The sequence below is a fragment of the Poromitra crassiceps genome (assembly GCF_964638095.1).
Source record: "Poromitra crassiceps genome assembly, chromosome: 13".
Lineage (NCBI taxonomy): Eukaryota > Metazoa > Chordata > Actinopteri > Beryciformes > Melamphaidae > Poromitra > Poromitra crassiceps.
The window spans coordinates 28,424,665-28,496,753 of NC_139644.1; the positions used below are offsets into that span (position 1 = coordinate 28,424,665).

General features: G+C 42.9%; 4 protein-coding genes across 6 annotated transcripts; 2 read left to right on the forward strand and 2 right to left on the reverse strand.

Annotated features, from left to right (window-relative positions):
- The first annotated feature begins 3,038 nt into the window (after positions 1-3,038).
- LOC310787407 (sterile alpha motif domain-containing protein 9-like) lies at positions 3,039-10,665 on the forward strand. The gene is made up of 3 exons (XM_083648816.1): positions 3,039-3,101; positions 3,209-3,249; positions 4,129-10,665. The coding sequence occupies exons 2-3, from the start codon at positions 3,225-3,227 to the stop codon at positions 8,760-8,762; spliced, it is 4,659 nt and encodes a 1,552-aa protein (XP_083504942.1). The 5' UTR covers positions 3,039-3,101; positions 3,209-3,224; the 3' UTR covers positions 8,763-10,665.
- A 3,187-nt stretch (positions 10,666-13,852) lies between these two features.
- On the reverse strand, positions 13,853-20,662 carry LOC310787468 (BUB3-interacting and GLEBS motif-containing protein ZNF207-like; the record flags this gene model as incomplete). The annotated part of the gene is made up of 11 exons (XM_083648901.1): positions 20,545-20,662; positions 20,041-20,167; positions 19,765-19,903; positions 19,482-19,661; positions 18,893-18,968; positions 18,271-18,341; positions 16,966-17,129; positions 16,607-16,729; positions 15,333-15,560; positions 14,932-15,070; positions 13,853-14,016 (listed from the first exon to the last, which is right to left on the reverse strand). Exons 1-11 carry the CDS (start codon positions 20,583-20,585, stop codon positions 13,853-13,855), a joined length of 1,452 nt encoding a protein of 483 aa, XP_083505027.1. The 5' UTR covers positions 20,586-20,662.
- A 409-nt stretch (positions 20,663-21,071) lies between these two features.
- Positions 21,072-33,232, forward strand: cUnh17orf75 (chromosome Un C17orf75 homolog). Its single transcript, XM_083648815.1, is given in 10 exon segments — positions 21,072-21,321; positions 21,692-21,766; positions 22,546-22,671; positions 23,202-23,379; positions 23,636-23,683; positions 28,222-28,341; positions 28,827-28,891; positions 30,043-30,182; positions 30,325-30,428; positions 31,265-33,232. Coding segments are annotated over 10 exon segments (1,215 nt in total). The 5' UTR covers positions 21,072-21,178; the 3' UTR covers positions 31,481-33,232.
- A 13,440-nt stretch (positions 33,233-46,672) lies between these two features.
- On the reverse strand, positions 46,673-71,594 carry rhot1a (ras homolog family member T1a). 3 transcript variants are annotated; one of them, XM_083649752.1, is made up of 20 exons: positions 71,215-71,594; positions 67,293-67,351; positions 66,676-66,757; positions 66,388-66,431; positions 66,225-66,278; positions 65,859-65,911; positions 65,075-65,183; positions 63,081-63,182; positions 61,749-61,847; positions 61,429-61,537; positions 60,983-61,103; positions 60,409-60,493; positions 58,948-59,093; positions 58,733-58,833; positions 57,848-57,978; positions 57,644-57,727; positions 56,242-56,364; positions 55,336-55,538; positions 52,637-52,759; positions 46,673-47,122 (listed from the first exon to the last, which is right to left on the reverse strand). In XM_083649752.1, exons 1-20 carry the CDS (start codon positions 71,249-71,251, stop codon positions 47,005-47,007), a joined length of 1,983 nt encoding a protein of 660 aa, XP_083505878.1. In that variant the 5' UTR covers positions 71,252-71,594; the 3' UTR covers positions 46,673-47,004. The 3 variants fall into 3 exon arrangements, with proteins under 3 accessions (XP_083505878.1, XP_083505877.1, XP_083505876.1); XM_083649750.1 differs by lacking the exon at positions 46,673-47,122 and adding an exon at positions 49,298-50,571; XM_083649751.1 differs by lacking the exon at positions 52,637-52,759.
- Positions 71,595-72,089: the final 495 nt, after the last annotated feature.

Consider the following 72,089-nt stretch of genomic DNA (forward strand, 5'->3'; position numbering starts at 1 on the left):
GACCAGAGTCCAGTTCAAGCTCTCCTAACTCAGAGACACACCCAGATAAAATGGTGAACTGGAGGAGAGTGCCATCTCAGTGAACAAGTAATAAACCAAGGACAATGGAATTCACAGTAAGTGCTGAGAAATTATTAACAGTAACTATTGTTTTATAATGTGAAATTCAGGGTAGGCTAACATTACTAGATACAATAACTAACCGGCTGTTTTGGCACGAAAAACAACTGTAATGTAAATGTTGGCAGCAACTGGCCTTAACTTTGATTTTTGCTATTTGCATTTGTGGGTGATGATTATGTGGGTGATGATTAAGCAAAGTTTCTTTAGTGTGACACACAAGATCAGGAAAACGTTGTACAGTATTCAGCAGGAAAATTATTTGCCCTGTAACACTAAAGAGTTTATTTCAGGTAAATATCTAAAACAAATGCATGCAAGGGTGGCATGGTGATCCAGGGGTTAGTAGGCTACTGTCATCTGACAGAAGGAAGGTTGTGGGTTTCTACCCCGGTCCTTTCTGTGTGCAGTTTGATTGTGTTTGTGTGTAGTATCATATGACATAGTGTATAATGTAGTAAATGGTGAATACTGTATGGTGTGTAGTACTGTATGTACGGTGTCCCTTTGAGACTTGACTGTGATTAAGGGCTATATAAAATGTAACTGCTCCCCAGTCCCCACCAACATCTTTGGTGAAGCTTGACCTATAAATAAACAAGACTATGTCTGTACTTGATAACATGCCTTCCATCATGGCATGCAAACTGTGTAAAGAATAGAAACTAAAGAGAAAGTAATCAAATCAGAAGCGTCCACTACATTGGGATGCTTCTGATTTCATGACTTTCTGTTGTTTCGATTCTCTGCTCAGTTTCTGTTTCCCCACTTGAGTTTCATTTTTTTTTGCGGTTAAAAAAACAGATATGGCTTAACCCTTGATGTGATCATTATAAATTGAGAGCTTAATAATGTATGTTCTGATCAGATCCTACTGTACATTTGGTTGGTATAGCCAGATTTGTTTGTAGAAAGCCTAATATAAAGTATTGTCGCATTTCTAAGTAAAATGATGCCTATACTGACGCTAAAATAAGTTTGTGCCATTGAGACAAGACAGAGTAGATAGAAAAACTCTCATGACTCAAGAACACACCCAGGGGACACACCCAGATGAAAATACAGATTCAAGCAGTGTCATGTCAGTGAATGAGTAACAAACCAAGGAGAATGGAATTCACAGTAAACTGTTGTTTTAATGTGATTGTTGAAGTTCAGGGTAGCCTACTACAGGTCTAATGTGGTAATGTGTTATTGCCAGACCCATGGGGTCGGCCTACAGAAGGCTTTGTCGGTCGGTCTGTCGGTCGGTCTGTCCCTCTTTTCCTCCCTGGAGGTACACAGGGGACCGTGCAAGAGTCATCCAGGCTGGGATGCACTATTGGCGGATAGATTGAGCAGGATGAGAGCCTCCTTTTATGGAGCTTTTTTCCATTTTTTGTGTGGTACTCCAGGACGGACCCCCGTCATGGCGCAGAGGTATGGGGTCTACCCCCCCCCCCCCCCCCACCCAAATTTTTTTTTTTTTTTACTTTTCCCCCCCCCGCTCTATCATGCAGAGGTTTGTCCCGGCCTCGGTGGCCCCCTCCCGGGTTGGGAGGGGGTCTACCCCCCCACCCCCACCCAAAAAAATATTTTTTTTTTACTTTTTTTCTCCCCGCTCTATCATGCAGAGGTTCGTCCCCTCCCGGGTTGGGAGGGGGTCTACCCCCCCACCCCCACCCAAAAAAATATTTTTTTTTTTACTTTTTTTCTCCCCGCTCTATCATGCAGAGGTTCGTCCCCTCCCGGGTTGGGAGGGGGTCTACCCCCCCCCAACCCCCCCACCCAAAAAAATATTTTTTTTTTTACTTTTTTCCCCCCCGCTCTATCATGCAGAGGTTCGTCCCGGCCTCGGTGGCCTCGGTGGTCGACCTACCCCCCCCCCCCCCCCCCCCCCACCCATTTTTTTTTCTTTTTGCCAGACCCAGGGGGTCGGCCTACAGGAGGCTTTGTCGGTCTGTCCCTCTTTTCCCCAATTTGTTCCTTCTGGGTCTGGCAGAACCAGGTCTCCTGGTCTTGTTTTCCCATGTGAGACCTTTTTTCTAATGTGAATGAGACTATAAAAGTTTTGTGATAGTGTAGCTGCTACAGTATCTTGATTTTCTGTTATTTCTGTAGCAACACATTTCTTTACATTGTTGCTGGTGCTTTGTTTTGTGAGGCACTTTGTTACCCCGGTTTTGAAAGGTTCTAAATAAATAAAGGCAAGGCAAGTTTATTAGTAGGCTATAGCATATTTCATACACAGAGGCAATTCAAAGTGCTTTATAACATGGATAAAAAGAAAACAGTGTTAACAAGATCCAAAAGGTCACAGTGCAAAATTATTACCATACTTTTACTTTGTGAGTGAAAATATATGCACAATTATATCTTATGCACTAACACTATTTTGAGTGAATTCTGTAAGTGTGTTTTTACTGATTTATATTAATCCTCCTTTTCCTAAAACTATTGAACTAAGTCACAGAACCTCATTGTCGTGTGTGTGTACGAAGGCTGGCTGGCGATAAAAGTCAGTATCCACATGAATGGAGTTTATCAATTGCAGATGTGATCGATTTTGGTTTAAACATTAACAAATCTAAGTCACAGAATATTGTCTCTTGGTCTAAAGACCTCACTGCTGTTTACACGGTACATTAACATAAAAGGCCCTTCCTTACAGAATTCCATCACAGTCAGTGCCAGGGTAAATATTGGACAGGGCTGGGGCCCCCGCATAAAAATGCACTCAAGAGTAAAGTCCTATTTAAAAGGAAATAACAAAAGAAAATACAAGAAAACCACATTTAAATAAAATTTGTGCAGATGAGCGTTTCCCTAGATTTCTTAATTAAAGGAACACTCTGCCGATTTTCAACCAGCTTTGACAAAGTTACAAAGTGTGTAATGGAAAAGAATCGTAATAAAGCTTTTCTGCATTTACAGTATAAGATCACCAGCAGAGATAAGGAAGTTCTGATATGATCAGCAGTGATAAACCAGTGCTCGACAAGGTAAGCGTAATATCTGGTCAGGTTAAAATAATGCTCGTCTAATAAAGGCAAAGATGAAAGTCTAACAAAAATGACAGTTGTGTTCCTCTGTCATCTACTGTCCTTAGGAACATTCATACAAAAATGGAAAGCAGTTCTTCAGAGATGGGTGAGTATTAAATATCACCATATTACTACAGTGTAGTAAAACTAAATTAGTGCATGGTATCAGTCATAGGCACAGAAAATACAATATTTTGTCCAGTAAGTCTTGGGACATTGAGATGCAGTGCCAACTGAGCCTGTTATATACTGTAATGGGATGATGATGATGATGATGATGATAATTCCTGCATGTCCTCCCCTCTCTCTTCCTGCCCTCCAGCTGCTGTCCATCACATCCTATCAAAGGCCAAATGTAAAAATATATATAAAAAAAAATAAGGATATTTCATAATTAGGCTGATAGGCTGTGATAGAGTTAATTTGGTCTCAAAGGATAAGTTTGGTGATTTTGTGTGTGTGTGTGTGTGTATATATATATATATATATATATATATATATATATATATTTTTTTTTTTTCCCAGCTCGAGCAGGAGCCTGGCCATTCACACCAGAAGCGCTATTTTCCGTGCCGGTCACAACTTGTAGCCTACTGACTTCCTGCCTAGCTGCATACAATCACGTGCGGCTCATGCAAAAAATAGATCAGAGGCGGAAACATATCGCTGCTCCTAACCCTAATGACACATGCTCACTCATATTCTATTCAGTAATGTTTACTCGTCTAGTGTTTGTATCGTGTTTGTATTATGTTTGTAACGGCGGTTGATAATCAGGTGTGGAACTCTTCTTCTTGACAAATGCAGGGTTAATAATGTGTTTATCCTGATTGTTCCAGGACTCTATGTCTAACTACAGCATCATGCTGCACACCTAGCTAGGCCTAATGCTAGCTTGGCTAGCATTAAAAGAGATGCACAAAGAGGTGCACTAAAAATCATTGCCATTTACTAGCACTTAATGTTTTAACATTTTATTTCACAGGATGGCAGGGACTGCCCTATGGCCAATGGACGGAATCTCATGTGAGCTCCTGGTTGAGATTCATTGGAATAAAAGAAAACTACATAAAGAAACTGGAAGATGAGGAGGTTACAGGACCTGTTCTAATGAGTCTACAAAGAGAATATTTTAGTGCTACAATTGGAATGAAAGGTGGTCAAATTGAACATCTACTAAAGAAAAGAGATGAACTTCAATCAGAACCAAATAAACGGCAAGAAGAAAGTACATGTGGTAAAACCAGAGATGACAAAGAACAAAAAAACCTGGACGTTTTCAAACAAGAACCACAACCTAATTCACACAAACCTTGTGAAGGCATGGAAAAGAAGAATATCCATATAGAGTGTAATGACAATTTGGCATTAACAGCAGTATCTCCACCTTTCTGTGACTACCGGAAGTTTGATGAGCACGAACAAGACTTCAGATATGTCAAGCACAACGTGCTACCTCCAGAGACTGGAGTTGAAGACATGATTGCTCCATGCCATGAATATAAGTCACTGGAGATCGCACACAAGTTACACTCAAAAAAGCTTAAAACAAAAGTAGCAAGTGAGGTATTAAGATTTGCATGTGCATGCATGAATATGCGAACCAATGGGACAATTCACTTTGGGATTATGGATAAAATCAGTGGTGACTACCGGCATGGTGAAATCATAGGGATACCTATAAAAAATCAGGAGGATTTTGTGGACGCATTGGACTACATTGAAAAATGCTTCAAAGGACCAACTCAACAATGTGATGCCAGAAATTGCATGAGGAACCCAAGATTCATTCAAGTGCTTGACAAGGATGACAATGAGAAAACATGGGTCATTGAATATGATGTTGTCCCAAAAGCAAGTATTGTAAAAGATAAGCTTTACAGTGTCAGTGTTCCAAAATTCTCTGAGAAGGACAAAGTCAAATTTGAAGACAAAGTCCCCTATCACAGAGTGGGGGCTAACACACCACGCATACTTGAAGATGACCTTGTTCTTTTCATTCAAGGACTGAGAGAGAAAGACCAGCAGAGAGAGGAGGCAGAGTCCTCTAGCAAACAAGCTACTGTTGGTTGGAGAGAGGATCAAAAGAGGAAACTCTCCCTCCTACTAACATGTGGAAAAACATACATGGACAACTCCCTGTTTTACATCATTGTTACAAACAAATTCCACCCTGAACATCTTGACAGCATAAGCTTCTTGGTTCACATGAATCTATTCTGTGTGTTTGATTTCGACCCTGATTCAAAGACCTCAGGTCTATGTAGTAAATATAAGGAACACCGGGCTGTAAACCCTCACTTTCTTGATGACTACGCAAATAATGATGGATTGGGCACTACTGACTTCATAAATCGCCTGCAGCTTTTTGACAGAACAAGCTGGATCTTCTGCAATGGACGGAATAACTACCATGGTGGAGAGGCCACATGTGATGAAAAGGACTGGATCAAAACCAGAAAAAAGAAACTGAAAAAGGCAGTGTCAGTCATCTGCAATGAAATCCTTGCCAGGCGTTCCTTTGTAGTCCTCTTCCTGCTTATGTCCCAGGTTGAGCAGCCACTTGTTGAGACATTCCATGAATTCTTTGCAGAGATGAATGGTCATGATGATTTGGCAGTCATATCAGAGTCAAAGGAGAACTACAAAAAATGGTCAAGTCTCGCCCAGGTGTCTTGTAACATGTCTGCACTGAAGGATATCAGCATTGTTGAAATGCCTCTGAGTCACGTTGATGCCACAGTTCAAAGCATTCAGCTGTCAAAGAATCAACCCACAAGGAGATTACCAGTCTTTAATGGAGGCTTGTGCTTCTTAAAATCAGTTGAAGAGGATATGATACATTCTTTGGAAATCATCAGTGTTGACCAGTGTGACGATACAAAACTGGAGATCATGAGCCAAGAGGAAATCAAGAACAAAGAGATGTACTTCTATCGAGGTGGGAAGATAGACTGGATCAACTTCTGGCTTGCTGACAAACAACAGTGTGGGGATATCATCCAGAGAGACGCCTACAAAGATGCAAACAAAATTCTAGACAACATAGTACATCGTAGCAATGCCGTACGATCTATAGAGAGTGTGAACATATATCATCATCCTGGCAGTGGTGGAAGTACGGTGGCACGGCAGATCCTCTGGAGTTGGAAGACAAAAGTACGTTGTGTAGTTGTCAAACAGTCTAAAGAAATGACAACCGTGTGTGAGCATGCAGTGCGACTGAGAGAATATGAAGAGAAAGACAAAAACAACTGTCTGCCAGTGCTCTTGCTGTTGGAGGACTGCAATGCAGATTACATAGATGATCTAAGGCGGGAGTTTGGCAATGTCATTGCAATCAAAAAAATAAGTCCCTCTGTGTTGTGCTTCATCCTGCTCATCTGCAAAAGGTCACACGCTCCAGAAAGAATGTGCAGAGCATCACCATCTCAAACAGTAGCAGTCACACACAAGCTGACAAATGCAGAAAAGGCTTTGTTCTCAAAGAAGCTTGAGCAACTTCAACTGCAATTTGAACCAGACTTCATCCTCACTTTTGTACTGATGAGTAAAGAGTTTGAGTCAAGTTATGTTGAAGACTTTGTCAAAAACCTTCTGCATAAAATCGATCATTCATCACCTATCACGCGTCTCATGAGATTTGTGGCTCTCTTGAATTGCTACGTTCATGATTCATACATATCTGTGTCACACTGTGAGGCGTCCCTTGGCCTAACTCTGCATGTGGATAGAACTCGTTACCATACATTTGTGGATCATCTCAGCGATGAAGCTAGGCTTGTTTTCATCCACCTAAGAGAAAGTTCAACAAACATATCGTCAATACGGATAATTCATCCACTGGTGGCAAAGGAAATTCTGATTCAGCTCTCTATAAATTTGCCTCAGAGTGACATCACCATGGACCTAATTAGTGACAAGCGGCTAATCAATCATAGGTTCGGCAGAGATGAGTTTTTGATGTTCATCAGAGCTCTTTTCATCAGACGCAACAAAAAAAGCAGAGGAGATCCTGAAGACACAACATTTTCCCCTCTTATTGAGCATGTCATCACCGAAAGAGATGGTGTTCAGAAAGCTGTGGATCTCATGGAAGCAGCTTACATATCCCTGGGAAAAGATGCATTTGTGGCACAACAGCTTGCCCGTCTGCTTTACACAAATTTAAGGTTCGAAGAGGCCTTAAAATGGGCAGAAGAAGCCAAATCTCTTCTTCCAAATGATACATTCGTCCTTGACACACTGGGACAAGTTTACAAGAAGTGGTTTTACCACTTGTATGACACCCTTGAGGAAAAGGAACCAACGCCTGAAAGAGCTGTTGATATCATTGGCACTGCTGTCAAAGGAATTTCAGCCTTCCGAGCCTCAGAAAAAACACCAAAAAAAGAGACAGTCAGTCTCAACAGTTCATACCAAGGGGAAGTAGATGTTGGCTGTAGGCTGTTAAACTTATTGTCAGTGGTAGATGTTTTTTCAAACAATACTGGAAATTCAGAGTTGAAGAAGTACTTGTTAACAGAGTACATTCCAGCTGAAGTGAAAAAACCCTGGCAGAAGTTTCATCCTCACTTGAAAGGATTACAAAAGAGCTTGTACCATGCACTTGAGTGCATTTCTGAGGACCTCAGCTACTTTCAAACAGATATCAGTGAAGAGGATGAAGAACTTGATGCAAGGGATCCAGAACAACTATACAATCCCAGAGAATGGCTGACAAGGAAGAGTGCTGTATATGCTGGCTTTTTTTGTAATATACTGGATGAGGGCAACAACATGGCTGACAGCAAACATGCTGAAATGGCCTGTCCAGCTGAAAGGCTTACCCCATTCCAAAGGCAGATGAAGACTTACCAGCTTGGAGGAGGAAATGTTACAACCATCCTCTCATTACTTTATGATAAGAAACCAGAGAGAGCAGGAAAAAAGCTTGAGACAATCATTGGCATGTACCCAGGAAACCTGAGAAGGACTGACCTTGACCAGACAGAGCTTACAAACTTCATCTTTTGTCAAATAGCTCTCAACTGTACTTTGCCTGGCTCATCAAAGCTACTGTCCCTTCAAAAGCTTCAATATCTCAGCATGAAATTTAATACAAAGGGGAAAAACATATCATCAGCAAGTGCTCTCTTTCTTCTCTCCCTTCTGTTTTGGCCCGAGACAAGCGATGAAGAACTCAATTCTGGTAGTTGTCAGAATCTTGTATCAGCCATTGATGCACTTCAGAGACTCTTTGTGCAGAAAATCCAACATGTCTCTCCAAGGAAAAGCAGAAAAGTGACCCACTTCTTTCTGGCGAAGGCACGTGGGCTTAACAAGATCGTCCACAGAAGTGCTATCGAAAAGCACATTAAAGGTACTCTAAGTGAAAGAAAACTGAAGTGGCTCGGAGGAGAAGTATGGAAAACCAAGGAGGTTGTCCAGTCATTGGAACGTGTTGATGGATGGACAGAAAATGGAAACTTGTTTGTCAGAGGAGGAACCAGAGACAGCAAGATTAGGGTCTATCCTCGATATTCTGCATCCCTGCCAAATGCAAATGAAAACGTCACCTTCTACTTGGGCTTTTCGTTTGATGGAGTGGTTGCCTTTGACATTCAAGTCATGGAATAATGTTCTACCCATACTTCTAATCCAACAAATATAAAAATGTTGCTAAACTACAATGACCATTAGGCAGCAAGACTTAACTCGAGGCAACCTACCCTACAGATTCAGAAGACAAATGTAAAAGCAGTCTTTGCATTAGCATTTTCAGAGCAAACAATCAATTCAATTATGTAATTCTGGCCGGACATCAAGAAAACACAGTAAGGAAATTGAGATTTTCAAGATTAATTTTCTCAACATCAAAGCTGAGGATATTAATGAAGATGATGTGCAGAGAGGGGGTGCTGCAGGTGCTTGAGCCCCTCCCTCTTTATCCTGTTATGTGACCAGCCTCCTCCTCTTCCCTCGCTCTCTCCCCCTCCCTCTGGGGTTCCTGCTCTCTCTTGCTTCTGGTTACCTGAGCAGGAGCACTTGGAGCAAATTAGGCCTGGCTAGGCTTAAATGGAGGCAGGAGCAGAGAGCTGTAGAGCTGTAGTTCACACACAGCAGCGCCGTGGTAACTTAATTTTCTGTTGTTACTTATTTGTTATTTTAGTTTTAGGCTGGAGTCCCCGGTAGTCCTATTTTCGGTTTATCAATGGTTTAGCTTTTTGTTGTTCTTTAGGTTTACACTGGCTTCAACGGCTCAAAGGAGTTGGCCCAGGCACTTTTTGTTCAGTTTGGCCGGATCTCCAGTCCTTTTGGTTTGTATTGTTTGTTATTTTGAATATTTTGATTATATTCTTGTATTTTTGCAATCCTTCTCTAGCGTCCTTTAATATGTTTTGGTCTTCTGTTGAGCCGTTTATTCTTGTGTTTTGAAGACTGTAACAGTCCTTACAGGCGGCCAAAGTGCCTATTTTTTGTGATACTGTGTGTATATTATACTTTAATCTAGTTATTAAGACTGTTGAAAATCCTGACTCATAGGGATTAAGTCTTGCGGAGCATCTGATTGATTGGCAGTCTGTAAATAAATGGCTGCTGCGGCTGGGACCGCTCCTCTGCATTTTTTGTCGAGGATATGTTGATTATTTTAAGTTTATTTTTCAAATGTCCAGTAAAAGTTTATTTTTTCAAATGTATAATATACTTTATTTCCTTTGTTTACAATTTTCTTATTGCTATAGTAAACTTGAATCGTTCTTTTTTAGGCCTATCTATATTTTTAGGCTTGATTCCTAATTGAATTATTATTTGTAGGCCTATATACTGTAGATTTGCTGATTAGTGTGAATATTGGAATTTTTGTATTCAGTTTCTTGTAAAATATTGTATTGCTAGTACAAATATTTCCTATGTTTTAGAAAACCAAAGTATGCCTAATATAAAGAACCAAATATCAATAGGATGTGATCATACTTTTTTTATTAAGGCAAAATTCAATGAGTGGATGAGAACAGATACAGTAATTTCTTAGTGTTTATTTTATTGTTTGCCTGCTTGACATTGCATGTCTGCATTCTGCACTAATTTCTTATGTTCTATTAAATGTGCTGTATAGTTAGTCTGCCATGTTATTTGTCTTCCATCGAAGACCATATTGGACACTTTTTGTCACCTAAGCCCACCATACACCTGAGAAGCCTGTCTTCAGTGCCTGATGGCCACCTGCTGTCTGACATAGGCTACAAGGTGTGTGTTGCGGTGTGGACTAAGTATTTTTTGATAACTGTTTAATGTGGTCTCAGCCAGCTTTAGTTCTGTTTTCTTGTAAGATTATGTAAGATGGGCAACTTTGTTTTCACTTCCTTGGAAGCATTGTAGGGGTGTTTCTCCCTTTTTTTCCTCCCGTTTTCAGTTAGCAAGGGAGATTAGAAGTGTACTGCATTTAACCTTTTTTGGGCAGTTTAGAGTTTTTCACTTAGGCAGTAGCCTTTACTCCAAAGTCTGGTTAAATTATCTTGTGTACTGTAATAAACCTCCTGATTTAATTCCAACTTCTGACTTATCATTTTCCCCTCAACCATACTGTTATTGCTTCCATTTTTCCTGGACCATTCTTGGGTTGTAACAAGCAAGTTAAAGTTGTGCATTCAATTGTTAAACGCATCCATCCTCCTCATGTGTTCTCAGTTTTTATTTATCATACCAATTCTGGTCCTGATCTCTGTTGCAACACAGCAGTGGTAATGTCAGCCACTGATTCATCTAAACGTGCCATAAACAAGCAAGATGACAGGCAGCCAGAGGAAGGATATCTTTATCCAATAACCCAAAGACAAAAGGGAGGATGGAAATATTAAAAATCCAGATAGGTCATTGTAAATAATTGTGCATTATTGGAACTTGCTTGTTTATACTTTTATCCCTCATGCAACACAAATGTTTTGAATAGTTCAAGTCATTTTCAGTTCATTGTAATGTTTTGTTTCCTGTGCATTTTGAAAATGTTCTGAGAAGTGTAATGGAATTCCTTGGACAAAGTAATTTCAGTTACAAAAGGGTCTCGCAACAGCTACTTATAAAAATGTAATTATAACACTGCTGATATATATATATATATATATATAACCAATGATATCAAAGAGGCTCTGAAGCCTTAGCTTTACAATATTTTAATCAGATATAGCAACAATTATGTAACATTCTTAATTCTAATTGATGAGAATGTGGTGGGAAATGACACAAAGCCATACCAGAGTTTATGAACTGGTTTATTGAAAGAATACAGTGAAGATCTAGACCTCAGCATACACATCACAAATACAAGCATAATGGAGGGACTTTGCAGGTGACATCCTAAAACTAAAACTCATGGGTAAGCAGTAATTGCAATCCTTGCTAGTCTACACTCTCCTTTCAAAATGCTCATGAAATAATGACAAGTAACAGAATATTACATTTGAAGCCTTTTCATGACAGTGCAGTCTTCAGCAAGTGAACAGTGTTTTTAGAGATCAAGTCAAGTGAGTATAGTAGGTCGTTGAGCGGCATCTAGTAAACTGTATAATTTGATATATTTCTTACAGTGGAGAGAATGGCAGAAAATGCTGACTGGCTTGGAATACTTAAGACAGATGTGATATTGACTCTGCATGTAATACTTATATATGATAATGATATTGTTTTACCATTAGTGTAAAAGGCTTATAAATGGTAGCCTGGTAAAACATACTGATTACATGAACTCACTTTCTGTTTGGTTAATGACAGAATGTGAGGTCACATGGTCAGTATGGTTTACCAGTAGGCTATATATAAATGGTGGGAGGTTCATTTGATGTTTTCCTATACACCACCTGTTAGAGAATGGAATTTCCACTCTCATAGCATCAATTATGCATATGCAATTATTAGGCAACTATTAGCTTATTGAATAGGAAATGGCATGGAACTTCTATTTTCTCCAACACCACCCTTTCAACAAGATCCCAGATGTGTGCACACAAAACAGATGTCCTGTCCAGGGACATTCCAGCAGAGGTACTTACAGCTGTAACTAACCTGTTACTGGTAGGGACTCTCCTTCATGTAAGTAGTTAAATTCAAATCATCAACTGAGGAAAGCTGATGAAACAAACAGGATTAAGCAGTAAAAGCATTTATGAAGGCTCATTGTACATCACGAACCTGCCAAAGCACTTGTATATCTGGCTGTAAGTGACAGGCTGTTGATAGTGTGTGCTGTTACGCTGTATGTGGGAATCCAACAAATGATTTAACCTTATTGAACAAACCATCAATGTTTAAAGTAGTGAACTGAAATGACTATAAGACTAGTTAACGTCCGAGGCTTCTGAAAGAGTGTAACTTTTATTAATGATCCATAGATGAAAACAGAGCTTCTTGGTGCTCTACCAAAACAAGAATGGAGAATACAGGTTCAAAGACACATAAGAGCATTACAGAAAATAATAGTTATTGTTTTTCCATGAGCTAACATGCCTGAAGAAAATGGTGCCTAAACGCAACAATACAAACAAGGGCCTTCACCAAACCTGCTGCAAGTTTGGGGACATTGAGATCCAACAGCATGAAAGCTGTGAGGGCCCCTGGTAATGAATGAGAAGACAGAAAATGGTGAGACTTGCCTCAGGCTGAAACAGGGCTACACTGAGACAGGGCCTCAGCCAGTCCCCCATGGCATTGCTACAGGGAGAAGAGAAACCAGGGTTTTAGCACTACAACCACTAGCACCCACAAAGTTCTGCAGCTATACAATGCACTCAGTGTGTTAAAGGCCAACAGCCTAGTGCCATGTAGAGAGCATCAATCCAGCAATCAATAGATGTAGCTAACATACCACTAATAATCAAATGAAAAGGAAAAAAAAAACATTTACAAACATTTTCATTTTCAACTTAACAAAAGGCTAAAAACACAGATACAACAAATTGGTAACAACTGAGTTTGTATTTTTCCAGTTGATCCTCAAGACATCAAAATGCAGCAACACTGGAGTCATTTAGACTACAGTGCATGACTGGAGGATAAACCTGCTGTGATCTGTCTTTCCCCCCCGCAAAGAACAGTCTTATTGTTTCAGCACATTTTATTACAATACAGTTGTACAACATTACATGAACCAGTTTATTTAAGAAGCATAATGTAATTAATATATTTAGGAGTTAGGGTAGTCTTTGCTAAATAAATTTGGAGAAGCATAACATAAAACAGAGAGAATGCATAAACAGTTATCTGAAGCCCTCACCAAACAAAGTTGGGGACGCAAAGTCCAACAGCACCTATGTGCTGTGAAGGCCTCACTGCTTTTCTTAGAACAATAATGTATTTACGAAAACTTGCCTTGATAAAAGGTGGGTACTGCTCATGTAACTCCAGGGCCTTCACAACATTACGAACCATATCTACTACACTTCTACACACCTAAATGGAACATGAGAAGGAAAAGAAAGCCACAGAACAAGGATGGTTTGCAACATTTCATAGTCTTGGTTAGGTACAATGTAAATATGATGTCCCATGCACTGTGTGATATGCTTCAATAGCGCTCATTTTGCTGTTTATTCAGTGTCGCTTCCTCATAGCACAGTAGTAGAATGTACAGTATGTTGTGGTGCTATGTTACCAATACTGGTTTGTCTACTGGCAGTTGAGGGCAATAGAAAACAGTTGAGTGTCCAAACCTATAGAAGAGAGGAGCACAGGCTTCAGTAGCGGCCTCCAGGAGACATGACAGGGGGTCTCATGCCCATGGGTAGCCGCGGCGGGGCTCCCTGGTACCCCAGGGGAACCATTGGGGGGCCCTGCCCGTATGGAGGCATCCCTCCTGGCATGTAGCCCGGCATGCCCTGGGGTGGACCACCGTACTGGCCTGCAAGAACACATGAGTTTGTTGGCTTTTTAGTAATCCTAATAATATAACTTTAAAAAACATCTATCCTTTACTTCCTAAAACATATTCTTATCTGGTATTGTATTGTCAATTATAGAAACACAGGAAGATACATTTAGGTAATGATATTCTGGGGGTGGCAAGGTGGTCTAGAGGTTAGAGAGACCATCCTGTAGCAATGGTTCGAGTCCCACAGCAGCCTATGTCCACCCTGTCGAAGTGTCCTTGAGCAAGACACTGAACCAACTAAGTCACTCTGGATAAGAGCGCTGACTCGATGCCTAAAATATGAAAAGCTATTGAACTAGAGACTAGAGATTGCACTAAAGAGCGTTACAGGTCTTTTGTGCCCACTGCAATTAGCATATATAATAAGTCACGTACATGCAGAGAGAGCAGACTCCTCCTTTCACTCCCTCTCCCTCTCTCCTCCACACCCCTCCCATAGATACGCTGGTGAACCCTCATTTCATCATTGCTGTTGCTGTATGTCACTTTATAATGTTAATGATGTTGCACAATGTCCATTTTGGCCACATAGAACATGTGTGCTTGCTACAGCTGTTAATTACAGGTGCAATTTCTTTTCTTATCTTATTTTATTTAACGTTATTGTAGATAGGATAACTTAAATGCTGTGCTTTCTTGACATGTTTCTGACATGGTATCTATGTCTGACATATTTTTGACATTGGCTTTTTCTTTTGTGTGTTTTTTACTGAGATGTACTGACATTGGCTTCTGCTGTAACACAAGAATTTCCCCCAGGGGGTTAATAAAGTACTCTATCTATCTATCTATCTATCTATCTATCTATCTATCTATCTATCTATCTATCTATCTATCTATCTATCTATCTATCTATCTATCTATCTAGAGGTAGATGCTGCATACCAGGCATGGGATGCCTCATGCCTGGCTGCTGAGGGGCCACCATGCCCCCCATGGGACCCACTGGTGGGGCAGAAACAGTGGCCTGGCTTTGGCGGGGAATATTACGCTGGTACCTGGACAACTGAGCCCGCAACTCTTCCTACAGGACACAGAGAGCAAAAAGACAAAGAGACAAAATTAGACAGCGAAATTCTGCAGATCAACAGGGTGAAAACAAAGAGGTAGTAATAAGGAGGCAAGCAAATTAATAAATAATGTATGTGATTCAAGAAAAATCTTTTATTGAAATCGTCATGGCACTAACAGCTACAGTATAATACACTTGGTATCATTAACAGACTGTTGAGTAGCCACTTACTGTAGAAACTAGAAAGAGAGACAGTTCCAGCTGGGCTACTTACCAGTGAGATATCCTCATCAGGGTGGATCAACTTACTGGTTGCACTGGAGGTGGTGAGGAGGGCAGGCTTACTGGTCACAGTAGAGGGAGGTTTGGAGACAGTGCTGCTGCCAGCATTGGGGCTGGCCACTGAAGCAGCAGCCTGAGTGTAGGCCGGGAACGTCGGCTTTGAGGGATCAGAGGAGGTAGAGGGGGTTGGGTGGGGGGACCCTGCCCCTGTCGGCTGGCTCTGAGGGGGGAGAGAGGAAAACACATCAGAGACAGACTCTGCTAAAAGACATTGATATTTCACTGGGGAACAGATAAAGTAGTCCTAATCATGCTTTAAGGTTACTCCCTGCATGGCTGTGTGAGAGTGATATTTGGTCCCCTTTATGCCTGGCATTAATATGCAAATCACCAAAAATGTGTCTCCAGCATGCAAATGTGTTTCTTTCCCGAAATGGAGAGTGCACCCATCACTTCCTCTTGCAACATTGACATCATTTAAAACAGAGTAAACACTTCTCCTCACTTGTTGCCCATCCACAGGTATCCTGCAGGTATGCTACTATTCATGCTGCCTCCCCCCTGATATATTTGCATGTCCATCCTGATTGGATCTGTGAGCAAAGGTTTATTTACATATTTTCCATGTGGAATGGAGACACATCACATTTATATTTTGTTGCTAATGTGGCCCAGTGCATCTCTAAACATCTCCAAAGGTGGTTAGCGATGAATTGACACATTTTTGCTCTAACTGATTACAATCGTATCCCCTTGGGGACGTGTTAATGTCAGGTGTATAAAAGGGCCTTAGTTGTCAATGCACCAATTTCACTTTTCTTACACAGATAAGAGAGCAACTTAATCAAGTCTGACAGAAGTCTCAGATATTCTTTCAAGCCTGCAAGAAAAAGAAATCCCCAAAAGCATGCTGTGCCATTTTGCCCTGTCCCAATTCAGAAATCAGTGGCTCACTTTACAAATCTGCACAAGAACCATCTGTGTGATGGAACTTTTGGTTTGTTCAAAAGCTGAGAAAGTGTCAATGGTGTTCTGTAAATGCAGATTTGTAGTAAAAGAGAAAAAAAAGCAGAATTCTTTGAAAGTAGTTTCTACACGCATAGATCAACTTCAGCATCTCTTGTTAAAACAGCTCCAGCACGTAAATAAATATAATTAAACTGTCCAATCTGCCCTACTACTTTATAAGCAAACTATATACAATTGAGTGCATGCCAATTGTAAAGCTGTAGTTTGTCAGAGTGGGGCAGGCAGACAGCTGCGTACTTGTGACGTGCTAGGGAACAGAGCTTTAGAGGAGGCGGACTGAGAGTCCGCACTCGACGAGCCTGTACTGGCACTTGTACTTGTACTGGTACTTGTACTTGTGCTTGTGACCCGACTCCCCATCTGCAGCACAGGAAAAGAGTAAAGAATAGGAAAGGTAAAATCTCATGCAGTTAAAATAATCGCTCAGTCAGTCACGTCTCTTTTATGTGCACGGAACAACAATACTCAGATATCCCTTAGTCAAGATGAGAGGACTGTAGTGTTTCGTCTCAAATGTGACCCGTCAGAAACCTGGAGGTTGGAGGGAAATTGAGATGCTGCTGAAATAAATGATATGACAAAGAGTGTGACGGTACCTGTCCAGCACTGGGGAACAGAGGCTTGGTGACAGCAGGCTGGGCGGAGGGGGCAGTGGCTGCAGGCATGGCAGGTCGAGCCAGCATGGCAGGTCCTGCAGCGGGGGGGCCCTGAATCATGTGTGTCATCATGCCTGGACGGTGACCCCCTGGAGGAGGCATGCCTGTCATACAACATGGCAGGACAGATTAACTATAGCCAAGAGCTGGGCGATATACTGCATCTTTATGTGTGTGTAAACACACAAACAAACATATTGTGATAGACTAGAGATGCTCTGGGATTTCGGTCATTGTAATATCGTGATATAGCATAAATGTTGTGTTTTCCTGTTCTTAAAGGCTATGTTACAGTTATCTTTTTCAGTTATACAATTTTCTGACCTTGTTTGACTGTTCTAATGTTCTAGAGTGAAATGAACAATGAGTGTCTCGACCTGCTTTGCCATAATCTCCACATTAGTCTACTAATGGTCATCTAATTACAAAATTTTCTGAGGTATAAATATCTTCTGAAAGTACTAATAGTCATCTCCAAAATATTGTATTATCGATATTATAATGCTGGCTATTATTAATAGGCTTCGGGCTCCTGACCCGAATAAATGCCTTTGATGGCGGATACTGGCGGTGTTACACCCAACTATGAACCCCATAATGATTTTGTTTCCCCTTCCGGTCAAACTCGCCCGTGGGCACAGCTTTTACTGTAACACTGGTGTGAGAAAGATTCACCCCGCTTACACGGCGTCAAGAGTTTAGGAACTGGATTACTATTTCCTGAGGACAAGTGACTTGTGGACGTGTGCAGGTTGAGTGGTGGGTGGTGAAAACAAAATCCTTCACGTTTGAGTGACAGGCTGCCCGCCCCGCTGTAATGAGTCCAATCCCGTATCGATAAAAGCTGCTGGACCAGCGTTTGAGCCGTGCCATGGAGCTGTGCTATGGACCTTTTCTGATGGGAGATTGTTGCTTTTTTCTGCTTCCTGGTTTTGTTAGACAATCGTGGTCGATCCTGTACACCTTTAGACGTGCTGTACTATTTCACAAGGTGAGTAAGAGAGCCATCCATCACATGACGGTGAAAACACTTCCAATGACGTCAATGGCGGGGAATGAGTTAATTTCCCCTAAATTGATTTAGCAACTTTTAATACTTTTCCAGACCTCATGGATACCCTGTAAAATGCATATGAAAATGATTTAAAAAAATCATGCATAGAATTACTGTATATGATGTGTATTATGTTTCGTAATGAAGTATATGATGAAGGACTATACTGGTATGTGTTGGGATGTGGGTACCTGGTGGCATGCCTGGCATCATTGGAGGCATCCCTGGACCCAGAGGCATCATCCCACCCATTGGCATCATCCTGAATACATGGTGAAATATATATATATATTGATGAGATTACAGGCAGGTTTCCATGTTGCCAGACACTCTTGACAGTTTGAGCCTCCCCGCCGGCAAAACAAGCAGTTTTATTAGCGAACGTGTGTATTGATGATGCGGTGCGAGCTTGCCCTGTACAGTACACTGTGTAGCTGTTTGAGCACATTGCTCGAGCTGTAAACAAGGCTATCTCGGTGAGTACTCGACCAATTTGAAAAAAATATGTCACGATGAGTCCCTTAGACACATACAGTGTGGAAAATAGGGTCCAGGTTGAAAAAAAAACGAAATTCTCCTTTAAGCTCTCCAACAAAATTACATGATTTGTAATGACATTTTTAAATGGTTGTTGTTTACATTCTAGCAAAGATGTCATCGCTAGAACAATTTGTCTGAAATAAACATATGTATGCAGTCATGCACAAGAAATTGTGATTTAACTTGTATTTACGACATTGTATCTTGAACCGCATATTGCATCGTAAGAGAAGCACATCATCCCATCCCTCAAATCCAATGGCATCTCCTCACCCTGGTGGCATGCCTGGCATTACAGGGGGCATCCCTGGCATCATTCGTGGCACACCTGGCATCATTGGAGGCATTCCTGAGACAAAGACATATTACATAGGTATTATCACATGTACAGTATTACCCAAATAGTGTATGAAACAGGTTTATTACACGTGTATTATCACATGTATTACCCACATACTGTATGAAACAGGTTTATTACACGTGTATTATCACATGTATTACCCACATACTGTATGAAACAGGTTTATTACACGTGTATTATCACATGTATTACCCACATACTGTATGAAACAGGTTTATTACACGTGTATTATCACATGTATTACCCACATACTGTATGAAACAGGTTTATTACACGTGTATTATCACATGTATTACCCACATACTGTATGAAACAGGTTTATTACACGTGTATTATCACATGTATTACCCACATACTGTATGAAACAGGTTTATTACACGTGTATTATCACATGTATTACCCACATACTGTATGAAACAGGTTTATTACACGTGTATTATCACATGTATTACCCACATACTGTATGAAACAGGTTTAAGAAAACCCATCACTGCTTCCCACCTGAGTAGCTGCCTGGTGGCATCCCTGGAGCCCCAGCCACAGGAGGCATGCCAGGCTGGGTCATAGGGGGGATGTAGCCTGCCTGGGGCTGGGCAGCAGCAGGCTGCTGGAAGGAGGGACCAGGCTCGTCAGATTCATACTCATCTGAGTCGTCCTGGTTCTGCTTCTTCTTCTGAGACTCTGACACACAGAGAACAGAATCCATCAGAATAGACTAGAATCATTTGAGCCTGCAAAATAAACACATCACAATGTTAATGAGGTGTTCTTGTAGTAGTAATACCTTGGGTTTTTTGCTCGAGTACTTTCCTTCTCTCTTCTATGTCTTTCTCTGGAATACCCTCCATGCCATAGATTTCCAGTTCAATGTCTGTTCTTCCAGGTATTGCATTTGGAACTCCATCGATGGTCTCTTTATGTACCTATAAGAGTTGATCAGTAAGTGTCATGATCAATATTGACATGTCAATTAGCAGGGAATATGGCCATTAGTAAATGCATGAATGGAATACAATGGAAAACAGCATTTGCATTATGTTTGCATGGCTGGTTTACTCACCTGCATACAGTGGATTGCCAGCCCGGGGCCAGTGTACAGCTTTTTATGGCAGATGTGACATTTGAAGTGTTTGGCCTTCTGATGCTGAATGAGAATCTTTTCATCATCAAAATCTCTGTTGCAATACCTGAGTTCACAGTTTAGGAAATTGTTTGGTCTGATGACTCTGTCCCTGATTGAACAGTATAAGTTACATGACCGCTGCATTTGACTTAAATGTGATTCAAAAATGGTCAAGCAAATAGCATGTTTTCTTTGTTTTGTTGAAATAGGACAACCATCGCGTGTCTTTAATAACGTAGCGTTACGTTTCATCCAGAGCTGGACAGTAAACTTCTGCAACACTAGCAACATGAGGATAAATGTGATGCTACAGTCTAGCCTACCGCAACATTAGCTAACTTTACAAGAGAATGAGATAAACCAACGCTGTCTACAAAATGACCAATTTGTACAGGAGTTTGTTTGCCTTACTAATGTACGAGACAAGTTGGAAAAAGATACCAGCACCAAGGCTTCATTTGCTTTTTCTTCTTTCTTCCCATGCTTTGTTCTGTCAATTTACTGCCACAGATGAAATAACACAACAGCCGATCTGAAGATGGAGTCAGTCAGCTCGCCAACACCAACATCCCACAAGACTTTGCGGCGTGGATATGAGATAATGCGCCCTCTGGCGGCGCAACAAACGACTGCTTATTTACCCGAAGAAGCAGTCAGGAACTCGCCGCGTACTAGTAGTGTACTGTGTGGAATACTAACTAAACCACTAAAGGAAACAAAACCACCATTCAGTTTTACTTCGAATGCTACTGAATGTACGTGTACTTAAAACCCCACGAGTGAACAGGAACTGAAAGCATTTTCCTCAGGAAGGAACCAATTTAGGAAATCAAGATCATACCCGGACATTTTTTAGAACGTACAGGCAGAACAATATTGCGCACGCGCAGAAACCCGTTCATCTACAAACAGAGGACGCTGTTTACTTTACATTTCATGCTCTGCGCTTTTACCATTACGGTCTTAATTGGAGATCCCAGCGTCAGAAACCAACCCAGCCTAAATAAATAAAAACACGACCTTGTCATCTGTCATTTCGGACAGCTCCTAGCTTGCTACGTACAACAGTGACATCATGTTTACCTCCCAAACCTCATCCTTCCAAGACTCAATTGATGTGGAAGAGAGAGATGACTTTGACAGCGAAGAAATTGTTGGATACAACCAGAAAATTCAACTGAACTGCTACTACGCCATCTACCTTTACCAAGGCACAAGGTAACAGTTTATATTCCCAATGCTGTCATGCTAGCTCTGCAATAAGACACCTTTCTTGGCTAAATAAATTAAGATGTGTGGAATGCATTGGAAACTAGCTATATCAGCCCAGAATGATGTGGTCCTCATTATTCTACAGGAGATTACATACACAGCTCACAGTATAATGCAGAGCATTTCCTGATAAGTGATAACAAGCCCCCTGGTGTATAAATTATCTTTTTTTGCTTGATCACTATTTCAATCCAACATTCTTTCCCAAAAGCACTCTTCAATAGTTCCTGAACCGCCTACTGGCATTCCTTCAGGCAGGAGGAGATTTGTACATTAATAACTAACCAGGTGATGAGTAAACTGTCAATTGTCTTAGATCTGAGGCTACTGGGGAAAATGTGGCATGGAACCAGAGAAGAACAGACTCCACAACCAGTCAGGATGACTTTAGGTAACACAGGAGCCGTCCATCTCCTTCTCCTTGCTCTCAGTGGTTGTTCCTCTTTGGCTTTCACTGTTGTGCATTGGTGTATCCACGGGGCTGCTACGGAAATCCAATCAACATCAGAATCAATGCTGTTTCTTTCCTGGTTGTGTTCTGATTGGTCATTACTGTTCTGAGTCGCTGACTGTCTCTCCAATACTGAGTTACATGGCCTTTAGGCTTCTCCCAATCTCATTCATTGGCATTGACATGTGTAATTGGCAACTGGAGTTGAAGAACATGAATAAATGAATTGCCTTTTGATGTCGTGGCATATTGTTATAAAATAATGGCAAAACATTACTGACTTTGTGATATTAGAAACACAAGGGAAACACTCGGTAGAGTGCAAAGTTTGGTGGTGTTACGTGAAACCGTTAGGCACCTTTTTGTGATTGGCCATGGCCAGTCAGTTCTAAGTTGCCCATGACCTACTTGTCTACAGTTTTGTGCAAATCCGTGCATAACCTTTTGAGATATCCTGCAGACAAACAGACTGACAAACAGGGGCAAAAACATGACCTTCGTTGGCGGAGGTAATGACTTATTTAAGGCTGTGTGACTCAGTTGGGCGAAGATCATCTTAATGTCACTCTATTGGTGTGTTGTGTGGATGTGGCTTATGGTCATCCGCTTCTTCCATCTCCTCTCCATTGACTTGAAGTTGACTGGCTTTGAAATTCCTCACCACCTCCACCGCCACCCCCTGACTCTGTATCCATAGTGACTCTCTGTCCTGCCCACAGCCTGAACCTGGTTGACAGCAGCCTTCCGTCGGAGGCGGAGCCCGAGCTGCGCTGCTACATCTCAAGGAGGCTAAGCAAAGGTGCCCTGCTTGGGGGCATGGGCAACATCGCCACTGTGGAGCTCAGGTAACGACAACTTTTTCATATTCACTTTTTCATATAAAAGGACAGTATGCAAAAAACATTAATTATTTGAAAAAAAAAAGATGGGAACACCAGATTTAGCAGTAAGCTAATTTCCATCCGTAGTCCTTGACAAAAAAAACAAAAAAAACATAACAAGAATCACAATACAAAACATCACACTAATATCACAAATACAGTACAGAAAGAATAAATACACAAGACAGAAGACACAGTATCAAAGTGCAGTTGAAGCGTATACCCTACATAATATATTAAAATATAGTAGGATGCCTTCTAAAAATACAAAGTGCGTAATACATTCACAGTGAAAGGGCCAAAGTTACACTATCATACACTGACCATATTGCACAATATATTGCACAATCCTTCATATCAAAGTGCATAATAAATTCACAGTCAAAGGGTAAAAAAGCTACATTAACATATGAATGTATAAAGATAAGTTCGGACAAACGCAATGACTTGGGATATTTAATAACACAAATGTGCTGATGATTCTCTCTTCCCAGTGTCCCAGAGCAGGCAGTAGGCTGCTACTGCTGTCTCCTGGAGCAGGAGAGATCGCCTGAGCAGCCGGACGCTGACGGCAATGATGGATATGTCATCTGTTTTATGGGGGGTTCAGAAAAAGGACTGAACTTATATCCTTTGTTGACAATAGAGAGGAGATTCTTATATAAGGCAATATGTAAGACAGAAATACAAACATAGAGACATGTCCAATACAAACAGTAATTCAGGATAGTTTTATATAGTGTTACATGTAGTAATAGTACACGTAATAAGCATCACACAAGGTCCTCCAGCATTAATTGTATACATAATCCTTGCTATATTGAGTTGTTCTTTCCAGCATTGTCACATTGCATCCATTCCACAGCATTGTAACTATGGACAGAGACACTTTTCCAATTCCTTGACTCAGTGCACATTCCGACTAGAGCTGGATAAGTACGTCCAAGGTCTGCAGAGCAGTCTACAAACCCCAGAGGTAAGAGAGTGGAATAACGGTGTAATGGAGTTGTAATTATAACCGTTATAGTCAGGGATCCAGTCACCCAAAATTTGAGAGGACCTGACATGGCATGCTATACTTTTTTTTTGTGTTTTATCTATTCATTTGGACATTAAGGTCCACTGAATGAGAGGTCTGCTCTGCCGGAAACCTCGCGAAAAAAAGTTGTGGCCATTTTTGGATATGAAGCCTTCATTTTTTGACCGAAAAATGTGAAAGAGTTTTTTTTCTTTAAAGTCCTCAGTGGGTTGCGTAGACTGTCAATAAATTCATCCCAGGTACACAGAACATGTGTGTTGACAACACCAAGTTAAGAAATACACTTATAAAACCTTTCCAAATGATTTATAGACATTTTCTATTACAAAAAAGCACTCGTTTTTTGAATTTTCTCCATTATTTTCATCTTTACTTTGTTAGTAAGCAATTATATCCTGAAATATGACATCAGCCAATGTGTCATTCTTTTCAGCAGATATTATAGTCATTCCACACTAAAGATGATTAAAATCAACTCAAAATCAATGGATCTGTGGTGATTTTATTACCTTTATGCTCGAAATTCCTCGAAACATGTTTTTAGTTTTAACAAAACCCTGTACCCCAAAGACAATACTTGTAACACAAGAAATTCAAAACAACAAAATGATTTTAATCACAAAATGTACACTGGATGACAAGCCAACAAAACAATTATTGTTATACAGCTTAATTTGGATAGATTGTGACCAGAATCTAGAAAACATTAAATTAAACATTAGCTGAACAAAATTATTGAACACAACACAAGAACACAAGAAAAAAGACTGGCAACAAGGTCTATAATATAACAAAATTAACTTTGCAATGAACACAATAACTCAATCACTGTCACTGTCTTCAAGTGTGAGAAATAACTCAATCACTGTCACTGTCTTCAAGTGTGAGTTCAATCCTTGAACATTTGTTGGGGTCCCCAGTGCAGAGACATGCGATGACACACTTGACATTGGCTCTCACACAAGAGCATCCTCGGGCACACATGCTTTTCTTGCAGTGACAGTATTTCGTGTGTTTGAATTCTGCAGGTTTTGCCTCCTTCAGCATCATGGTTGCCATCAGCTCCTTTGATATTGCCAAAGAGATGGGCTCGCAGTGCACCCAAATTACCACTGAAGTCACTCCTCTCATACAGTGACACCATGTACCGCCTAGCCGCTGTCACAACATCTTCTTTAACATCCAGGCTTTCCCCAGGGTTACCGTATCTGCACAGAGGCAGAAGGTCTTCCAGGTGATCAACGGCAGTTTTGTAGGCGTGCTTTTTTCCTCTTCTGTAGAGCTAGCTGTAGAGCTAGCTCACTGTGTCACAGCACAAGCTCAAGGTCCTGGGACTAAACACAGCAATGTGTGACTGGATCCTGGACTTTCTGACAGACCGCCGCCAGGTGGTGAGAGTGGGCAACCTCACCTCCTCCCCACTGAACATCAGCATAGGAGTGCCCCAGGCATGCGTCTCCAGCCCCTTCTGGTACGACCTCTACACCCACGACTGCGTGGCGACTCAAACCTCGAACACTATCGTGAAGTTTGCAGACGACGCAGCAGTCGTGGGGCTGATCTCCAGGAGCGACGAGACGGCCTACAGAAAGGAGGTGGAGGCCCTGGAACAATGGTGCCAGGACAACCACCTCTCTCTAAATGTCTCCAAGACCAAGGAGATCATTGTAGACTACAGGAGGGGAGGGGGGGGGCGCACACCCCCCAATCACCATCAATGGCACAGTGGTGGAAAAGGTGGACAGCTTCAAGGACCTGGGAGTCAACATCCACCAGGACCTGACATGGGCCAGCCACACCGACACTGTTGTCAAAAAGGCCCAACAGCGACTACACGGACTCAGACGCCTGAAGAAATTTGGGCTAAGGCCAAAAATCCTCAGGGACTTCTACAGAGGCATCATTGAAAGCCTGCTGACTGGCTGCTTCACCACCTGGTATGGGAACTGTACCACCATGGACCGCAGGGCACTAAGAAGAGTGAGGCGCGCGGCCCAGCACGTAACAGGATGTGAGCTACCAGAACTGCAGGAACTGTACAATCAGCGGTGCCTCAGGAGGTCCCTGAAGATCATCAAGGACACATACCACCCCCACAACAGCCTGTTCTCCCTGTTACCCTCAGGGAGGAGATACAGGGTTCCAAAACCACGAACAAATCGCCTGAGGGACAGTTTCTTCCCGCAGGCCACGAGACTCCTTAACACACACAAATAAACAATCATGTAGCAGCTGCTACCATTACATATGATAATTATGCCTATGTTATTTGCACCTGTGCAAACAGAATGTTTATTTATGTTTTAAGGTGTCTACGCTAGAAAAGAAAAGGAAAAGTTTACTGTTATTGCTTGCATCTATATGCCCTGATTTTGCACTGTTATACTGCACTATGTTGTACCGGAGCCTACAGCACAAGAATTTCACACGTGATACTTGTACTACGGAGTGACAATAAAAATCTTGAATCTTGAATCTTGAATCCAGTCAGTATGTAGGTGCTGAGGAGCATGGAGGAAAGATCTGCAGCTTGAACATCATAGTTCACTGCCAGGGCGTCTGCGATTGCATCTTCTTTACCCACAGTTCCTGCAGGCCATCCATGTAATTTTCCGTGATCCTGGTCGCACTGTTCTGTTAAAAGCAGATTGTCAGGTTGAGCTTCCAGAACTATCCTGTGAGAAGCACGAGGAGGCAGATACCAGGATGTTTGCCCACATTGCATACTCATTACAACATCTGCACCACAAACAGACTGTAGTGGTGGCTACTGACACAGACGTGATCATGATGTGCATATACTACATTGCACACATGGATGGCCTGCAGGAGCTGTGGGTAAAGAAGATGGATATCTACCTGCTCATGCAATCGCAAACGCCCTGGCAGTGAACAATGATGTTCAAGCTGCAGATCTTTCCTCCATGCTCCTCAGCACCTACTGACTGGATGTGACACAGTGAGCTATCTCTACAGAAGAGGAAAAAAGCACGCCTACAAAACTGCCGTTGATCACCTGGAAGACCTTCTGCCCCTGTGCAGATACGGTAACCCTGGGGAAAGCCTGGATGTTAAAAAAGATGTTGTGACAGCGGCTAGGCGGTACATGGTGTCACTGTGTGAGAGGAGTGACTTCAGTGGTAATTTGGATGCACTGCGAGCCCATCTCTTTGGCAATATCAAAGGAGACATGCGTTGCCTTCCACCTACTGAAGATGCCTTCGTTCCAGTTACACCTTCGCCGAGCCCTGCATCAGTTGGCTGTATGCAAGCGAGCACACATGTCTCAACCAACCTACCCTGTTGCCACTGACTTCGGCAGAGAGCTTGTCAGTGGTAAGCTGATGGCAACCATGATGCTGAAGGAGGCAAAACCTGCAGAATTCAAACACACCAAATACTGTCACTGCAAGAAAAGCATGTGTGCCCGAGGATGCTCTTGTGTGAGAGCCAATGTCAAGTGTGTCATCGCATGTCTCTGCACTGGGGACCCCAACAAATGTTCAAGGATTGAACTCACACTTGAAGACAGTGACAGTGATTGAGTTATTTCTCACACTTGAAGACAGTGACAGTGATTGAGTTATTTTGTTCATTGCAAAGTTAATTTTGTTATATTATAGACCTTGTTGCCAGTCTTTTTTCTTTCTTTTTTTAATGTGTTGTGTTCAATAATTTTGTTCAGCTAATGTTTAATTTAATGTTTTCTAGATACTGGTCACAATCTATCCAAAGCTGTATAACAATAATTGTTGTCTTGGCTTGTCATGCAGTGTACATTTTGTGATTAAAATCATTTTGTTGTTTTGAATTTCTTGTGTTACAAGTATTGTCTTTGGGGTACAGGGTTTTGTTAAAACTAAAAACATGTCTCGAGGAATTTCGAGCATAAAGGTAATAAAATCACCACAGATCCATTGATTTTGGGTTGATTTTAATCATCTTAAGTGTGGAATGACTATAATATCTGCTGAAAAGAATGACACATTGGCTGATGTCATATTTCAGGATATAATTGCTTACTAACAAAGTAAAGATGAAAATAATGGAGAAAATTCTAAAAACGAGTGCTTTTTTGTAATAGAAAATGGCTATAAATAATTTGGAAAGGTTTTGTAAGTGTATTTCTTAACTTGGTGTTGTCAACACACATGTTCTGTGTACCTGGGATGAATTTATTGACAGCCTACGCAACCCACTGAGGACTTTGAGGAAAGAAACCTCTTTCACATTTTTCGGTCCAAAAATAAAGGCTTCATATCCAAAAATGGCCACAACTTTTTTTCGCGAGGTTTCCGGCAGAGCAGACCTCTCATTCAGTGGACCTTAATGTCCAAATGAATAGATAAAACACACAAAAAAAGTATAGCATGCCATGTCAGGTTCAACCCATTTTCTTGAGCTTTTGGGCCTGTGGATCCCTGACTATTAGTATTGTTGATGCAAGATTTGGTTCCTGTCCCTGTGTGCCTCAGCTGCAGAACCTGGAGACGGAGGTGCGTCCCTACCTGAGCCGCTGGTACGAGGAGTCTGTGATGCACATTCACCGTGTGGTGCAGCTGGTCCATGGCAGCATCAGCTTCCTGCTGCACGCCGTGAGTCACTCTCACCTCTACAATGTTTCCTTCCTGACCATGAGCGTGACCTTTCACCTCTACAATGATTCCTTCCTGACCATGAGCGTGACATAAACTGCTCCCGTTTACCAGCTCCCTCAGTGACACCCTGTCACACTACAACTATATCATATACAACTGCCAATGTCATTGCAGAACTACCAACATTTTGAATAACCTGCGTAATATGGGAACAGTCATTATATTGAGGGATTTTGCTTGGTACTAAATGATTTGTGAGCAAAAGAAAGATAAAATATGTGAAACATTAAAAATTCTGTAATTGCCACCCCTACGTTATCATTACATCAAAAGACAACTTGAAAGCATATTTGTGTATTAAAACATTTGCTCTGCGGGCTTTGATCCAGTTCACTTACTTTGATATCACTCAAATTCTGTGTGCAAGACATACAAATATTCCAAGAGCAGTGCAATGCAAGCGCTTTGCATTCTGTGTCCAGGCTCTGAGTCACACACACGTGGAAGTCATCAATTCAGATGAGAGGACAAAGGCTGACGTGTCCAGGTGAGTTAGTTTACTTTACCTGTACTCACAATACCACAGGTGAGTTAGTTTACTTTACCTGTACTCACAATACCACAGGTGAGTTATTTTACTTTACCTGTACTCACAATACCACAGGTGAGTTAGTTTACTTTACCTGCACTCACAATACCACAGGTGAGTTAGTTTACTTTACCTGTACTCACAATACCACAGGTGAGTTAGTTTACTTTACCTGTACTCACAATACCACAGGTGAGTTAGTTTACTTTACCTGTACTCACAATACCACAGGTGAGTTAGTTTACCTGTACTCACAATACCACAGGTGAGTTACTTTACCTGCACTCACAATACCACAGGTGAGTTAGTTTACTTTACCTGTACTCACAATACCACAGGTGAGTTAGTTTACTTTACCTGTACTCACAATACCACAGGTGAGTTAGTTTACCTGTACTCACAATACCACAGGTGAGTTAGTTTACTTTACCTGTACTCACAATACCACAGGTGAGTTATTTTACTTTACCTGTACTCACAATACCACAGGTGAGTTAGTTTACTTTACCTGTACTCACAATACCACAGGTGAGTTAGTTTACTTTACCTGTACTCACAATACCACAGGTGAGTTAGTTTACTTTACCTGTACTCACAATACCACAGGTGAGTTAGTTTACCTGTACTCACAATACCACAGGTGAGTTACTTTACCTGCACTCACAATACCACAGGTGAGTTAGTTTACTTTACCTGTACTCACAATACCACAGGTGAGTTAGTTTACTTTACCTGTACTCACAATACCACAGGTGAGTTAGTTTACCTGTACTCACAATACCACAGGTGAGTTAGTTTACTTTACCTGTACTCACAATACCACAGGTGAGTTATTTTACTTTACCTGTACTCACAATACCACAGGTGAGTTAGTTTACTTTACCTGTACTCACAATACCACAGGTGAGTTAGTTTACTTTACCTGTACTCACAATACCACAGGTGAGTTAGTTTACTTTACCTGTACTCACAATACCACATTACCACAGAGCGCTAAAGGAGCAGCAGCTCTGGCTGAGTGAATACTGTCTTATGTTACAGGCTGGCTCTGTGCATGTGCTGTTATATGTGTCCTAGTGGTTGAATGTTGAACTTCTGTTGTATATCAGGTTCGTCAAAGCAGCCACTTTGCAGGGCCTCTCTCAGCAAGACACCACCACAGCCTCTCTATGTAAGGCCATGTCAGAGGACGCAGTGTCCGACCTGACTATAGACTGCTCCACCAGCCCGCCCACACTCTCCAACACTGGTATGTGCTACGCTGAGACGTAGCCTCACACACTCCACTCCAATGTAAAAAGGATTGATCTTACAAAGTCTAGAAGTCTAACAGATAAATGGATTGATCTTACAAAGTCTAGAAGTCTAACACAGATGTTTTCCTCCCCCAGTCACTAACCGCTTTTGTGATGGCTGGATTCAGGCATTCCTCAACGCAGCTGAGCGCTGTAATCCTTTTCTGCTCAGACAGATCCTGGAGAACTTCAAACTGAAGGTGGGAAAACACTATGACTAAACTATGACTTTTGATTTCTCTTGGCAGATGTATTAAAGCAATGAGCCCCAAGATGCCATGTTATTTGAGAACAGGTAAGGGGCGTTCTTAGGCACAATGCGAAGCAGAGTGCCTAAAACCCCCTTAGCTGTTGTAAAATCAATCCTCTGAGCCACTGGGTCACTCTTTCTTCTGCTTGTCACGTTCAAAACTGACTGGGGCTCGAACCAGCGACTTCAAAACTGACTGAGGCTCGAACCCACAAGCTCAATACTGTTGGGCAGTAATCCAACTCTCTGTGCCACTGGGTCACACTTCTTAAGACTTAAGACAGTCTTTCGTCTGGGTGTCCACTTTCAAAACTCTGACTGAGGATCGAACCCACAACCTCTAAACTGTCATGCAGCTGTCAAGTCAAGTCATTTCTGTCAGAGATTTTCAGTCTTCACTTGAGAAGTTCTTCCAAGTCCAAGCTTTCACTGAGGCTCCAACCCAAAACCTCCAAATTGTGGTGTGGCCATAGGTGTCATTTATAGGTGTCACCACTTTTCAACACAAATTGACGCCCTTGTCTACTCGGATGTCAAATATGGTCTGACAGAGAAGTCTGGAAAAGTATAGAATTTTTAAATGGAAAATGTGTAGGAACCCTGTTTACAATGACTTCGAACGTGGATCTGCCACTCATAAGGAGGACCAAAGATCCATTTTATAACACAAATTTTTTGTGCTGTGTTTGAAGACACTTCCCCCTACTACCCGTTTCCTTTATTGTGACCGTTTTTCCTTTTTGTCTTGTTTCGTTTTCTCCACAAACCACCACCCCCGCTCTGCAGGCCATCCAGGACATGAACAGCCTGAAGCGTTTGGTGCGGCAGGCAGAGATGAGTCACTACGCCTTGTTCCGCTGCTGCCAGTTCCTGCAGGGCTGCGGAAACGGAGACGTGCTGCTGCAGAACGCCCGGGCCGAGCACCGCGACCTGCCGGAGGCCTGCAGCATCATCAGCGTCCTGGAGGAGTTCCTCAGGGAACAGGCTCAGGCCCAGGCCTGATCCCATCACAGCAGGGTGGGAAACTCACAGCAACCGCCCACCACATTGTGGTATGTTCATACTTTGGCTGCGGCTTGTAAGAGTTGTCTGCTTTATCAGCCACTTGGCAGACAACCAACCATCGTTTTGAATATAACATTACATTCTGCTTTAAATAGCAGTTGGCAGGTAAATCTTAGCCTAGTAAACTAGTTAGCCTAGTAAACCCCTCATTGTTCCCAGTCACTAGGTAGTGACTGAGAACAGGTCTGAGAGCAGGTCACGTGGAGGCTGGGTTTACCCAGGCTAGGTAAATCTATGCTGTTGGGGTAATTATGAATCCACCAGCTGTTATGGTAGGTGGATGAAAATGTAAGTTTCCTGCTCTGGCTGATACTGATGCCTCCCAGCTAGAAGGGTGTTGGTGGTCAGACTGTATAACGCTGAACTCCCTTCTACAAATGTGTCGTCTTCTTTTTGGGTTGTTCTTGGACATTTTAATCATTCAATAACATCACTTGCCTATTAAGGTTAGTTGCTAATTAAAGATGACACTGAAATGCATTTTATTACATGTTGGATGAAGGTGACTTGGCAGACACACATCTAAATTGAGTGCTAAAATCATGTTTATCCTACCAACTGGAGCTTCCTTTGTGTGACAATTTCCCCATTATGCTGTATTGTAGCAAACTAAAGTAATGTTATCCCTTTGTGATTTATGTGTTAAATGAGCATGAGTGTTAGGAAACATTGACATCACTATGAAGAACCAAAAATTATTACTACATTGTTGCTAAACTGACCTTGATCACATTCCTTGCCTACTATTATGTACAAATTGTGATTTATTATTGTTTTGTATATTATTTTCTTTTTTCTTTTGTGGAGAAACATTTTGCAGATTTCTGCAAGTTTGCTAAGAATGCACAAATCACTTTGTCTTTTTCTTCTTCTTTTTTTTTCTTTTTTTTTTTACATAGCTCTTGTTTCTGTTTTATTTCAACCCAATAACTGCACTACTGTTTTGTCATATGAGAACTGTTATCTTTGGCTGTCAAGTGACATTATCTATTTAATCTTTCTGTGGGAATGCGGTGTTGTAGATATAGTGTAATCTTTGCATATAAGTGTATACAAAGTATGCTCTGTTTACAGACATCGTCACAGCCTTCACCAGCCAAAGCGTTTCATGCTGAGAACAAAACAATGTCCTCCTTCCATCATTGTACCATACGAGAACAAGCTCTCACTAGACTCACTAAGCATTTGCCTAAGGGCTGTGCCAGGCTCAGAAAATATTCTGAAGAAAAGTAAGACATTGAAGTGTCGAATAAATGTAGATGGTTTAAAAAAAGGAAAAAGGGTGCACCTGAAGTGCTCAGTAAATCTCAGCATGCATATGTGTGTATATTATGTGTATTTTCCTATCCTCGTGCATATGAATCTCAGTAGGACAGTTTGAGATTATGGATCAAGCCTAATCTGAGAACAACCCCTCCCCCCATATAGAACCCGGCCACTAGAATTAGAATTGGACCATTCCCATGAAACCAGTCCAAAGTGTGTAGTGGAGCAATATCGATTTTGGTGGTGTGTACTTTAAACTGTGAACCAAGTGACATGCAGGTGTGTGTCAGTTTGCAGTAGTGATGTGATCTGTAGTGTGACTGACATAATACATTCTGGGCTCTGTACAGTGCGTTATATAATGTTATAAATTAATATCTTGTTCTTGTATATATATATAGGAGCTCAAATAAATAGTACTATTGATCCTCTTTATTGTCAGTGTGTGCATGTTGGCATTGTAAAGGAAAGTTCAAAGATGACATACTGTACATTATGAACTGACACTGATTTTGTATAGCAATATGTCATAAACATATTTAGCAGATCATTGCATCGCTACAGGTTGTTTTGAATAAAACTCTGAATGAGTCACTTACAAAGTGGTGTTACTGAAGGAAAATTACAAAGAATTGAGTCTGTGGTCCTAGAGATACATTGGCATGTATGGTCCCTCAGAGTCGGCTGCAGCTAAGCCCCAGTTCGATGGTTGTCCACCCAAACTGGACATCATGTCCTCCAGCTGACTCCCTCCCTCCTCCAGCTGGTCCTCTGCAACCACACAGAAATAGATGACGCTTGAGACAAACACATGTAGTTGTATAGTGCAGGAAGAGATGTGAATTCAGAGAGAAAGTCTGTAAACAAACGAGACATGGTGACAAGGACAGCCAGCCAGGTCAGTAACATGAAGCCATACTTACGATCAGTGTGATCACCAGACATCTTCCTCAGCAGAGAGCTTGGCACATCATAGATGCTCTCTGTCATTTCTCTGTGCTCTGAAATGGATGAAATCCACGCCAAACAATGAAACATTTGTACAATCCTGGTACAACAAAGGTACAAAGGTATGAAAGCGACTAGGGTTGAGTCGAGTATCCAGAAGAAACATAATGTACTTTTTTACGAGTACTAGTATCTGAGTACAATGTATCAATATGTGTACTGGTGATTATATTAGGGCTGGGTATTGTTTAAGAAATGACAATACCAGTACCCTTAAAGTGATACCAATACAAATAGAGTACTTCATTAGCTAGCTTTTCTTTAGCCATACTATGAACGTTTTGATGGCATCGCGGCACAATGAACTGCCAACAACATCAGAAAACACCCAATTTCTATTTAAATGGTGTACTCAAGCTACTGCGTTTGTGCTGTAACATGTGACCTCACCCTGATAGCCAGCGGCCCTGTTAGAGAGAGGGACGTCATACAGGCCCTCGTCCTGATCCCAGACCTTCTCTGATGATGGACTGTTCTTATATATGGCTGAGGAGATATAAGGCACACGGTAGGAGTTTGGACAGTTTGGACATGTAACAGCCGTCAAATGTTTACGGTATACTTTGTACATTAATGTACAACGTATATTTTACAGACATTTTATGTGTACATTTCTATCACAATAATAACGTTATGCTGAAGATGATACTAACTGTTTCGAGGTGGTAAAACGTCGTAGTCTCCCTCCTCTTGTATCTCCTCTACACTGCTGATCTCGCTCGAGCCATGGGTACCACGGAGCCGCTCATCTGGAAACAGAGTAGATTTAACGCCACATTGCTGCGATCGTAATTCAATTCAAGACATGATTACCAGCAACTCCATTGAATGACTTTTATTTCAACATAAACTCTCTTCAGTGGCTCATCTTTTATAGCAGTGGTTCTCAACATGGGGCTCAGGGGCCACCAGGGGTCCTGGGGGCGGGGAGGGGGGGAGGGGGGTGTTCCAGGGGGTCCCCAGCAAATTGATGAATTGTTAAAGAAAGTTCAACAGTTCATCAGAGCATGATGAAGGCCGTGAGGCTGATACGTTGGCATGTTTTTTCGGGTGCTGGATCGAAAATCAAACTGAGTAAAGTTTAATATTGACTGATGCTTTTTCTGCCTTCCTCCCATGTGGGAGTTGCCTATCTAGCAGTGTTGTCCAGCTCTGCTCTGATTGGTCCTCTGAGAGTAGATTGACTCTCAATCAAGCAGACCATGTGTTTGTGTTTGTGTCTGTGTGTATATACATTGCTTGTTCTGCTTTGTGATGTAACAATGCCTGATGAAGATCTCTGATCAAAAAACGTTGCCCATAAAACGTACTGGGAGCTACCACAGTGTGCTGATATTTTGTTTTTCTTCACTAAAAAAATAAGTTCACACAAAAATGAAAATTCAGTCCATATTTAACTCACCCCCATGCTGATGGAAAGATGGGTGAACTTTTTTAAAGTAGTTTGTTGTTTTCTCTATTGTCTCTTACATCATGGTTACAACAATATTTTCAGAACATTGAGGCCTGGACCTTTAACTGTGCTTTGTAACTTTGGTCATCTAGGGATTTAATCTTATGCTAAATCCCCAAAATGTCAACAAATAAATCTACGCTGAAACTCAAAAAGTTCACATTGGTGAAGCGTTTGAAACTATACCGTTGTGATGCCGGTATTTCCAGGCTGGCAGTGTGTCGTAGTCAGCGGCCTCTTCAGTGTCCAGCTCCATGGGGACAGAGAGGGAGGACAGGGTGCTGCTGTCCTCATGGAGGCACCAGCCCGGGACAGAGAGGGAGGACAGGGTGCTGCTGTCCTCATGGAGGCACCGGCCCGGGACAGAGAGGGAGGACAGGGTGCTGCTGTCCTCATGGAGGCACCGGCCTGGGACAGAGAGGGAGGACAGGGTGCTGCTGTCCTCATGGAGGCACCGGCCTGGGACGCAGACGGAGGACAGGGTGCTGCTGTCCTCATGGAGGCACCGGCCCGGGACAGAGAGGGAGGACAGGGTGCTGCTGTCCTCATGGAGGCACCGGCCCGGGACGCAGACGGAGGACAGGGTGCTGCTGTCCTCATGGAGGCACCGGCCCAGGACGCAGACGGAGGACAGGGTGCTGCTGTCCTCATGGAGGCACCGGCCCGGCACAGAGAGGGAGGACAGGGTGCTGCTGTCCTCATGGAGGCACCGGCCCGGGACAGAGAGGGAGGACAGGGTGCTGCTGTCCTCATGGAGGCACTGGCCCAGGATGCAGACGGAGGACAGGGTGCTGCTGTCCTCATGGAGGCACTGGCCTGGGACGGCAGGGGCAGAGAGCGGCCGTGTGGCCAGCCACGCCGTCACAGTCACACTGTCCCCCTCTGAGCAGCTGTGTGTGCTGGAGGGGTGTAACCTCTCTCCCTGCTCAGTGTGCTCACACACATCCAGGCTGAGGAGCACAACAAGCAGATTATCACTGGCTAGAGACACTGGTGGCTAAACGGGGAGCGATATTTTTTTTCGGATGATGGCAAAGGCTGGAGGCACCCTCTCTGCCTGTGATTGGCCTAGCGTCAAACGTTCATCCAATCACATTCGCTTGGCTATCCTGCGTCTCTTTCTACAGTCTGTGGTCAGACAGACAGCAGTTTCGCTTGCTAGCATGCATGAAAGACGCCACTGTGTGTTTATGTTTTTGATATAGTCTGGTCTCTGGTTATTAATGCTGCCGCTACTCTTGGCAGTGCACGTATGTAGCCTACAGACAAATAAAAAAGAAAAGATTAATGACAATTGATCAAGGGTTATATAAAAACAGTGTCAATGCCCATTTACTCATTCTAACACAAGAGTGACATGTATTTGAATTGAAATATGTATCAGTATGTGGTGTTTGCCCAGCCCTTCATTGGGAAATGCAGCTTTATGGAGTGGGATCACGTGGAGATGGTCTTCAGAAACTTTGATGAGATTGACAGTAAGTAAACATTGTTTCAGATACATGGTGGAGTTGTGGAAAAGTGTGTGTGAGTTTGGAAGAGGAGTGCACCAGTAGGTGGAGACATGAATCCATAGCAGTGTTGATTTCGTAGACGAAAACTATGAGGAAAAATGTTAGTCGACTACCTATTTTCACTGGTGAAAACTAGACTACCGTAAATGTGTATGTAATGTATGTTAGGGAGGGACGAATTGGGAAGAGATCCAATCAGAAGAGAAGAACAAGTTAAACATCTGTGTCTGTATTGCACATTCAAACCTTAAAACAATTCCAGAATAACAGATTCATATATCTTTACAATACGTTTGGAAATTCTAATGAATAGTTACGGTTTTCTTTGACTAAGATGAGATGAGATACTTAGACACTTAGTTGACAAAAACTTGACTAAATAAAATCAGCATGAGGTTGACTAAATATGATAAGAGCTTAAGAGAAAGTGGATTATAGCTCACTCAGATAAACATGTGAATGTTGTGTGATATGCAAAGGTTGTTGGTTCAATCCCAACCTCAGGCAATTTCTTAAAAAGTACTCACATTATAAGCTGCAGCAGTGATCCTTCTTTATCATCACCAGTAGTTTGAACACTGATAGAAATAAGCTGATGAAGGAGAGTAGTCAGTCCCTGACTCTAGCTCAACTCACTGGTACAAATCTCACCTGTCTCACTCTTTAAGCTGCAGCAGTGATCCTTCTTTATCATCACCAGTAGTTTGAACACTGATAGAAATAAGCTGATGAAGGAGACTAGTCAGTCCCTGACTCTAGCTCAACTCACTGGTACAAATCTCACCTGTCTCACTATTTATGCTCTGTGTTATTGTCAGTGTGAATACAGTGTGTAGAAATCAGAAGCTTAACCCCCAACAGCTCATAGCTCAGTCGGCTGAGTGGCTGAGTGGCTGTGTCACTGTCTCTGTCTGACAGGTAGACTGTTGGTTCGATTCCCGATGGAGGAGACATATATTACAGCACTGCCTTGTCTTTAACATCACCAGCATAGTGCCTCCTACAGGCAGATACACAGAGCGACACAGCACCTCCTACAGATCCACAGAAATGTACACTGTGGACAGACTGCAAAGAGATCCAGATATGTCATATACTGAGTTTAGTTTTTCAAAAAGGTTTTTTTAAGCCTAGCGGCAGCCAGACTACACACACGCACAATTCAAACCTACTTCCGATGTCAGTAAAATTTCAGCTCTCTGTGGTTTTCTGTCTCATAACCCTCAGCTCATGTCTCTGCAGAGGTCAGGGGGGGAGAACAGCCCCCCCCTTAGCTCCAGGTAGTGGCAGCGGAGCGGGAGTCGAACCCACAACCTCTGGCCCCAGTGTCTCTGTGTGTATTATTCCTTCACACCACCAGCTGCCCTTCACACTCACAGCTCTTCTCCAGGTGCTCTTGTCTCTTCCCTCTGCCTGTCACCATTCAAAACTGAATGAGGCTCGAACCCACGACCGCAAAAGTGGCTGAGGTCTCAATATTACCGGGCAGCAAGCCTACTTTCTGTGCCACCAAGTCAGACTGATTGAATGAGGTTTTCTCAGGGCTTTAAATGACTCTTTCCTCTGGCTGTCGACATTCAAAACTGACTGAGGATCGAACCCACAACCTCAAAAGTCACTGAGGCTCAAACCCACAAGCTCCAAACTGCTAGACAGCAATGCAACTCTCTGAGCTAGTGGGTCATAGTGATTAAGACTAGAAGATTAAAGTATAGTCTTTATGCATCTTAAAATATGTTTTGAAGGGACCTACAGTATATGATGTGAGTTTCTATTCGCCTTGCACAGAAAACCTTTTTTTTATACTTGAGTACATTTCAGAGCCTGTACTTTTTTCCTTTTACTTGAGTAGGCTAATTAAGTTGAATCAGTACTTCTGCTTTACCAGTCTTTGTTTTACACAAATAACTGTACTTCTACTTAATCAGAGCAACAATGTGATTACATTTGGAATGACGAGAAAAAATTACACGTCTGTGCAATAGGCTAAGTAGGGCTAAATAACTCAGATATAGGGTTTGCAATTGTAACGTTCCATATAATGAAGTCAAGTCAAGTCAAGTCAAGTCTTGACTCATGCTTGTTGATTTAATGATTGTTTTGCACCTGCTGCTCACCTTTGAGATACTTCTGGCTCGCCTGGAAAGAAGGTGGGAGCAGCCGAGTACAGTCAGCCAATCAGAGGCAGAGAGGGGCGGGTCATGCCTAGCCTTCGCCATCATGGGAAAAAAAATATCGCAAACGGGGAAGGGGGAGGGAGTTTGGTATGACGCGACCCATGTCAGGCCTTTAGTTCCAAAACAAAAACACAAACAATCACACTGAATATAAAGACTTGTACAACATTATCTGTTGCAAATCAATCAGCTCTGGCAACCTCCCTGTGTGTTATATGGACAAACTTCACCTGTGTTTCAGCTGGCATGAGGGGGAGGAGCTAACCTCCCTGTGTGTTATATGGACAAACTTCACCTGTGTTTCAGCTGGCATGAGGGGGAGGAGCTAACCTCCCTGTGTGTTATATGGACAAACTTCACCTGTGTTTCAGCTGGCATGAGGGGGAGGAGCTAACCGCCCTGTGTGTTATATGGAAAAACCCCACCTGTGTTTCAGCTGGCATGAGGGGGAGGAGCTAACCTCCCTGTGTGTTATATGGACAAACCTCACCTGTGTTTCAGCTGGCATGAGGGGGAGGAGCTAACCTCCCTGTGTGTTATATGGACAAACCTCACCTGTGTTTCAGCTGGCATGAGGGGGAGGAGCTAACCTCCCTGTGTGTTATATGGACAAACCTCACCTGTGTTTCAGCTGGCATGAGGGGGAGGAGCTAACCTCCCTGTGTGTTATATGGAAAAACCTCACCTGTGTTTCAGCTGGCATGAGGGGGAGGAGCTAACCTCCCTGTGTGTTATATGGACAAACCTCACCTGTGTTTCAGCTGGCATGAGGGGGAGGAGCTAACCTCCCTGTGTGGTATATGGACAAACCTCACCTGTGCTTCAGCTGGCATGAGGGGGAGGAGCTAACCTCCCTGTGTGTTATATGGACAAACCTCACCTGTGTTTCAGCTGGCGTGAGGGGGAGGAGCTAACCTCCCTGTGTGTTATATGGACAAACCTCACCTGTGCTTCAGCTGGCATGAGGGGGAGGAGCTAACCTCCCTGTGTGTTATATGGACAAACCTCACCTGTGTTTCAGCTGGCATGAGGGGGAGGAGCTAACCTCCCTGTGTGTTATATGGACAAACCTCACCTGTGTTTCAGCTGGCATGAGGGGGAGGAGCTAACCTCCCTGTGTGTTACAGTATATGGACAAACTTCACCTGTGTTTCAGCTGGCATGAGGGGGAGGAGCTAACCTCCCTGTGTGTTTTATGGACAAACATCACCTGTGTTTCAGCTGGCATGAGGGGGAGGAGCTAACCTCCCTGTGTGTTACAGTATATGGACAAACTTCACCTGTGTTTCAGCTGGCATGAGGGGGAGGAGCTAACCTCCCTGTGTGTTATATGGACAAACCTCACCTGTGTTTCAGCTGGCATGAGGGGGAGGAGCTAACCTCCCTGTGTGTTACAGTATATGGACAAACTTCACCTGTGTTTCAGCTGGCATGAGGGGGAGGAGCTAACCTCCCTGTGTGTTTTATGGACAAACATCACCTGTGTTTCAGCTGGCATGAGGGGGAGGAGCTAACCTCCCTGTGTGTTTTATGGACAAACATCACCTGTGTTTCAGCTGGCATGAGGGGGAGGAGCTAACCTCCCTGTGTGTTTTATGGACAAACATCACCTGTGCTTCAGCTGGCATGAGGGTGAGTAGATGATGACAGAATTTAAATTGTTGCGTTAACTATTCCTTTAATCTCTAGACAAGCTGAATGTAGCTTGCTTACAACCGCATTAGAGGAATTGTAATGTCCCATTGACCTCAAATTGATTATTTTATCCCATTTGGATCTGTCACAATGGAATAAACTTCCATCTACTTACTGTGGACTTCCAGAGCTTGAATGATGCATGGCCTGCCATAAGTGTCCTATCCACTCCTTCCTCAGAGCAGCGGTATCTGCTGCCTACACACACCCACCCACACACACACACACACACACACACACGCACACGCACACGCACCCACACACACACACACACGCACCCACACGCACACGCGCACACACGCTTTGGTTTGCAGGCATAGTCAGGATGTGGTCATTGTGGTGGGGGGCCTGAAACCTGACCTCCCACACAGGGCCGAATTCTCCATATAAGGGATTGGGTGAGTGCCCAGAGGCATCGAGACTCCAGCTGGGCACCAACTCCTTTGCTGTCTTTCGGAGGCTCTAGCGGCCTCATTTCTAAAGCTAGTGAAGATACTTATATCACATGAAACTAGAAGACCTAGGGCATCTATCAAAATCTTTGCAAGGAAAACCTGACATGACCATTTTGAAATTAATTAAAGTGGGTTCTATAGGTACACACAAGTATCCGCTTTACACACAACCTTTGGTTCCAGTTTTTTGTAAAGCATATTCCCATGTTATGAAGTAGCATAATTAAGTCCGTTCTGAAAGCGTGTTGACTGGACGCCCGTGTGTCAAACAGCTGCTTTTAATAATGTTATCGGCAGCGGCGGCGGCATCAATATAGACCACTTGATTTCTACTTTTAGAAGTTTGATTATCTGGTTACGTCACTTTCAGAAGAGCAGAGCTCGTCTCAGGCATGGTGGGTGATGCGAGGTGCACAGCTGCTCCAGTGACTACTCACCACAGAGTTGCAATATAGGCTATAGATAGATAGTAGGAGCACAGTGTGAATACACAAGAGGCGTAAATAATCCCACAACGATCATGGCTTTCACAGGCTGTGTAAAAGGGGCTTAAGTCTCTTGTGGATTCAATGAGCCCAATTGTATTCATGTGTGATTACTGTATATTACTATGTCCCCATAGTAGTCATTTCATTGTAGTGAGACCATTTTGTGAAACTTGACCTCACTATGACCCTATAGTTTTAGTTAGTAGACGTTTTTCTGTAGTGCGTGTGTTGAGCCGGTATTTTAGCAATACAGTAAGTTCATGTAACTCTGTGGTCTCAGAGTACATTTTACTTTTTCACGTTTAAAGTGGAAGACGGGGGGCACTTCAAGTGTGGTCACCCAGCGGGGCAGCACACTGTTAATCCGGGCCTGCTCCCACACACTCACCACACCAGGCTCAGTCAAACACACTCAAACTGCACAAGTGACTCACCAGCACTTTTCTCTTTCCATTGGTCATGGTGATCTCAAACATGAAGCGCTTGCCATCATCTCTCTGGACCTCTCGCACCGACTGCACCTGTCCCAACAACAAGTGCACATGACATACATCACTCACTGACTGCACCTGTCCCAACAACAAGTGCACATGACATACATCAGTCACTGACTGCACCTGTCCCAACAACAAGTGCACATGACATACATCATTCACTGACTGCACCTGTCCCAACAACAAGTGCACATGACATACATCACTCACTGACTGCACCTGTCCCAACAACAAGTGCACATGACATACATCACTCACTGACTGCACCTGTCCCAACAACAAGTGCACATGACATACATCACTCACTGACTGCACCTGTCCCAACAACAAGTGCACATGACATACATCACTCACTGACTGCACCTGTCCCAACAACAAGTGCACATGACATACATCACTCACTGACTGCACCTGTCCCAACAACAAGTGCACATGACATACATCACTCACTGACTGCACCTGTCCCAACAACAAGTGCACATGACATACATCACTCACTGACTGCACCTGGCCCAACAACAAGTGCACATGACATACATCACTCACTGACTGCACCTGTCCCAACAACAAGTGCACATGACATACATCACTCACTGACTGCACCTGTCCCAACAACAAGTGCACATGACATACATCACTCACTGACTGCACCTGTCCCAACAACAAGTGCACATGACATACATCAGTCACTGACTGCACCTGTCCCAACAACAAGTGCACATGACATACATCACTCACTGACTGCACCTGGCCCAACAACAAGTGCACATGACATACATCACTCACTGACTGCACCTGTCCCAACAACAAGTGCACATGACATACATCACTCACTGACTGCACCTGTCCCAACAACAAGTGCACATGACATACATCACTCACTGACTGCACCTGGCCCAACAACAAGTGCACATGACATACATCACTCACTGACTGCACCTGTCCCAACAACAAGTGCACATGACATACATCACTCACTGACTGCACCTGTCCCAACAACAAGTGCACATGACATACATCAGTCACTGAATGCACCTGGCCCAACAACAAGTGCACATGACATACATCACTCACTGACTGCACCTGGCCCAACAACAAGTGCACATGACATACATCACTCACTGACTGCACCTGCCCCAACAACAAGTGCACATGACATACATCACTCACTGACTGCACCTGGCCCAACAAGTGCACATGACATACATCACTCACTGACTGCACCTGTCCCAACAACAAGTGCACATGACATACATCACTCACTGACTGCACCTGTCCCAACAACAAGTGCACATGACATACATCACTCACTGACTGCACCTGGCCCAACAACAAGTGCACATGACATACATCACTCACTGACTGCACCTGGCCCAACAACAAGTGCACATGACATACATCACTCACTGACTGCACCTGGCCCAACAACAAGTGCACATGACATACATCACTCACTGACTGCACCTGTCCCAACAAGTGCACATGACATACATCACTCACTGACTGCACCTGGCCCAACAACAAGTGCACATGACATACATCAGTCACTGACTGCACCTGTCCCAACAACAAGCGCACATGACATACATCACTCACTGACTGCACCTGGCCCAACAACAAGTGCACATGACATACATCACTCACTGACTGCACCTGTCCCAACAACAAGTGCACATGACATACATCACTCACTGACTGCACCTGTCCCAACAACAAGTGCACATGACATACATCACTCACTGACTGCACCTGTCCCAACAACAAGTGCACATGACATACATCAGTCACTGACTGCACCTGTCCCAACAACAAGTGCACATGACATACATCACTCACTGACTGCACCTGGCCCAACAACAAGTGCACATGACATACATCACTCACTGACTGCACCTGTCCCAACAACAAGTGCACATGACATACATCACTCACTGACTGCACCTGTCCCAACAACAAGTGCACATGACATACATCACTCACTGACTGCACCTGGCCCAACAACAAGTGCACATGACATACATCACTCACTGACTGCACCTGTCCCAACAACAAGTGCACATGACATACATCACTCACTGACTGCACCTGTCCCAACAACAAGTGCACATGACATACATCAGTCACTGAATGCACCTGGCCCAACAACAAGTGCACATGACATACATCACTCACTGACTGCACCTGGCCCAACAACAAGTGCACATGACATACATCACTCACTGACTGCACCTGCCCCAACAACAAGTGCACATGACATACATCACTCACTGACTGCACCTGTCCCAACAACAAGTGCACATGACATACATCACTCACTGACTGCACCTGTCCCAACAACAAGTGCACATGACATACATCACTCACTGACTGCACCTGTCCCAACAACAAGTGCACATGACATACATCACTCACTGACTGCACCTGGCCCAACAAGTGCACATGACATACATCACTCACTGACTGCACCTGTCCCAACAACAAGTGCACATGACTTACATCACTGCACCTGTCCCAACAACAAGTGCACATGACATACATCATTCATAACTTCATTAGTAGCGAGTCATCAGTATGTAGCGAGTCAATCAGTGACTTTGAAACTTTGGTGTATAATGTAGTGTGTGGTAAAGAAAGAAAAATCACTAGACAATAGAAGCACTGCTTTGTCAAGTGTAGGGGATGGTGGTGGACTGACCGTGTAAATGTAGTACAGGCCTCTCAGGTGTGTCTGTGAAAAGAGCAATGAGAACCTTTGACTTTCACTGAGAGCTCTCATGAAAACATATGTAGGCTACGGACTGACTGACATCAGTTCTTCCAACACTCACTTAGAGGGAAGTATAATGAATGACTGAAATAAGAGAGCTATGAATGGAATTCACCAGCTGAAAGTGCTTGAGTTTACAACACAGCACATTTCTACTCACAGCACTGCCATTCTTCTGGGTGTAGAAGAACAAGGTTGTGTTTTGGAGACTGAACCAATACGTTGCCCACCTCATTTTCTAGATACAGATGGACACAAGATTTGGATCTGCAAATTAAACACATTATTTCCACACAGGTACAACAAGAGAGTTTGGATTCCACATATCTTACCATGGTGTCTTTTCTTTTCTTCAGGAAGCCCTCGAACAATAGCTTGGTCTTGTCTGCTGACATGTTGGCTTGGTTCAGCGTTGTGGCTATCTTTAATTCTGTGTACCTGTGCGAGTGGTGTGACTTCCTCCTCACATAGACGGAGAGCAAATGTTTCACAGCCCAAATACAGACTCGCTTCTCTATTCTGGTTTACAAAAAAAGGTTTTGCGCGCAGACGCAGACATAAAGAGTGAAGTTGAGTTTTTGATGATGATACCCAGAGTATATAAGCCACTGAAAACTGGATGTGAAAGAAGTTATGGTTCATGTTTTACTCAGGGAAACACAAATGAATAACATCAGTGGGTGCTGGGTGTCCTTAAGTTTACAGTATGACACATTTATAAAACCATTTCAACCTCATTTTTGATGTTTAATTATGGTTTTTCACCCAGGCAGTAAGAAACACAAGGCTGTGCCAGATCATACTTCTTTATTGTAAATACTGGAAAAGTCAATGAGAAGAAACATTTCCATAGTTTTAAGGTGGGAGAGGTGCGTTGAATGGCTGTTGTTAATAGCATAATCTAGCTTTGTGGTGTCTCCAACTTAATACAAATATAATATGAAGGACCAAGCTCTATTTGAAAAACCAGAAAAATAAAAACGGAAGCAGACAGTCATGTTATAACACCATGATGACAGCTTTGATCATACTAAATACAAAAATACATCAACATGTAAATCCCTCTATCCGCTTCATGCAGTGCTGAGTAAACCACTCAAAACAGACGGAAAAAATCAGGTTAATAAATTAACACAAACAAAACATGACATCCGTGACCTTTCTAGTGTTAGACGTGGCTTTGTTTTTGCAACATCTCCAGTCAGTGTGGTGGTGTGAAGAACTGCACTCTGGTCAATGTGGCAAGCTCTGCTTCTGCCGTGCGATGTTGTCTAGGTCCAATCCTAAAATACCCGAGGAATACATACATATACATATATATACATATATATATATATATATATATATATATATATATATATATATATATATATATATATACTGTATATACTGTACACATCTATAAACAGATGGTTTTTAAGTCCCTTTTGTGGTGCTTCCATATGGCTGCATCTTCTCACTCTCTGGTCTTCAACCATCTAGCTAATAATACTGACCTGAGAAAAAAGAAGACTGGATTACGACCATCTCTTAAAAACATCCAGTGACTACTACTACTGTCTGACCAGGACTAGACTACACCAATAGATCCCAGAATGCCGGCAGTTCGATTTGACTGATGAAGATGTGGGATTTCGAAAAATAATCCGACCCCTTCCCCAAACGACAAACCAAAACTTGAATTGCAAAAGAACAACACTCCTCATTTTCAAATATATATATATATAAAATGCATCGATGATTTCGCTTGTTTGTTCTTGCCGTATTGCAGGGAACGAGGGGAGCTGGATGAGGTGGGGCTGAGGCAATGGGCCTGTTTGGTTGGTTGGGTTTAGTCTTTCATGGAGGAGGGGAGGGTGTAGTGGACAGGTTGGGTTTAGTCTTTCATGTAGGAGGGGAGGGGCGTAGTGGACAGGTTGGGCTGAGTCTTTCATGTAGGAGGGGAGGGGTGTAGTGGACCGGTTGGGTTGAGTCTTTCATGGAGGAGGGGAGGGGCGTAGTGGACAGGTTGGGTTGAGTCTTTCATGGAGGAGGGGAGGGGCATAGTGGACAGGTTGGGTTGAGTCTTTCATGGAGGAGGGGAGGGGCATAGTGGACAGAGGGATCAGGGAGGAAGTAGCTGTCGCATGCGTTCAACTGTCTCATCACCGCTGCTTGAGAAGCGCTCTGTACATGGCGAAGCCCAGCACGGCACACACTGTGGCACCCACACTCGCTCTCAGCCAGAAAGTGGAGTTCTTCAGGTCGGCCTGCGCCATGTGCCTGTGAGACGAGGAAGAGGGAGAAAGAGAGGTTGGAGGAGGGAAAAAAGGAGGGAGCAAGAAAAAGTATGAACATATGAACACAATGTCATCTTTTTCCATGTGTAAAACCACAAGGGGATTGAGAGTAGAGCCCAACCGATATATCGGTCCACCGATATTATCGGCCGATATTGCCAATGTTTTTGTTGTTGTATTTATTAAGCTATAGACAGCATGTTGTGTAAATTTGATATTTTTTCTTATATTTTATATTTATTCTAATTGTGTTTTTGTATTTCTAGTTATTTATAATTATTAAATTCCCAAGAAGTTTACCGTTTCATTGCATTTATGTCATTTTGGACAATAAAGTTGATTGATAAGCTGTAAAATAGCCTGCCTACATTACATATCTCAAGTCATGTCAAGTCATATCTTTGTCAAGTGTTTGAGATTTGAGGGATCATTGCAAAAACATAGTGTAATATAATGTGTATACGGTATATAATATAAGAATATCGGCAGATATATTGATATATGAATTTTTTTACTCCCCAATATCGATATCAGCCTCAAAAATCCAATATCGGTCGGGCTCTAATTGAGAGTAGTTGCCAAATAAAAGAGGAAAGGTCCGAACTAGAGAATGAATTGCAAATATTTATTTAAATGCACCGCAGCAAAACAACAAACGCATTTGAGTCGAATTAAACAAATCTTTGTAATTTATTCGGTAGTGTGTGGACTTTCCTCTTTTTTGAACCTGTATGCACCCAGAAGGCATCAAGAGTTTTGAGTTGAGCGGGTAAGTTCTTTATTCTGACTAGTGGCCAGATGACAAAACAAAGCCACGCTCTCTCTCTCAGGTGGAAACCTAAAACTTCGCCATAAACAAACAAACAGCCACTGATAGCTGAGTTTGTTTCCCCTGAATCTCCCCCGCTGTCCACAGTTGAGTTGTCTGTGATACCAGCCTGCAACAGGAACACATGCTTTGTTTGGTCACTTGGTTAGGTTTAGGGAACAAGATCAATCCAGAATGAGGTTGGGTGAACAGGAGGAGTGGTGCTGAACAGAGAAACAGCATGGAGGCTGGTCTGAGATGCAGTGAGAGGCAGGAAAACATGTTTCTGCTCATCTCATGCCGATCAAACACAACTCCGGCTGCCTTGGCAAGAAGCACAAACAGTGGAGGAACTATGAGGATCGCAACAAAGTGAAGATTGTGAAAATGATAAAGAAGAAAAGGGAGAGAAAAGTGTTTCATACTTTTTTACACACGAACGACAACTTGCATACAAGATGAAATACTTCAGTTCCGACACCTGAACAAGCCCACCCTGCACCTAGCTGCTCTATATTTAGGCCCAAAAGACACATTAGTGCCCTGGTAGGACCAGCAGAGAAACCCTCCTGAAATGTGCGCTTGCGCACACGCACACACACACACACACACGCACACCTAAACCCATAAGTCTGTCTAGCCATCTTTAACCACAGACTCCACCAAGGCTCTCTACAACTCTCCAGGACATACATGTCAACAACGGTAAGAGCTGGGAGAAGTTACAGTACTGACTTGAAAACAAACAAGGATGAAAAACAAAAACAAGAACATTCATAATTATTTGTGATGGGAAACGTTGAGTGCAGAATGGATAGATTCACTTCTCCAACAGCAAAGAATTAGTCTGTCGCAATGGGTTGAGGCGATGTCTCATCATAGACGCTGGGTTAGCTGGCTCAGCCTGGCTGGGGGCGTGGTCAGGCAGGGTGGGGTAAATCCCCCGTTCTATCCATTCAGCAAAGTTAGAATTTGCAGTAAACGCACATCTGAACAGACGTCTTGTGTTCTGCTCTAGAATCCCCAATCTTGTAGTGTAGAGCCGCAGCACTGTCCTTTGGTGAGTCAGCCCATTGAGATATATGGGCTGTTTTACCCCATTCGTGCGCCAGCCGTATAACATTTTGTGGGCGTTCCCACACATGCACACACATTCTCTATCCATGTTCTGTAACGAAGCGCGATCGTCCATCCGTCCACTTATATAAAAGCTGTACACACACACACACACACACACACACACACACACACACACGTCTCCCTCTGTGTGTGTCTTCTGCCTTTACCTGTCTGAGGGTTTGGGCGGTTCAGCAGAGGCCTCCATATAGATGGACTCCTCCACGTGGGAGACGGCTGTGACCCGTTGGACCAGGTTGCACTGCTGCTCATCCAGCAGGTAACACCCCACACCCTCCACCCAGCCACGCAGCCTTATACACACGCACACACACACCATGGGTACGCGCAGTCGCACATACACATACACAAATACAGTAGGGAACTTCAACCTCCACCCAAAGCCCAACAGTACAAACTCAAACCAAGACTGCGACCGAACCTCGTCAAACAACACGGCACACAACACACAATGACAGGCTCCCCACACACACACACACCTGGTATGGACTGTACACACCACATGGCAGCCAGAGGTGAAGACTGGTCTGATAGTTATCGTCATGGCTACCATGGGAAGGCAAATTATCATTTCCCCCCCTTAGTTTAAGTTTCTTTGGACATACAAGTCAACAAGTCAAAAGGGAATCTTGATCTACATTCCCTGCTTCGATTAAAAAATCCTCAAGTGGCAAGTTGGCACCATTTATGCTATTGATGAATATCCTGTAGCTCTCTCCTCTCACTTTCTTTGTCCTTTTCTCACAACATTTTGCATGTTCATTCAACAGTCACAGCAACATGATGTGGGCTCTGAAACTCCGTGCTATTGGTTCGTTCTAATTTGGTGATCTTTTGGTGAAGAATTAAAACAATATTCTAGTGATGCACTCAATGCAAAGTGACTGGGTCAGTGTGTCAGCTAAAGACCTACAACTATCAATTTAAAAGTAGAATTTGATCCAGCCAGCCAAAGCCACTTTGGGGGAAAGGCACTCTGTAGTCAATGTGGTGTGTCCGCTCCTTCCCCTGCCTTCCCAGCCAGCACTGGCTCGTTTAGTGACATGCCATGAATGCTATCAACAACTCCCAAAGGTTAAAACGCATCAGCACAAGGGTTAGTATTGACACAACACTATCTATGTCTGCCTTGCTGTCTATTAGACTACTGTTGGCCTGATAATCACCGGTCAATAAAATAGGCCAAAATTCAGCATAGGCACTACTGACCAAGAACAATAATAACACCATTAGACAGCCATTCAGACCCGGCAATAAGGTTCAATAAATCCTCCCCATCAGACTCTAGTGTCCTTAAGTGTAGTGCTATTCCCCAAACTGCCAATAGATGGTGACAGAGCACTAAGGAACGAGGCCTTAAGCCACCCAGAGAGTGAGAATTAGGAAACAGACAGAAGAGGCATGCACTGCAGCAGGCAGACTAGCAGAGGGTGAACACATGCAAGAGGAAGAGACAGAGGGGCAACCACAAACAGCTGTGTGAACACCTACAGAGGGGAAGACAAGAAGAAGACAGGACACAATACAAGATGGAAAAATGGGATGAAATTAAAGGGTGATTGGTAGGTACATTAGGTACAGTAAAATCAATGTATACATCAAACAAAAACATTCTGATTTTAAACATGGAACAAGCTGTTTATTATCAATTTATCAAGTCTAAACTCACAAGAGAGCCAGTCAGTAAATACTTTAAGTATCTGCTATAATGTCGACTATATAGTATAGGTAATAGGCTATATAGTAATAGGTTATAATAATCGGCCCCCAATAAATAACTAAATTCATTCATTCATTAATAATTAGAGTCTGGTCAGCAATGGCTTTTCTCTTGTAGGTTTAGACTTTGGTCTAAGAATGGGAATAACATCCAAGACAAAAACAGACTGAAAACTTCATAGACAATCAATCATGCACTCTTTGGTAATGGATGAAGGTCAATACCAAAGAGAAATGGATGGACAAGAAGAAATTGAATATTTTTTTGTGATATAAAAGAAAATCATACAGCCAAAACATGTAGACATGCAGACTTCAATGAGGTTTTCAGGTGAAGCACAAACCAAACTATAGAGCATGGTTGTGTTTCCTGTGTGTTACTGTTTACTATGCAAATGTTATGCTTGGTAGTCAAGATTTACACTTTGCATATCCATCTCACATGACAGGAAGGGGAGAACACCATTCTAGATGTGACCTACGCGGGTATGTTTGAACTCAAGTATGGACCAGCTTGAAATTAAAAATAATTCAAGAATACAGCACTTCCACTTTTAAACTGCATTCTCTTCCGGTGCTTCTTGTCTAAATTAATATTTGGTCAGTATCAAATATGAAATGAAATGCTGACAGCAGCTGCACAATATTGCTAAGAGTATATTATTACACGATAGCATACGATTATTCTGTATTATTCCAACAAACATCACAGCTGTGTGTCCATAACTGAATAAAGCCTGTAGTTCTATGTGAGGCAGGCCTGAACAACCACAATTCTCCCTTTTCCGTATGTTTCTGTGCATTTTGCCAGAATGTTTCAGAATTTATGGAAATTTGGAAATGATCAACTTCTCTGTACCTTCCAGACCTATGCAGGACTCCAAATACAACCGGGTAGCTATTTATTCCTCATAACAAAATGTTACGCTTCAGTTTCACAACAAATCTTCAGTTTAATTTCCAAGGCTTGTCTCTGTGTTATTTATTAAGAGTCAATATTGAGAATTGAGTGAGTATTGGACAAGCAATTAATTGGAGCCGTCATGCAGCGTTCAGGCAGATTCCAATGCATCATGGCACACTGTTACCTCCCTGGCTAGCAGCAGCCTAGGTGTTAGCTGGCACAGCATGGCAGACAGTTTGGTCACGCTTCGCTGTGTCAGGCTGTACAGAGCCGAAGTTGGCTGGGCGGGGCTGGAGCAGAAACCAAAACACATCATCTCAACCTAGAGTTAACTGTTGGATTCTTTCAGCAAGTCAAGGGACTCGCGTCTCGCATTCGGTTTAGTTGTGAAGCAACGTGTCAATCAGCTGTAAGATATGTCCCCCAAAAATAAGCTTGGAGTCAGTATATATATATATATATAAAATATAAAAAAAGCTTAGACAATAGACATACTGTAGACCATTGACTTTTGGTGCAGCAGGGTGGTCTGGTCATTCAACCAGATGACCCCAGAGGAAGCCCTGTGTCAGTATTCAAGCATCCACCCTGCTGAAGTGTCGCTGAGCAAGTCACGTCACCCTGAAGGGGAGCAAGAGAAAGGTGGATTTCCCGAACAACAATAAATGAAGTATCACACTATTATCAGTCTCAAGTTAATTTAATCAGTGAACAGCCCCTTTCCTCGCAGTGGATATGCAATGTAAACCTGACCAATGGCCAGCATTGAAGGGAAGCAGAGGAGCCTTCAGCACCACCACCAGGGTTAGGGAGCTTGGATTAAGCAAGAGCCTCTCTGGGACCCATCCTGGAGGTCCAGCCGAGGGGGGGAGGGAGGCAGAGAGGAGTCAGTCTATGTTAAAACACTAGTGCTTATTCTAGGTATGAACCTGTTGAGAACGACCCTGCGGAGTTGGGCCTTAACACTGCGCAGCAGCTCCAACTTGAGGAGGTTCTGACACAGGCAATAGGTGCACCTGTTGCAGCCACACATGCAGCGGAGACGGGCGTGGCTGCGGAGAGACAAAAATGCGTGTATACACGCTCATATAAATACATACTGTACACAAGCCAGAGATGCTCACAAGTCATTTTTTGCAAATCCAAGTCAAGTCAAGTCTTTGAGCTAGAGTCCAAGTCAAGTCTCAAGTCTTTGAGCTAGAGTCCAAGTCAAGTCTCAAGTCTTTGAGAACAAGTCTCAAGTCACTATGTGTGTGTGACTTAAGTACGATTGAAGTCCCCATCTCTGACACGAGCATGCATGAAACACACAGACGAAGAAATGGTCAAAGCCACACCTTTGGATGCCAGGTGGGCAAAAACCACAACCAAGTGGTGTTGAACCACTAGTCTAGATCAAAGGAGGACTTCTGGGCTAAATGCTGCATTACACCCAGCTCCTTAATTATTAGGGGTGTCACAATACACTCAGTTCACGATACGATACGATATTGGGTTCACGATAACGATACGATATTTTAACAATATTTTTTTGCAATCGATTTGTAAGTTGAGGGGGCATCCTCCACACTAATTTGAGTAATTTCACCATTTTCATCCTCCGTGTCTGTAACGTCCCTCGTCTGTTCAAACAAAGCAATGAAAAGGAGAGCGAGCATGCAATCAGATGCAGATCAGTGCCACCATGTTCAGCTTCTTTTTCTCGCGATATGAGATTTCATCTCAACGATACATATTGTCACGTTTTGATATTGCGATATATTGTGGGACGATATATTGTGACATCCCTATTAATTATATTACTTTAGTCAAAGTCAACAAAAAAGCACAGAGAGAAAAAACAAGGAAACTTTGATCATGAACTTTCGATAGTTTAAAGGAAAGGAAAGGAACATAAGCAGTGGAAAGCCAGAAAGAGGGGAACAGCGACAAAAAGAAAAGGGAAATTCTAAGGGTGGCACAGAATGTCTTGAGTCTGATTTTTGGCTCTAGCCAATGAAACCTAACCTGACGCTGACAGATGGTTTGTTTTCACATGACCATCTGGGAACGAGTCGCTCGGGAAACCGTTTCAAAGGGCAGGTACTTATACTCTATTCTGCTAATATGGACGCTGGATAATTTACAGTGGGTGAACAGAGTTTAGGACCTAAATTTAGGACCTAAACCTACATTTTAGGTGGTTTACCCTCCACTACATCCTGACTATAGTCTTTCTAGAGCAGGAAATCCATTAGAATTTTCAACATTCAAAGAGCGCCTCAGGGTGGGAGACCCGATCGCTTTTTTATTTATTTATTTTCTTGTCCAGATCCCCCTCCCCCCTCTTCTCAACAATTGTACTTGGCCAATCCCCTGGCAGGGAATCTACCTCTGCACTACCTGAATGCTCAATCATTCAATATTTAAGGCAGAATTAGTCCTCAATCAGCACTCTTATTCCTTCTGGCCGTTTGGTCTGAAGCAGCCTGAGGGAGCCGTTGCACTGAGCTGAATGAGCAGTTCTCTTTAATCTGCAGAGAGCCGTTACCCTGCTCCAGACTGCAGCAGATCCAGTGGTTTCAGCATCAGATAACAGGACTTCTGGCCTGTTAAGCAGAGATTTAGTAGGCACGCTCAATTAAATGCCAAATGATCTGCTCTGAGGTCTAATCCCATCAGAAAGCCTTGAGGAGCTAAGACACCCTAACGGCACTATAAAGTCAATGGATTGACCTGGCAGACTGCCAACAGCAGGGAGGAACTTTCAGGCACACACACACACGCACACACATGTATAGTTATTTATTATTAGGTCTAAGTTATTTTTAGGTTATCAGTTTTTATTATAGGATTTATTATTGTACGCTGCTGGTCCTGAGGACAAATTTCATTCATGTGAAAGCATGTAATGACAATAAAAACCCTTGAACCTTGAACAGACACACACACACACACACACACACACACACACACACACACACACACACACGCATGCACACAAACACACAGGACTCAGAAGTGAAGATAAAGACCTATGTATTGACTTCTAACAAGGCTGCAGAGCTGAAAAAGCAAGATTAACGTGACAGGATCTTTTTCCCCATGCTGAGGAAGGCTTGTGCCGAAACGTACGTCCATTGATTGATGTCACTGCTGCTACTGAAGGTATTAAAAACCAAAAGGATTTACTTTGAGTTCTGGCTTTTCTGTCTTCCAGGATCTTTTTCCCCACATATTTACCAAAACTTCCTCATTCACTGATAAACGTGGTTAATGGATTCCAAAATTCAACAGCCACTTTCAGAAACTGTTTTTTAATGTGCCAGTCTAATATAAATAAATAAATAAATAAATAAACAAACAAACAAACAAACAAACAAACAAACAAACAAACAAACAAACAAACACGTTTACCAGCCATAACCACAGTGGCTGGTATTAATTTCCCACCTTGATAAGGGAAGACATAAATGACTGTGGGCAAAGCTTGGCTGCTGGATACTCTAGGAGAGAAGCAGGAGTGGATGGGCAGACACAGGACAACACAGGCATGGAGGATGGGACAGGAGCAGGAGTCTCAGGTTGGTAAAGGGTGCCGTGGTGAATGGGACCATGGGTTAGTGAGGTGAAGAGGTGGAGTACTCACGGGTACATGGCCATGGTGGTGAGTCTAGTGTAGATGTCTTTACTGGGTGCGTCGGTTGTGTTGCAGGTGAAGGGCTGGGGCGGGTGGAGCTTCTGCTTGCGGCAGAACTCCAGCGGCGAGAGGCTGCAGTGCTGCTGCACTTCATGCAGGTCCGACTTGGCGGCAATCAGCATGCAGGGCGTCTTGCTGTCTATGAAGTATTGCTGCCAAACACAAGTGTTAAATGTTACTGTGGAAATTTAACACACATTTAACCCATTAGACTTTATTTATTACGGTACTTAGATACAATTAATGCTTTACTGTATTTTACCATTTTAACTGAATGCAGTCAGGGATACATGATTGGTAAGAGACAATTTGAAATAATGGTACTGTCTGATATTTTAATTAATAACAAACATACCGTACTTGACATGTTAAGGTGAAATATTTGCTGCATTTGTAGTTCTGCAGCCCAAAAACAGGCATGTAACTTAAATAGCAAACGTGTTCAAACAGTATTCCTTAATTCGAATGAGCAATGCAAATAAAGCTAATATGCTATTTGTTAGTTAAATTACCTCCCAATACAAGAGACTTTCCCTCACATTGTGACAGGTAAAGAAACATACAGAGATAGCAAGGATAAATTCAGACCGACTTATTCAGATATGTTTTTACTTGCTTTAATTATGAATAAAAAAATGATAAGTCATCTGAATAAGTATAAGATGTATTCCTTGTTGGATGTTCTTGTCCTGCATTTGACTAGCACCTCGCAGATCTGGAGCTGTGCAAAGGACATAATATCCTTGATGTATCTGTTTAAAACTGACAAGCACTCTTCCTCCATCTCAACACCATTCCACTGAGGCTTAGTGGAATAGCATGGATGGGAAAGTGGAACAGAAGCAGTTGACAGACCTTGTAGACCTTGGCGCAGTATTCAAAAGAGCGGGGATTGTTCACGTCATACACCAGGCAGACCACATCACACGCTAAGTCCGCCTCCGACAGGAAGTCAAAATCTGGCATGACCTCATGGAGCTGGGAGGAAGGAAGGGAGGGAGGAAGGGAGGGAGAGAGAGAGAGAGAGAGAGAATGCAGTTGTTTAATGGCTGTGCAGAGAACTAATGCTGCTACACAACTAGGGGTGTCACAGTACACAGAAGTCACGGTTCGGTACGTACCTCGGTTTTGGGGTCACTGTTCGGTACGAATACGGTACAACGGAGAAAAAAGCAACAAATCCCAAATTCTGTTTTTTTCCCTTTTAATTTTTATGAATTCTGTGTTTTGCTTTTTACGCTCATTTTACCATCAGAAATAGTGTCTAATAAGTTGGAATGAATAAATGTCCACAATTTAATACGATCTAGGCAATCCACACAAAAAGGTTTTACTCTAGAGCAGCGATGTTCAAAGTGTGGGGTGCGCCTCCCTCTCAGATGTCTGTATTCCACCTGTTTGACAGGGCAAAGGCATTTCCCCCCACTTTAAATCTTTATTGTACACAAGTTTGTAAACAGAGTGCATGTGGAGTAGCCCACTCCCACCCACCCCTCTCCCACTGTCTGACAGACACAGGTTTCACTTTCCCAAGTAAGTAGGCTAACATTATTGGATGCAAGTTTTGTTTACCATAATGATTATGTTCGGTCATCATAATGGATTATTGGAACATGACAAGGAGTCATGCCCTCTTCCTCACCGCATCTTGCTTGTCATCTCACGCGATGTAAGTTGCTTGTTTACAAGTTGACAGCTTTGTCAGTGTTATCTAACGTGTAGCCGCGACGCCAACTATATAGAGGACGTTGCGCGTCGCGGCTACGTAACATTACATTAGCAAGCTTACCTCATTGGCTTGATGTTGACAGAATTTGCAAAACAGCTTAGCGCCTGAGTCCTAAAAGTCATTAGGATACTGCTCTGCACTCGGTTTTTTGACGAGGGTTAGGGTTAGGGTTAGTGAAGCAGCATGGAAGCTATGGCTTGTAAACACGCAGGAGCGACCCCCAGTAATGTTTCCTCTCCACAAAACGTTCCATTCAGTGAAGGCGGATTTCTATGGCCCTTGTGTTGTTTTGGTGTCTTCTTCTGTGGCGTTTATGGCGTTCAAACAGCATTTAGGTGCTTTACCACGACCTTCTTCTGGATTTGACGTATTCGTCGTGTTGCTTCACGCACCGAACCATGACGCCCATACCGTGAATTCACGGGACGAATACACGTACCGCGACACCCCTATACACAACACAACACTGTAATACACTCAGATTATGAAACAGTGATTCAAAGAGCAGATGAGATGACTGGTCCTTACCAGCAGGTACTTCTCCTGGCCGTAAACATAGGTTGTGCTGATGGCATAGAAGGACTTGTGATCTTCTCTGATCTTCCTTTGTCGCTATGGGGAAATAAACAAGGTCAGTGACATCTGACCATAAAGACTGACTGTGTCCATGCTGGTCTCTTCCAGCCTTGGATTAGTTCATATTGGATTCACCTATGGAGGTTGACCACTGACCTGCAGGTTCCTGCCCAGGAAAGCTTGGAGGAAGCCGCTCTTGCCGCTGCCCCGGCACCCCAAGATGTTACAGCGGAAGACGCTCCGCTGGGTCTGTTTCTTCTGCAGGTCGATACGCTTGTTCCGAGTCACTGAGGCACAGAAAAGAGAGCATTTACCAGTGAACAAGGATCTGTTATTATAAAATGGGTGCTTCAAATCAAGCAATCTGATCGCAATCTGTCATGGTATAATGAGCGTATACCACGGCCAGAGCCGCACAACTCCGTATCACTCTGCGCCTGAGAAGGGCGTTCAAGAGCACTGCTTGAGGGGTTCTACTCTCAAAACCCCATTGACTGACATGGGCTTGTTATTGTAACATGTACAAGTCACGTTTCATGCAACGGTCAAATTCGTTTTGAAATCCGTTCGGTTGTTTCAGAGAAGTGTGTTGTACAACTACCAAATGTACTAGCTAGCTAAACCGGAGATAGCCTGTGTTGCTAGCTGCTAGCTAGCTGCTGTAACTCAGGTGTAACTTGTCAACGTTACGCTGCACAGCAACTGCCTCACTCTATGTGCAGGAGGGACTATGTTATTTCAAACATTATTTATGAATAAAAACTATTTAAATTGGAGTTGTCTATTACTTTCATATTGTCATACTTGGTAACCGTTTTATAAAAGTAATAGATCACTTCAGGCCGTGATATGTGCTCTTTATACCACAGCTAAGGGTGTTTTCGGCCGACCCCGAAGCACAACCCTTAACTGTCATATAATGAGCATATACCATGGCCTGTGGTTAACTATTGCTTAATTACATACTGCGCTCGTAGCCAGCACAGTTAAAAACCATATAAAACACCACAAGAGACATGTGAATGCAGCATGTCTTCTTACCTGTGATGGCAGCTGCTTGGGACTCCTGTTCGTAGATGATGGAGTAGCCCAGGTATCCTAGGTACTCCAAACTGCGCTGTACATCTAGATACGTTGTTAACCTAGCATAGGAGACAAGAGGACAGGCCATGAGTCGGGGACGGTATGAATAGTTGAGATACAAGTGTTAAATGTGTGTGTATTTGTATGCATGAGTGTGTTTGATCCCAACTCACGTCCACTGGGAGAGGTATCCCTGGTAGGTGATCCAGCCCTGATCGTTGGTGCCCACCGTGTTGTTGACATCCGGACCCCAGGGCATGTAGGGATAGACCTTGAACAGGTCCTTTACCTCCTCTGGCGACAGCGCACAGTCTCTGTCCTGGATCACACATGAATACACACAAACTCTCCCTGAGTGGACAGTGAAGGCTGACTTAAGGAATGCATAAGTAACACAGGTGGGCAGAATATGTCATCATGACATCCATCCACTAATTCACTTTGAGGCTTGGGAATAGAGGTCGACCGATATGGGTTTTTCAATGGCCGATGCCGATATTCAGAGAGCAGGGTGGCCAATGGCCGATATATAATGCAGTTGTTGATTTTTTTGCATTCGATAAAATACGATTTAAATATAATAATTAAGGAGTATTTGGGTAAAAAAAACAACTAGCCTATAATTCCATTGGATTTGTTATATTAGATTTCCAATGTGCATGGATATTCATTTTCAGTGTGCATGAATTTTATATAACAAATACATCTAATATAAGATGGTTATCTTAGCCAGTAACATGCTTTAGATTTATTTTTTTTATTATTGAAATAGAAAAATACACTGGGTTATGCGGTAGATTTCAGAAGTGACTGATACGCTATTTAAGGGAGAGTCTGCTGAGTGTGAAGGGGACCATGAGCAAAAACGTAAAAAAAACAACAGAAAAAATACATAATTAATCGGCCTTAATAATCGGCCTTGTGAGCGCAGGCAGCGGCCGATGCAGATTAATTAAAAATGCCAATAATCAGCGCCGATTAATCGGTCGACCTCTACTTGGGAATAAAATGAATGCTGGATAGACATAAGATTTCTTGAACTGAGCACAAAAGTTGCCATCCCAGAAAAATATAAAACAGACATGGTTTTGTTTGGACTAAATATGTAAGCTGCCGGATTCACGTGAGATCATGATCACATGACAACTCAGTCTTGCCACGATCCAATCTATTGGTTTGAATATGAACCACCAGTGGTTCACACCAATCAGCGTCCTGAGGCAGCTTTGGTGTGACGCCAGCGAGAGTGAGCCCGTGATAGACAAATGGTTCATCCACTCACCTGACAGGCTTTTGTTTTTTAAGTGCCTGCCCTTTTAAACAGTTTCCTGAGCGACTCGTTCCCAGATGGTTGTGTGAAAACAAACCATCTGGCAGCGTCAGGTTCCAAATTAAGTGTGATTGTATCAACATCTTGTATTGTGCATACATCAACTGACACACTTCTTTCCGAGCATAACACAAGATAAGTGTAGGAATACAGCAAAATAATAATAATAATAACAAAATAGCAGGAAAAAATAAATACTTTTATTTATAGTGCCTTTCAAGCAGCTGTGTTCAATACAAAAGTACAAATCCAAAGTCCTGAGGAAAAAACGCAGGGGGAAAAATGACACTCCCATCCAACTCACTTTATCATGCTTATCGAAGACACTCTGGAGGAAGAGGTACGCGTTGTGGTTGAGCTCTGTGGTGCAGTCTGGGGGAATCTTGATCCTGGCATACAGAGAGGGACAGAGAAAGAGACCGTTGTGATTAGCTCAGCAGAAAGCAATGGAGCGCAGATCGCTGTTCACAGAAGCCTCGCTGCAAGACACAACTGCTAACACATGAGAGGAACTAGATGACTGAGTCACTTCAAGATAGCAAATCACTCCAGTGGAGGGGAGGAATTGACTCATCATACACAACTCATCTGTGTGAGTTCATTTCAAACAAGGAAGTAGACATTCACAAGACTATGAATGTTTTTCATAGCAGTGGTGTTTAAGGGAAAACTGGTTGTGTTTATATGTCCGTAACTAATTTGGCCAAAGTTTTGTTTTCTGTGTAGCTTGCAGCTCTAAAAGTTTTTTTTTAATATGATAAATGGTAATACTCTGTTATATTATTCTTGTTTGCACTTTGACTCATGACTTTGTGACCCCCTCCCCCTCACACACCTCAAAACGCTGTAAAGTAATGTGACTTTAACCCTGCACTCACGGGGGGAACAGGTAGTCCTGTGTGAGCTCCAGGTCGTCGTCATAGCCGAACCTCCTCAACACGGTCCAGGTGGTCTCGTGTCGGCCCCTCTGGATGAACAGGGTGTGCAGGAACAGGAAGCCTGCATCAACCAATCAGAGAACAGACGAGATGTCATTGTTGAGGGGAAAATGATAATGATGTGGGACAAGGGACAAATAAAGACAAGAGAGGGAGAGAGGAGGGGGTTAGAGACCCTTTTCACAGCCGCCATTTTGTGTCTAAAAGGCAGGGTGCACCTAACTCACTAATTAGGGCCCCAGCACTGGAACACCTAAATGGACTGGAAGTTGGAAACCCTACGTAATGTTTTGGTACACCTGTGTTTATTCTGCCTTTGAGACACAAAATGGCTGCCGTGAAAAGGGTCTAGTGTAGGAAGGGAACTGCACAGGAGAGCGTCTGACCTTTGAGCGTGAGCCCGTTGTCCTTAACTCCGTCATTCATGTTCCTCCTGACCACATTCTTCACATCCTCTAAGGCCTGGGGTGCCAATGGTGTATTGAAACATGTCCTCTACACACACACACACACACACACACACACACACACACACCACGTTTTCAGGTTTGCCATGGGACAGCTGCTGTAGAGTGCATATGCTGCAAGTGTGTGATGTTGCATTTGCAAAGGGAAAGTAACAAAGTTATCAAAAGAACCTGATGCCAATCAGGTACAATTATCATCCAAATGAACTGTGACGAGTGGAAGAAGTGGAAAAGGTTACCTGGAAGAAATTGAGTTCATTGTCATTTAGGATGCCATCGTTGTCCAGGTCAGACACTTTAAAGATTCTAGTTAAAGACTTGATGCAGGAAGGCTTCATCTGTGATGGAAGAGAATGTTATTGATTGGGTTGTTTACATGCCACAGCATCATTAGGTTAGGGAGGGGAAGGGGGCACCAACATGTCATCATCAAGTGTAGGGGTGCACCGATCACGTTTTTTGCCACCGATCACCGATCACCTATGAGAAATATCTGCCCAACCGATCATCGACCGATCACCGATTACCTATATATATATATATATATATATATATATATATATATTTTTTTTTATTTTTTTTATTTTTTTTGTAAGCAGCTATAGCAGTCTATTATAGAACAGTTTCCATTTTACATATAGGCCTACATTTCATGCATCAAATTGAAAGTGCAGCACATTTTTTTTTTCCTACATCAATATTTTATATTTTGTAGGCTAAAGGAAACCGCCAACATGATTTTTTGTGTGTGAGATAATTGGAGCACAAGACTGTGTTGAACTAAATGGCTAGTAGTAGTCCAGTTCCCTCAGTTCAGTTTATAAAAGAACAAAAATCACTCCACTTCGGGATTTCCATGTTACCAGTTCAATGCAGTTCAGTTCACTCAACAAAAATACTCAATTTTCCGGGATTTCCCTGTTACACAAGAAAAATAACTTCGACCCAAGTTAACTATTTTATCGATTAAGCTAAAGCGGCTAAAGCTAACCGGAGCTATTAACGTTAGGAGGATACACGCAAATATGGATCAAACACGGACTTAACAGCATGCAAATGCCTCGGTAGGCGGGAGGACTGGAGGTAACTTCTCTCTGCTGAGTCTGCTCTAATCACCAGCTGATGTGTGTGATTCAAAGACGCAAGGGGTGTGTTGACAGTCTGGTGTGGTGTGTGGAGGTGAGTACACTGACGAAAGCAAAGCGTGTGCTTTGCAACACAATGATATAAACGTTAGAGCACAATATGAAAGTTAAACGATAGACATTGAAGACATGAAAATGGGCTGCCTCATGTTTCTCACGTGCAGCATGATCGGCTATGCAATCGGCGACAATAAAGAAATATCTGCAGCAGCAGATCACATATTTGAGGTCAAAATCGGCCGATACAGATTGCGTGCCGATCGATCGGTGCACCCCTAATCAAGTGCATAGTCTTGTAAAAGGACTAGTTGTGTCGGTTAACTAAAAACATGACTTCTTTACACCATTGCATTAGAGTGTAATCCTGGTTGCCATGGACGCCATTGGCACCAGCCCAGACAGTGAGTGTGCATCTACAGGCCTGACCTCCTTCTCCTCTGGGCAGTAGAGGGGTCCTGTGGGGTGGAGAACAGCCTTCTGGGCATAGTAGAAGAGCTCAGAGATGTTCTTCAGGTTTTTGGCAGAGCACTGTGGAAAACAGGAAGCACATGTTCATGTGGATGCCCCTGGGCTACAGCGAGTCCTCTTCTCACCTCATGAGGCAGGACATGTTGAACATTGGGACGTTCTAAATGTTAGAACATGATTCAAAACTAGCTCTGACATGTTTCAACGGCAAAATAGTACCATGGTAAAACAGGTGCTCTCATATCTCGTCAGCAAGCTTTGTCAACTGTTGACAAAGATTCACTTCAAGTTGAGTGTTTCTCGTATCCTTTTAAGCCAGGGGTGTCCAAACTTTTTTGAATGGGGGCCAGATTAGATCATGTGAAATTACCGGGGGGCCGGCCAGCTGCTTCTAGCAATATAGGGGTTATAAAAATAAAAATCACATACAATACAATTGTACTCTAGGATTTTGTTTACCATCTGAAACACTAGTTCTGCCTGTGTCGTTCCTACTTGGTGCTTGTCTCTAAACTGTATGATAGTGCTGTCATCGTTAGGTGAATGGAAAAAATGCTAAATGAACTTGCTTGATTAACCAATACAGTGTGGAGGACCACATATAGTATATTTTGAGAGACAAGCCGAGGGCCACTTAAGATCATTCAAAGGGCCCCCGGGCCGGACTTTGGACATGCCTGTTCTAAGCTAATTTAAGTATCCTCTGTGAAAGAGCACCAGTCCTATCATACCTGGGTTTCTACCATTTGAACGTCGCTTAAATATAATTTTGCAACAACAATGGCTCAGAAACGCTCTATGATGATGTTTTAATGGGCTCTCATGAATGAAACCTACATGATGCTGGAAGATAAAACAACAAAACTAGGGTCAAGAAAAAACAGAATAAAGCTCAAATGGAAGACAGACTCCATCATATTCCAGTGCAGCAGCACATACAGCTAACGCTAGCCCAGGTGGCACACTGCCGGCTCATCAAAGAACGGTTCACATGCTCTTTCACATGAGTCCAACTAACTGGCTGTCTGAGACTGTAACTGTATCCACTCTGTGTGTGTGTGTGTGTGTGTGTGTGTGTGTGTGTGTGTGTGTGTGTGTGTGTGTGTGTGTGTGTGTGTGTGTGTGTGTGTGTGTGTGTGTGTGTGTGTGTGTGTGTGTGTGTGTGTGTGCGCGTGCACGTGTGCGTGCGTTCCCTCACGTCCCCCATCTGCTCCTTTTAGCCTGGTAACTAATCCAGCTGAGGAGGGCATGACTGATCCGTCACATGGGACAGAGGGAGATTTGAATTGGAGAGAGACGTAGACAGACGCCAACTTCCTCTGTGACGCTTGTGCCTCTGTCGGCACACTCTGTCTGTCAGCAGGCCTTTGCCCTCAGAGCACAAGGCTGAGATACATACAGTATATATTACATAAACCCATTAACAAGTCAGTCAGCAGAGTGTAACGCTTGGTTCACACAAGAAGCAGCGCGTCACGGAAGCATCGAGCACGAGCCTTGCCATTCACACCAGAAGCGCTCTGTTTTGCTCCACGCCTCGCTCCGTTTTGCCCCACCCCAGTCATAACTTGTATTGACTTCATGCCTGGCTGCACGCGGCCGCTCGCGTGTGAAAAATAGTGCCGACGCGCTGCGGCCGGTGTGATCGGTCTCCCCAGTTAAATGAAATGAAACTGCGTTGGATACGCTTCTGGTGTGTTTGGGCTGTAAGTGGAGTCAGGAGCTGAGAGTGCAGCTTGGAGCCTATCTGTCCCACACCGTCTCACACACACTCCATCTCACTTAGACAGTCGATGCAGCTATTGGATTTTCATTTTCAATCCGTTTTTCATCTTTCATTTGCCATTTCACCACTCTCAAGTGCTTTATCAAAGTTTCCTTCTGCATGAGACTTGCAGTGCAGGCAGTGCATACAGTTTGTGTTTGTGTGTGGGTGGGTGTGTATCTCTTACCTCTACGCAGGTCTCGATGTCCTGGTACTGGTTCATGATAGGCAGGATGGTCTCCATGCTGCTGTGTTCAACCAGGTCCGACTTGTTCCCCACCAGGATCAATGGTACCCTGCAGCAACAACACAAATATGAATACATTAGCGCTCTCATAGTAGCTTAGCTTTATTTTCCAACCAAACCAACACTGACTCAGTGTAATGGGGCTTATTAGACCTGTCTTGCTGTGGTTTAATTCATTCACAGGGTTTAAAATAATCTAGGGCATCTCCTGAGTCACCTGATCAAAGGCAGGTCTTCACACGTGCTACTGTATGTAGGTTTACAGTCTGTTATGGTAACATGCCGACTATCAGCCACTATAGCAGGCTACAGTACAGCTGTTATAAGCATCTAGAGTTGTATATGGTGAGCCTGCATGCTGCTTTATAGCCAGACAAAAATGCAGGCATGTAGGCTGTCATCTATCTGTCTTAGACATAAGACAGATTTTCATGTTTTGTTTATATTTCCTATGTCTTATTCAAAAGATGTTATATTTTCAGCCAAAGCAACCATGCTACTAGTAACCACTATGTCAGCTAGCAGCAAACATACAAAATGTAACAACACATCACAGCTGAGAAATCAACATACAAGCATGCTCAAGCCAGAACAACCATGCTACCAGGCGTACCAGCAAACATGTCAGTTAGCATGCTCTGGAACACACACACACACACACACACACACACACACACACACACACACACACACACACACACCTCCCAAAGTGACATGAACACACCTGCTGTCCTTGTCTGTCCTGTCATTGATGAGGGGAATCCAATGGCTTGTCACCTAGGGGAGTGAGGAAGCACAGCGTCAAACACTGTAGCCAGGCAGGCATTCATAACACACCAATGAATGTGTCTCTCATTGACTAGAGGACTAGAGGATTAGCAGGGACTACGATTAACCATAAACAGCATCCCGTTTCAAATTCAGGACCAACTGTCATTAACACTTGAGATGTAGGTAGGTAGGTACTGGGTAGGTAGATACTTTATTGATCCCGAAGGTATCAATATGTAATATTGTAATATTAGTATATGTAATATTGGTATGTAAGAAGAAGAGCTGCCTAGATCAATAGTTGACTAACCGTACTCACCTTCTCAATGGACTTCTTGTTGTTGACTGAGTAAACGATGCAGATAACATTTGCCTGTAAAGATGAATAGCAATGTAAGCTCAGACAGCAATGGACATGGAGATAATACAGTGGGCATGGATGCTTTGAGAGCCGGGTAGGACCAGAATAAAGTCCAACCAACCTTGGAAATTTCTTGATACAGCTGCTCCTCTGACTGCTCTGCCTCTGAGGTGTGAGAGAAGGCACATCAGTGAACTGTTAAACATGTCATCGATCCTTGCTGTCCATTTACTTCTCAGTGAGAGGAATTAGCAGTACTCATTATGGCATTTACTCAATTGATGACGTGGCTCTGTATTCATCTAACTGATCCTCTTGGTCTGATGATGAGGCCAGTGATGAAGTGGTGAGTGTGTCAGTGATGAAGTGGTGAGTGTGTCAGTGATGAAGTGGTGAGTGTGTGCTTTACCTGAGTAGTCCACTATGTGTGTGGGGACTCTCTCTGGCGTCACATCGGCTGGGATGGTGATCTCCTCAGCCCGTAGAGGAACCTGGCACGACACACACCAGACAACCATCACAACTACTGACAACATGAGCAGGGCTAAATAACTATTAGAGATCAACACATTGCTCATTATTGAGGTGAGAATGTACTACTAGGGCTGCACAATTAATTGCACATAATACTATATTTTGTAAATGTATGATTCCATGATTAAAAGTGTAATTTGGTGATATAGAAGTGTTTGTTATATTTTCAACTCCCCTGGCGGTCCCAGTGTTCCATTACACAGTGACCAATCACAACGTCTGAATGAGCAACGTGCATTTAAAGCAGGTTTTTAAACAGTGATACAATTATATTATATCCAGTAGTATTTAGGCAAGTCTAGGACAGCAGCAATGTGCATGATAAAGGAGGTGCATCATTCAATCTGTGCGTCTACATGAACGGAGGATGCAATGACCCTTGTTGAAAAGAAAGTTGAAATGTTTTGCCTGTGTGTTACATCACCTCATGATTCTGACATCTCTGTGAACAATCAGTCAAATGTATAAGTCTGGAAGCCTGTTAATACAAACCTCATCAGGAAATTCCTCGCTGACCAGAGACATGATGAGCGACGTCTTCCCCACCTTGGCTGTATGGACACAGAGAAAGAAACTGGACTTAATGCTTTTTTTAAATTACAAGATAAAGTGTGTTATGGAAATGAATTTCTCACTCCTCATCCCGCATAATCAACAACATTTTCAGCCAATATGAAACAAATTGAGTGAAGCCAGGAGCCGGGAAGTTGTCTTAAAAAAGTGTATGAGCCATTTTTGTAACAATGGTTACAAAGAGACTGCGATCATCTCACGTAGAGTACAGACAGTTACATTGATGCAGTAAAGATGTGACCGTTGTCATCATGGTTCTTATACTGAGGCAGAGAGGAGAGAGAGAGGAGGGGAGGGAATCTGACTTGGAGCACACATGTTTTATCTTTGTGAGCTGCAGCAGAGCTGGAGCCAAACAAGGTCAGCCACGTGTGATATGACCTGTTGCTGTGGGGCAGAGGGTGAAATCTGCTTTTACCTATGTACCAATGCCACAACAGATAAGCTGTCTGTCTGTAGATAGTGTCTGCCTATTGCCTCTGTCCATATGACGTGCATTTATCTACCAATAATTATGTGTATGTAATTATAGCTTATTGAATATGTAATGACTTAAATTCTATAACAAAGTGATAAAACTCTTTTACAGATATTGGTGACATTAACAATTGACCTCAGAGCATTCTGGTTAATGTGTTAACTTAAGTGAGAGAGTGCAGATAAGAGCAGCTGGAGAGGGTGATGATCTGCAGCCAAGTGAAGTGCTGGAAGGAATGCTCAGTGAAGTCCAACACTTGACAGAGGCCACAACAGTCAGGGCTGCAATTCAGCCTGTGGTGGGTAGACTGGTAGGAAGTGATCTCCAATTAAAGAGTGGCTTTTGTTTTCTTTTTATCAAGTTTTTTCTGAAAAATTTCTCCCATTTTCTCCCCAATTGTACTTGGCCAATTCCCCCTGCTGTCCCGGTTGTTGCTCCACCCCCTCTGCTGACATGGGGAGAGCCATAGTAGACTAGCACATGCTTCCTCCGATACAGTCGCCAACCGCTTCTTTTCACCTGACAGCAAGGAGTTTCACCAGGCAGGACGTAGTGCATGGGAAGATCACACTATTCCCCCCAGTTCCCCTCCCCCCCGGAACAGACCAACCAGAGGAAACGCTAGTACAGCGACCACGACTCATAACCCACTGGCTTCCCACACGGCCAATTGTGTCTGTAGTAACATCTGACCAAGCCGGAAGTAGTTCTACTGGGAATTGAACCGATGGTCTCCGCAGGGTGGTGGAAGGCGATTGCTTCACCTCTACACTACCTACTAGACTTTACTCTACACTACCTACTAGACTTTGAATGACACTCTTCATTCTATAGGCCAGAGGTTTTCAAAGTGAAAGGCAAAGCAATATGATGCTATCTTGGCTCAATTGTTGAGTGTCTATAGACTATAGTGGAAACATGAGATGGCTTAAAAATTTGAGAAGCCAAGTTTTTCTTTTGCAATTGAACAACCATAAACAAGACCTTTTCAATAGGCAGGTTGCTTTCCATTATGGATGTTACTGATTCATCAATTATTGATTCATCGATTGTTAAGAATTTGATCGATCAAACATATGGGCTGGATCCAAATATTCGACTATTTGGACATTAGTTTGTTGGGTAGGTATTTGGGTTTTCAATTTGGGGATTTGGATATTTGTTTTGTTGTCATTTTGTTTTCTAAATGTAGGCACTTGTAAGACTGACGCTAGGACCCCCGGGGACATCAGTAGCAGTGGGGCCGGTCAGAACAAGTGGACATCAAGGAAATGTTTTGGCAGAGAGGAACACCCCAGCCAATTATGCCTTTGTTTCTAAATAACTGCCTGTGTTCCCAGAACAGGTTGACTGTAGGAGACTGTGGGCAACACATAACAGGCCATGAGACCCAGCAGCCAGCAGCACCAGCAGAACCTAAGGTGTGCAGAGACAGTAGCTTGCTGAAGCACCCAACACCACGGCACGGCCACATTAGGGATGGGGCCAGAGACATGAACTTTTTCTGGATGATGGATGGATTAGTCACCACAAATCAGAAGTGATTTTTTTTTATTTTGTTTTTATTTAACCTTTATTTATCCAGGGAGGACCATTGAGAGAAAGCTCTCTTTTTCAAGGACGTCTTGATTACATATTGTATTTATTTTGTATTGTATTGTATTTTATTAGCCCCGCCACAGAATATCCAAATATTCGCTGTTGATTACTCCAGAATATTCTGCGCCCAAGAAATAGTATTCGTGCCAGCCCTACATTAACTGATTTAATCGACAATGTGTTTTTTGCTGAAATGATTTACCACCACAAGGGCGCAATTTTACTTTCACCATTTATACAGAGGAAAAAGAAAGCCAAGCAAGCAGGCAAAAAGTCCAGTGTGGGAGAATCACACCCAAAACGCAAAAGTATTCATTGCAGCACAAGTTTGATTGGTTGATTAACTTGTTGAGTTGAGTAGGCCTAAAGACAGGTGTAAAAACCTACATTTTGTATTTTCTATGTCAAACGCAGTTTTCTAAATTATTTATTGATAATTAAATCGGTAACGTGACTGATTGTGACTAAAATGTGCATCCCTACTTGCAATACTCCTATCCCATATTAATTTACACTACAAGACTGTAGGCACGTAGCACTTTGGCTGCCCTTCTCCAAGGAACACTCAATGCCAACTAGTGTGGTAATGTAGGCCACACTGTATCACTAACCCTAACCCTAAATATAAATAGTACTGTCAACACACATGCTTTATGAGAACAGAGTAGGTGAGGAGAAGAAGGCAGAGATATACTGCATTCACAGTCACAGGTGAAACTGTATTTCTATTTTATTATGTGACTTTTATGTGAGTTTAAGACATATGACAATGGCTTCAGTTACAAACATAAGGGATGAAAGGGAGCAATGCCAAAAGTAATAATTCTATTGGTAGACTAAACGGAATTTCCAAAAATCTGTCAAATTCAGGCATCTACAGTGAAAAGGGGGTTAGAATGCAGTTGTATGTAAACATGCAGCCTCGTCAAGAGATTAAAGTAATAGTTCACCCAAAATGATAATTCATGAGATGATAAGTCATCATCTACTCACCCTCATGCCAGGTGAAAGTTAAACACAGGTGAAATGTGTCCATAAAACACACAGGGAGCCAGCACAACTCCATAGCAACCCTCTCCAACAAAATTGAAGTCAGTGGGGACCAAAGTTCCAAAAAGAGCTATACACAATCCATAATTTAGTTCAATAACTACAGCTGATTGATTGCAAAAAATAATGGCGCACCTGTAGGTCTTTCTATTCACTGTGATTGTTTGTGACCGTTTATTGCCTCCGTGTATTAATGTGCTATAGTAGCTATACAAATAAATTGCCTTGTTTGGCTGTTCTGCAACTCTAGGTTGTTTTGTAGAAGGCTGCAATCTCCCTGTGTTCTATGGACAACTTTCACCTGTGTTTCATTTGCCATGAGGGTGAGGAGATAATGGCAGCATTTTCATTTTTGGGTGAGTCTACTCATTACTGTGAAGGAAGTGCATAGCAAATAGCATGGCAGTAAATGGAAACAAACACTCATGAGATTGTGACTGCCACCTTTTAATTCTAAATTTGGCTATGAACACAAGCTATAAAGCAACGCCCGGGTGTTTATTATAATGCACCGCGCCATACCTTGGCAGACGAGGTGTAGTCATTAGCTACAGTCGTATTTCACAACACCTCGACATAACCAGAGGACGTTAACGTAGTGATAATTGTATCTGCTAAAACCCCCAACCGCTAGCTGCCGAATAGCTGCTACCTCGCTAGCAGACTAGCAAATAAACCGTTCGACCGATTTAAATCGTGGAAGTTGCCACTTACGTTCCCCTACGAGTAATATCCTCACGTCCTTTCTCATGTTTGGGCCTGCTTCTTTATCCAGAGACGAGTCTCTCTTCTCTCATCTATCCCGGTGGATGCTGCCGTCCTCCAGCGGTCTATCTAATGTCAGGCCTGCGCAGTGAAGTCCTCCCGCTGTCAAACTCTCGGCGCCTTTGTAGGACAAACCGGGCGGACAGTTTTCTGTGCTCCTCCGTATGTTTCACTCGTTTCTTGTGTATCCGCGACCTCTCCGCTCAGCAGCAATGCGACTTAAAACGTCGATTATGAAACACATTTGTATTATATGATGCTAATCACTCTCTTTTCGGCACTTCCATGGCATTTCGCACTAGATGTTTCAAGAGCATGCCTGACCTCCAGCACTACCCGGCGACTACAGCAAGCCGCAGAGGACAAACTTGAGATCTTGAGATTATAAAACGCATTATACTGCCCTCTCGCGTGAAAACAAGGAATTGCAGCTCCACCAGACAATTATAAGGAATTCTTCTTAATTGAGTCCACAATCATATTAGGGCCAGAGGCAGGGCCCAATTTGACGATATTTTGCTTATAAGACCCAGTATTTGTATTGCTAGATATGATTTTGTCCAAAATTCCTTTACTATCTGTATTGTACGTAGAGTGAATCTATGATCAAAACAATCATTCTTCAACAGTCCATTACAGCATCTAATTGTGTTGCCTTCTTGTTGAAGCGTTATTATGGAACCCACCGCAGATGTTGGCAGACCACACCCTGCGCCCTTTTGTTGCCTTTTGACAGCTCGAATCTCCCACACCACAAACCAAACCTCAAACACTCTGTGTCCAGCCAGCCATAACACATAACACAGCCATAACACGTGATGAAT

Coding starts and splice junctions, on each gene's coding strand:
- LOC310787407 (XM_083648816.1), top strand. CDS start 3,225: ATGGAAAGCAGTTCTTCAGAGATGG. Junction 3,250..4,128: donor AAGCAGTTCTTCAGAGATGG/GTGAGTATTAAA, acceptor TTTATTTCACAG/GATGGCAGGGACTGCCCTAT.
- rhot1a (XM_083649752.1), bottom strand. CDS start 71,251: ATGAGAAAGGACGTGAGGATATTACTCGTAGGGGAAC. Junction 61,538..61,748: donor ATGAACTCAATTTCTTCCAG/GTAACCTTTTCC, acceptor GTGTGTGTGTAG/AGGACATGTTTCAATACACC. Junction 57,979..58,732: donor CCAAGCAGCTGCCATCACAG/GTAAGAAGACAT, acceptor TCTGTGCCTCAG/TGACTCGGAACAAGCGTATC.